At 31.3% G+C, this 62499-nt stretch overlaps 4 protein-coding genes across 5 annotated transcripts; 2 read left to right on the top strand and 2 right to left on the bottom strand.

Moving 5' to 3' along the window:
• Window positions 1-9440: 9440 nt before the first annotated feature.
• On the bottom strand, window positions 9441-10538 carry LOC100780494 (protein LIGHT-DEPENDENT SHORT HYPOCOTYLS 6). Its single transcript, XM_003544258.5, has one exon. It carries the CDS (start codon window positions 10248-10250, stop codon window positions 9594-9596), a length of 657 nt encoding a protein of 218 aa, XP_003544306.1. The 5' UTR covers window positions 10251-10538; the 3' UTR covers window positions 9441-9593.
• A 20245-nt stretch (window positions 10539-30783) lies between these two features.
• LOC102664191 (basic leucine zipper 61) lies at window positions 30784-35369 on the top strand. The gene is made up of 4 exons (XM_006596373.4): window positions 30784-31124; window positions 31396-31486; window positions 34520-34646; window positions 34741-35369. The coding sequence occupies exons 1-4, from the start codon at window positions 30814-30816 to the stop codon at window positions 34806-34808; spliced, it is 597 nt and encodes a 198-aa protein (XP_006596436.1). The 5' UTR covers window positions 30784-30813; the 3' UTR covers window positions 34809-35369.
• Window positions 35370-41040: 5671 nt separating this feature from the next.
• Window positions 41041-45842, top strand: LOC100799963 (ethylene-overproduction protein 1). 2 transcript variants are annotated; one of them, XM_003544850.5, is made up of 4 exons: window positions 41041-43319; window positions 43570-43861; window positions 43948-44257; window positions 45212-45842. In XM_003544850.5, the coding sequence occupies exons 1-4, from the start codon at window positions 41275-41277 to the stop codon at window positions 45430-45432; spliced, it is 2868 nt and encodes a 955-aa protein (XP_003544898.1). In that variant the 5' UTR covers window positions 41041-41274; the 3' UTR covers window positions 45433-45842. The 2 variants fall into 2 exon arrangements, with proteins under 2 accessions (XP_003544898.1, XP_040864889.1); XM_041008955.1 differs by lacking the exon at window positions 45212-45842 and having other exon boundaries at window positions 44003-44207.
• A 125-nt stretch (window positions 45843-45967) lies between these two features.
• Window positions 45968-52585, bottom strand: LOC100779427 (probable inactive receptor-like protein kinase At3g56050). The gene is made up of 9 exons (XM_003544257.5): window positions 52369-52585; window positions 52119-52257; window positions 49220-49291; window positions 48994-49137; window positions 48770-48910; window positions 47976-48535; window positions 47598-47788; window positions 47394-47526; window positions 45968-46926 (listed from the first exon to the last, which is right to left on the bottom strand). Exons 1-9 carry the CDS (start codon window positions 52466-52468, stop codon window positions 46328-46330), a joined length of 2079 nt encoding a protein of 692 aa, XP_003544305.1. The 5' UTR covers window positions 52469-52585; the 3' UTR covers window positions 45968-46327.
• Window positions 52586-62499: the final 9914 nt, after the last annotated feature.

Below are 62499 nucleotides of genomic sequence, written 5' to 3'. Positions count from 1 at the left end.
CTTACACAACACATTCAAAAAAGTTATTTATTTGACTTCTAAAATAAGAGAGAACAATAGAAGACACATCATCAATGACAATAAAGTTTACAAAAATATTTTCTTTTTGTACTCAATAATATATTACTATTTGAATCCAAAAATTTTAATTAAGTTAAAACAATCCTACATCAGTTAGTCTACATGTTTGATGGTACTAAAATGTATTTTTTTATAGAGTTAGGTAATAAAAACAAATATTAAACAAATCATATATATTGTAAAAATCTAACAAATTCAAGTTTTTTTTCCTGTTTTTTAAGCATACTTTTTAGTTATTTTAGAACATCAATCTTCAATGAGTGCAATTTAAGCAACATTTTGAGTTACTTATCTCCTATTAATTGCCCTCATAATGTCACATCATAATAGCAATTTATAAACATTTTACTCCAATAATATAATTTTAAACAACTTTTAAATGAGTCATCTTTAAATTATAAGAAAATATTTTTTGTTATCATAAGTAATTGTTGCTTATAAAAGCAACATAACTAATTTTAAACAACCGACCCACACAAATATTCTTCAATGGTAAAAAAAATTAGTATGACATCTTAAAATAAATAATTCGTTAAGCAACGAACCTTAAAGATGTTCTTATTATATATATAATTAATAAGTAATTTTTTTAAGATTTAATAATTAATCCTAAAACACGAAGAAGTGTTAACCTCATCGTTATATTTGGAGTTGTTATGAGTTTTTTAATTTTAATTTGGATAATTATTTTGTTAATTTATGTAATTATGTGTTTTTTAGTTTATGAAAAACAAAATTTTGTCTGTTGTTTCTTTAAATTTCAAACTTTTTTTTTGTTATAAAACAATGATGTAACTAATAGTATCCTCATGGATAATGTTGTCATTTATTTTGTTAATTTATGTAATTATGTCATTTTATGACATATCATAAAGAATGATGTCAGGACAAACAAAAATATTATTTAATGTTTAAAAAAATGGTGGGTTTTATGAGATAGGGTTTAACAATTGAAGAAATTCAATCACTAATTACTAAACTTACCATCGGTTTCTACAAAACTACCACACTTTTCAACTAATAATGTGTTTTTACAACAAATAATGATTCAATTGCTAAATAACAAAGATGGTATGTGAACAAGTGACCATTAGTAATTTGAATTTGATTGTAAAAATGGTCACTACATAATCGACAAATTTGACTGGCAACAATTGTCATTTAGGCTTTGTTTGGTTCCATAAAGAAATTAAGTTAAAGGAAATAAAGAGAAAAAAAGAAAAGAAATGCGAGATGAATTTTAGATTGTTTAGTAAGAGAGAAAATGAAAAGAAAAGAAAAAGTCTTTCCTTTTGTTTGATAGTATTAAAAATAGGAGAGAAAAATATGTATATAAAATTACATAAATATTTATAGTAAAAAACAAGTGTACAGAAATAAGGATAACTTAGTACTTTTATCTCACAAGCTATAATTACTACTTTGTCATCCAAAATGAGAAGGTTGTAAAAATAGTACAACTCATTTTTTGGATTGCTTTCTTTCCTTGTAAATAATAGATCGAGGGAAACATTGTTTATTAAGAATGTGTTTGCGGTAGAAGATAGAAATAGAGTAGATACAAAAAAAGAGTGAAAATAGGTGACAATAAAGCAAAAAATAAATGTGTTTGGTTGAATAGAAATAGAAAAAAATATGAGGAGAGATATAGAGAGAAGAGTGAAAATTAAACATATTTTTAGTCTTTATAATTTAGTATTTTTTATTTTTTGTCTTGGTAGATTTTTTTTTATTTTTAATCATTATAACTTATGTTTATTTTATTTTTTTTTATCTTTATAGCATTTAAAATAATATTTTTTTATTGTTCAAAACATTAACTATTTAAAATGTTTTAAGGACTAAAAACAAAAAAAAAATTCAAGAAATAAAAACAAAAATAATTTTATTAGGGCAAAAAGTAAAATAATATTAAATTATAAGGATAAAAAAATATTTAAACCAAAAAATAATACAAATTAATGGGTCCATCAATTTTAACATTATGTCTCACCCATATTAATTGTACCAAATAACCTTCACTACCCATTTCCATCTTCACAAATTTCTGTCTATCAAAACAAACAAAGTGTAAGTTTTGTCCGTTCTCTACTATTTATTTCTTTTCACCTTTTGCTATTCCAATCAACCAATGCTTACCAAGATAGTCAGGGTCGTCTGTTTGACTAAGTTTTTCTAGAAATACTTATAGGAGAAGAAAGAAATAAACAATTTTTTCTATAAATTAAAATGAATTTATTATTAACTAATTCGTAAATATTTTTTTATCATTTAAAAAAGATATATGAGAAATCTTCTATAAATTAACTAATAAAAAACTTGTTTTTACTTATGAAAAAATTAATCTCATTTTTTTCTTAAAAATATTTCTAAAAAAAACTTATCCAAACAAGTTGTAGGTAACTTATCATTCTGTGACAAGTGACTAAAACTATATTTGGAGTGTCATTCATTATACGACAACATGCATCCCAGACAGATCCAACGGTCAATTGCAAAAGACACTCCCAATTTTGAGGACCCCAAGTGAAAACTCAAACAACGCACTAAATCATTACCAATAACCTAAAATTGATGAGTCCTAAAGTGTATCACTGTTGAGTACTTGCTAAAATTTATTGATATTTATACTTTTCTTTGTAATGATGCTTTCATCATCATATAGAGTGTTTGAAAATTTAAAATCTCTATCAGGATTTGAGTAAGTTGCAAGATCTGTCTAGTGTTAATGTTTCATATGATTTATTAACTTTGACACTGAATGACATAATTTAGAATTTGAAAGACAGTAAGGAGGTATATAAATATAATAAGGGTCTTGTTAATTAGTATTTTTTGGGTATTAGTTAAGGAATTAAAGTAAAAAATATTTATTATGTGAATTATATGAGAGTATAAAAAAGATCATAAATAATGTAATTTTTTATCTTCTAATAAAAATATTTTTACTTTAAATTTCTTAACCAATATTATGAGAATCCTGATTATTTGGCATATAATTATTTATAAGGTCTAAGACATTTAATTAATTTTTTTTGGAACATTAATGCATTCGAGTTTGCATTTATTTGTTTGGCAGGAATGTTCTTTCGTGACACCAAATACGATTAACCATGCACTGGATGAGTATTAGTGATCGATATGGGTGTGTTTGTTTAAATGGATAAAAATAAAAAAAAAATAGATTATTTTTTTTGAATTAAAATAAAATATAAAAAACATAAATCTAAAAAAGATGTTTTTTTAATATTATTTTGCTCCTCTCTACTAAACACACCATACATATAACACATGACAAAAAGTTGTCACTTGTCAATCAAACTCCAAAATATTCTTGTGCAAAAAGTGTAATAGGCGTGTTATGAATATCACTTCAAGATAGTCACACACTCACAATCCAAAGTATAGGTTTGCTATAATGAATTATGAAACATTTTTATAAAGGCTAAGAAAAATTATTTATGATATGGTTATTTAAGAAAATAGATAAAGTTAATGTTATATCTTTCCATATAGTTGAAATATACTACTCCTGATATATTTAAATTAATTTTAATTACAATTTATATATATTGGTAAAATATACATCATTCGGTGAGGGAAATTAAGTTGAAGTACATAAAATAAACATGCCCTTTGAAGTTTGAACAATTAACACCTTCCCCAATGAAGGGGGCACTTTTTCCAACCATTCAATTATTGGATCTGTTCCATTCGTAAGCCATTACGAGCATTCCACTCATTTGTCGCCCATTGTTTTAGCCTAAAGTCTAAAAATCCCTACCACGCTACGGGTCCATTGCTAGTTATACCACCCCTAAAGTCTAATTTTTGCTGTTAACACTCTCATCATATTGGAATTCTATTATGTATACTGATCGAACCATGCATCATGCAAATTCCAAAGAAAAGCACTAAGATTTGACCTGGAGGGGAAAATCTATTATTGTAGCTCAGAAACGAAGGCATGCAGAGTCAAGTGTGAATAGGCAGTGTTTTCCACGCAAAAGATATGCTGCTTCGCACAAAATGAAAAAGAACAATAATTATGTTTATTATTTATATATTTACTTCTTTTTCTATTCTTGTTCTCTTCATTTCTTGTCCTGTTGATTTACTAATGTGTTTGGAATAAGTTTATGATGAGGAAAATTCAATTAAGTTTTTATGATAAATCTAAAACAATAAATAATTATTTCTATTTTTATGGTATTACAAGATTTTGTAGGGGTATAGAAAACACACTCTACAACTTTTACGTTCTTTATTATATATATATATATATATATATATATATATATATATATATATATATATATATATATATATATATATATATATTGATTTCTATCGCTTTTCCCTACACTTATCCATCCCACCCCCAAATGTATGTTGATTTCTTGAAGGTGAATCAATTGGGTGAACTCCTACCGAATCAAGTTAAGCAATGGGAAAGAATAATAAGTTGAAAGCAACTTTAATTTAGTATAAAAATCATATTATATGTCTTGTAAAACAAGAACTATAAAAATTAAATTAATTAAAAATTAAAAATTATATAAATTTTGCTAATGAAAATACACAAATCTTAACTTTAAAAATCATTATTTAGAATGAAATATAAACAAATTGCGGATAATTCATATTCATCGTGAGTTTTAATCTCAAAAGTTCGAGTCACCCATAGAGCTATTCACTTTTTGATTCCTTCTTCTGTCATAAGTTATTTTGTACATGCATATATATTCGTCTTAACATCAAAAGTGCATTAAATCAGTGGAATAGAGACTGACATTCTTTTTGTGAAGAGTGAGGTCAAAGACACATTTTGTCAAGTTAAAAAAAATCACTTTTCTAAAAAATACGATCAAAACTGTCAAACCAGACAGAGCACCATTTTTTTTTTAATTTTCACTGATTTAGACAGTTCTTAACCAATTTAAACAATTCAAAAACGATTTGTGTCTAACGGATTGCAAGGATGTTTGAATCGATCATCTGGTCGATTCCAAATTTAACTTTGAATCAGCTTTCAAAATCATACTCTATTTTTTCATGCCTTGGAAAAAAAATAAATCATGCTCCGAGTTTGAGAGAAAATAACAGAAAAAATATATATTTGGTGGACATATTAATTTAGTGATCGATCAATATATCTTTATAATTATCATTTTAGCTTACGTAAAATAAACTATTATAGGTATTTTTTTTTTGCATTGATTAAAAATCAATGCTCCAAAAACATTGATTAAAAATCAATGAATATTTTCTTTATTAAAGATTTTACTGAGTGTCTATTTGAAAATAAAGGCGAAAATGGACTAGTAATGTTATTTCATACAAATAATTTTTAATTCTTTAAGATACTGATTAGCACATTTCTCTTATATATATATATATATATTTACTATGCTAAATAAGAGAAAATAAAATATTAATTTTTCTTAATTTTTATTTCTTAACTTAAATGGATATAAATTCGTCCCATTCATCTTATTTTCTAATCCTTTTCTCTTTTTCTTTGATTCTCTTTCTCACCATTTTTCTTTTCAAATGATGTGTATAATTTTGTTTTGGCCTTTAATTAGAGTATAATCTGTTGTCTTCAAATTTTCTTCTAAAATAAAATTAGAAGATGATGGAGAATGATGCGCGCTGGAGGGGACACTTTTCCACGTGTTGCTGCATCGTCCGTTTATTTCTGTCCCAAAAAGCAAGATCATGTGGGTGACCTCACTCGCCTCCATATTGAGAGGGCTAAGCTTAATAAATTTTAGGTATATATTCCCTGTTCAAAACCATACGTCAATAATGCCACATTTCAAATTGTCATTGTCTAGAACAATAAAACAGGGATAATATTAATATGATTTCAGTGCAAGCAAAAAATAATTAATATGATTTCAGTTTGTATATAACCCATCATATTTATTATTTTTTCATATATTTTTCCTTATTTCTTACCGAGGTTTTAAACATTGGTTGTGGTGATACTGCGATTTTGTAGGTATTTATTAGTGGGATTTTGAAGGTATTTATTAATGGAATCTTACTCTCAATTTTTTTTTTCCATCTATAATGTTTAAATCTAAAACTTTATTTAAGGGATAGAACTCAATATCACTCAAACTAATGACTTGTTGATTTAAAGTAAGTATATTATCATATAAGAGAGATTAGAAAATAAGAAGTAATAAAATAATAGAAAAAAAAGAGAGAAAATAATAACAAAGATTGACTTTGAGTTTTTAAATCAACCTGACCTAAAATTATTTTATTTTAATTAATAGGTTTGAATTTTGGATATTCAAATACAATAACACTTACAGAAATATTATCACCCGTAATGATTAATTTTATTTACTACACTCATAGAACTGTCTCTTGTAAAAAAAAAAATAAAAAAAATGCACCTAATCCATGAAAAAAAAAACAGAATAAAAAAAAGGCTACGTTGACGGAAAAATTGACCCAAAGCATTCCCGTTCCACCCACCAAAAAACTCCCTACTCCCCACCCTCTCTCATAAACGAACATACGATGTTAAATGTTATTGGTAGTGACAAGAATAAGAGTAATGTAGGTGCAGGTGATATGAGAAAATCATAAAAGCCAGCCCCACCCCAAAACCAAAACCATCAGAAAACCCTGTTCTTCCTAACCCCCCCTTGTTCAAATACGAATCAAGTCTATAATAGACAAATACCATTAATTGGGACGTGGATGTTGTTCTATGTGGCGACAAAAGAGGGATGAAACTCAGAAACTTAGTGGGATACTCTTTTATCCTTATCAACCTCGTGATTTTACTCCTTCCTCACTTCACTGTTCTCAGACCCTCCCTGCACCCATTTGTTCTGTAGCTCATGAGAGAACAATAAACAACGTAACATATTAAGGTCTATGTGTTTGTATGTGCAAATAAATATGAAATATGTACATGGTGCAATCAAAATACTATGCCATATATGAAGAAAGAGTGGAAGAAATTGAGAAAAAGAAAGTAATCGGATCTTAATTTTATTAATAGTATTTTTTTAATGATGGGATGATAAATGATTTTTTTTTCTTTTTGACTTTTTAGAAATCGAAATGGTTAAAGTTGTTGCCACCGTACATAATAAAGAAAAAACAAAAGAAAGTGAGAAATAAAGTGCCCTAGACGAAATTACGTGGTTCTACAAGGGCCAGAAAGCGAAAGTTCCCCCTTGAATGCAAAAGTTTGAATATTTCTTCGTGGAGAGAAGGGAGGAAAAAATTATTGCAAGAAAAGAAACAGACAAAAAAGTAATGCAAAGAAATTGTTTCAGTACATTATCATGAGTAGATGAATCATGATTTTAGTGGATATGGGTCCAAAATTCCAAATTAAAGTTCAGAAGTGTGGTTTTGTTTGGAAGTGGCTAGTGGGTCTATGCTATATAATAACCAATAAAACATTAAATTATGGCTAGGTTATGATAATACGAATGAAAATTGTAAATTAATTTATAGAATGTAAGGAACGGTTGGCTAGCAGTCGTTTTCACCCTTTAGGTGGGGGTTACCAAAAATAAAACATGAGCAGCAATCACAAGGATTGCTTTTCTTTTCATTGAAGGTAGCAGCCTCAGCCTATGCCCTATATCTTCACTTCATTTTCTCGGGATAATTTATATGCAAGACAAATTAGTGTAGAATTTTTATATGTGCTCAACTAATTACAAATTATTGTTGAGTTATTTTTTAAAAATAATTATTATAAATTAATATAGTTTTATTATATATATTAATTAAGTTATAATTAAATATTAGTGATAGTATAAAAAGTTTACACTATTAACATATTCTAATTAAACTCAATAAAAATATGAAATTGATTTTCACACATTGTTAATACAGTATAATTTTTTTACACTTCAACAATAATGAAATATTATTTTAAATATGATTTTTAAAGTAATTAGCAAAAATGAATAATCTTATGATAATTTATGATTATCCAACAAAACATAACAGATTATAATATATAATTAGAAGATAATGTTGAAATATTTATGCTTCCAGTATATTTTAATTAAATAAAAAATCATTATGTAAAAAATTGTAAAAATATAAACTAAAAGGAACATTATTTTTTTTCAAGTGTTATCATCTCATAAATTAAGAAATGTCAATCATATATATATATATATAGAGAGAGAGAGAGAGAGAGGGAATTGAAGTTGATGAATAGAGTAGAAAGCTGAATAACCTACCTCAGCAAAAGAAAGAAAGAAAATGAAAGGATAGAAAATAAGCCAAAGTCGTAAAACTTAACAAGAAAATCTAAGAGAACAAAATCTTAGATCAAGTTGCAAAGGAGTAGCACCTGAAACAGAAGTGCAAGAAAAGCTGTAAATGATAGGCGCACGTGTGCATATTGTAGTTAGATTGAACCCAACAGATCTGATACAACCCCGGGGACCAGATGAACAGTACTGTTGCTGGGAACTAACTAGTTAGTCTTTAGTCTTTATATATAAAGAAGGATTAGACCTTCTTTGACTCCATATATATGTGTTTGTTGTTGTTGCCCTTGTTACAACCAGCAGATCCAAAACAAGAGACAAGGATTAAAGATAAAAAAAAATTTAAAAAAATCAAGATTTTAGTTTATAAACTTATGTGTTTAATGAATATTTCTACCAAACTAAAATGATAGTATATATCATGGAAGGGTCAATTCAATTCCTTGATTTCCTTCCATAAATTGCACTGTTTTGCAGGATGACAAACGGGGGAGAGAGAAAAAAGTAAAGAGCATACTATAATGGTATAGTTGTGATATTTGATTCTTCTTTTCCCATCTTTCTAACTTTCAACAAATTGTTTCCCAACTGCACCTCACTCATTGGAGCTTCATCGGGTCAAGACAAAAACGAAATGTCATAATGAAAGCAAATGAACGATGTATTCTCCACATCTCGCTAGTTTCCTTAATGGCATCATAGAAATATAGGCTATACCCAGTTATAATGTAAAAATAAAGAGGGAACGGATATGATTCTCTCCCTCTTTCTCCAACAGTAAACCCCATTATAAAGAAGATAGAAATAAAAACGAGGAATGAATTTAACATGAAAATAGAAGGCCTTGGACTCTTCTGTTAATTAAGCAAAACAAGGTGTTAATTATAATCTGTGCCTCCACCAGTCCATTGAGCTAGCTCATTCATGAAACACCAGAAAATAAAACTAAAGAGAAGCAAACAATTCACGTCATACAAGAGAAACCTAGTAATGAAACACCACTTCAAGTAACAGAATCAGGTAGCATGAGACTAGCTAAACCAAAAAAATAATCTCTGTGATTCTGATAAATCGTTGATAGGGGTTCAATTTTTAAATTAAAAAACTCAGATAAATTGTCATAACTAAGTAATTAACTATATATACATAAGCCATAACCACAATTAATTTCCTTAAAAATAAAGATAGATAGTAGATAGTAGCAGAAAATAGGAAAAAATGATCAAAATTATTAAAATTATACTATACGGCAGCAGCAGTAGTAACATTAGGTGTAGCAGTAGCAGCAGCAGAAGGTTCACTAACACCAGCTCCGTTAGTAGTGTTACCAGTGCTACTACCAGCACCGTTTGTAATAGTATTATTAGGACTACTACCCGTTATGGTAGACATAACGGTGGCTGCGGCGGTGACAGTAGTGGTGACAATAGTTCTCTTGCGTTTCTTCTTCTCGTAGGGGATTCCTCTTGCCTTGGCCTGACCTTCTCTTATCTCTCTGAGGTAAATTCGGACAGCCCTAGTTGCAAATGGATTAGACTCAGGACGGCCTCCATTTTCTTCGAAGGCCGCCCTGAGTCGTCCAATTAGGGCGTCCAGACTGCCCCAAGCCTGTTTAAGAGGACAGGCACAAGGGGCAGGTGGGTTGGGGTGTCCGAAATACGGGCACCCCAAGATGTGTACCTTAGTCTTCCCGAACTGGTCGAGGTACTTCAAAAACTCGATCACGTGCGCGCCACTGCACCGCGCCAGCGTCAATGGTGGCTTGTGGTTCCTCAGGTACTGCAAGAACGTGTTCCAGTCGCGTCGCTTCTGCGACTCGTAGCGGCTCGGCGCAGCCGGTGATCCCTCTGATTGGGGAGCCGCCAACGCCGCAGGCGCTGCCCCTGATGCAGCGTCCATGATGATCACTAACAACAACAACAACAACAAAAATCACAACCACCCTGTTGGATTGGTGAAATAGGTTATATGTTTTTTGGGAATCTGATGATGAAGTGGTGTTTCGGTTTTTGTTGAGGAGGAGAGGGAAGAAGAGAAGACGAGGGTTTAATTTATTTGGAGTTAAGAGAGAGAGAGAGAGAGAAATTGGGTGATGGGACGTAAAAAAGGCTAGTTGAATGAATTGAATGAATGAGAGGGAGAAGGGTTGAGTTGAGTGATGCTGGTGGGGGCGAGTGGCGAGCGTTTTGCACAGTGTTCACAATTTCACATGGTGGCCCCTCTTGACGTGACTACTTTACTATTCACCACGTTGGCCCCTCCACTCTCTTTCTTTTCTTCTTCTCCTTCCTTCCCTTCTTTTTTTTTACTCTGAGCATAATATTATTTGAAATAATAATTAATTTTCATTAAAAAAATATTAAATATTTTTTAATACAATTTATTTTATATTAAAAAATCAATCAAAATTTAAATTCTCAATCATTCGATAATAACCATAAATCACTTGTCACTTCTACGGATCATTCTTGATTTTCTCTCCTCCTCCTTTGCTCGTATATAATTAGCCATAACTTATACTTACAATTTTTGTACAATAAAAATAAGTAATATGAATGATGTACATAAAGAGTTGCAACTTCATACTCAAATCATCTTGTATCAACATTAGTCCTTCTGGTACCCGTTATTAATACCAGTAATCCTTTTTGCTGGTAAAAAATGATGTAACAAAGAGTAATAAAAAAATAATATTAACATAATTTTATATGAGTTTTGAATGAGGAAGGAATAATTCTTGATGCTTAATAATGAACTATACGTCACCTTACGTTATGAGTATTACACAATAGAAATACATTAAGATAATGGTGCATATTTTATTATTATGTAATAAGAGAAATCTGTAGTGTGTTGAATAATTTGTCAGTTTTTTTTATTTTTTTTGCAATTTGCAAGGGTTTGGGTGTGGTGGACACGGGTGTTTGTTGCGCGTGGGTTGGCTATATTTTTGTGGATACTGGATGCGATCACCATTAATGGAGTCTTGAGATAGTCAAATATTTCATGGCCATGTTGATGTTGCTAATCCCCCTTGTTGTTTTATCAATTCGGCATGGTATAGTAAGTGTGTCTTCATTTCTCATTTATAAAGTATATAGTATTCGAATAAAAAAATAAGTATATAGTATATAGTATATATAACTACTTGTTTAGGTCCGTGACTTCTCCTTCGTATAAAAAAAAAAGAAATAAAAATTTACGCACGCTCCCTCCTTTCAAAATTATCTACATAGTCCCGTACTGTAGTCGGAACGCCACACGGGGAAAGTTAAATAGTTTTTTAATTTTACAATTGTTTTTGTTTTTTTTTTTTAATGGGATGTCACTATAAAAAAAGTGGCATATCTCTATGGATAAAAATCATTCATAGATATTAAAAATATATAGATAAATATATTAAAGACTTTGTTATATAAATATCTTGACCGTCAACTTTTAAGAAACTTATAATGATAGATGATAAATTATAATATGTTAGTAGAAATTTTATATATAAAATTATTTTCATCTATAATTATATTTGATTGTTACTATATACGATTTCTACAATTCACATTATGCGTAGGTAAAAATCATTAATTTATATTTACAATCTCAAACTATAGGTAAAAATATTAATTTGTACCTACAACTTCTAACTATATCTAAAAATCATTAATTTATGCCTAATTATAAAATTGTAGATACAAACCATTAACTTGTACTTATAGATTTTAATCATAAGTAAAAGTCACATAATAAAAAATCATATTACTTGTTATCTATTGGGATGCTTTACATTTCTAAATTATTATTATTATTATTTAGTTATCTAGATAAAATGAATATCAATTATATCTCAGTTAATCGTCTAAGGTTTTACAAGTTCAAGAATTAATTTATGCAATAAAGTAATTGTCTTGCTTAAAAAAAAGTTCTAGTAGTTTTGAAATATTGGAGCAAACATTGAAAATTAAGAAACATGAACTAATCAAATTCTTTTCTCTCCGGGGATGAAGGAGAGAAAGGTCCATTTTTCAAGGAACATTTTCCAAGAAAATCACATAATCACAAAAACAAACATGAGTATTTATGTATTCCAAAACATCTAACAAAGATAAGATAACATCTAACATCTATAGTCACATCAAGTAAAATCATATAATCACAAAAACAAACAAAAATATTTATTTGTCAAAACATCTAGCCAAACTGAGATGATATTCAACATTCACAATAATCAACATAATAGTCACATTCAAGTAATAATCTATATGAACATTCATGAACTAAGTCAGCAACAAATTTTTAAAATGATCAAGCATATATTCAAGAAAAAAATGTCTTTCTAAAAATCATTACTTGGTTGTCTTCATTGTTGCAAGTCATTACAATGACATAAAAGAATACATATTAACATGTACAAATGAATATCTTATGCAAGTTGATGTGATAGCTTCTCAACTATAGTTGCATAGATATGTGAATCAATTAACTTGGCCTACCTGAAGCTTAAAAATCATATTAGAATAGAAAAAAATATAATAAAGCTTGATTAATTTGAGTCAATTCCCAAAATAATAAAATTCAAACTACCTATACACATGGTTCTAAATACATCACTAAAATAAATAGTGATAGAAATACAAAAAAATATATATATAGTTAAATCATACTTATATCTATGGTTTATCATATACCTGTAGGTATAAGTTACCTATGCCCATAATTTCTAATTCACCACTAAAACAAATAGTGTCTAAATCAAACATTTATAACCATATGATACCTATACCCATAATTTATCATATGTTTGTAGGTATATCAAGTTTATACCCACACTTTTAATGATGTCATTAAAAGTGTTTGTAGGTATATACCAAATTTCTTATAGTGCGAGTTTTACCTACACTAATCAATCATATACATAAGTTTTTTGGAATTTTACTTACATAAAATAGTTGTAGGTAAAAATTATTTTTAGTTTTAATGAATTTACCTACACCAAATAATGATAGGCATAAGTTACTAAGTTTTACTTACATTAATCGGTTATAGATAAAAATATTTTTGAATTTTACCTATATTAATTCATAAGTCTAGGCAAAAGGAATTCACATGCATAGATCATTTTTCTCATAATGTGTGAAATGTTCAGTTGTTGTCTGCCCTTCTTTGCCTTCAATCATGCCTTTTGGTTGTAGTTTATTTCTTTTTCCCAATTTATTTTTCATTTAACATAATTCATTGATTGTTTTATTTATTTAAATAATTAAAAGCAGGAAAGAAAAGTATACTAAACCCAAAAATGAGAGAGGGAAAGAGAGGAGATTCTTTTCCAATTGTTGAAGCCAATCGGCAATCTGACAATAGTGGTTTTCCCCCATTGTTTTAGAAAGTTAACTTAATAGTATATATAATAAATTTAGATAGAGTAATATGTTCCCATTGCTTACCCTACTCACAACTTTCAAAGGTCTGAGTATTTGATTTTTAGTCTGTCATCGACCATAAATTTGTTTGAACTTCAAAGATTTCAATTTGAAGTGACCAATTTTTTTTGTGTGCCAAAAAACATTCTCATCAATATTAGTAGTAAAATAATGACGTTCCACTTAATCAAATTGCAAAATCATTTTCCACTTGTTTTAAGTTTTGCTAACTGTATCTCATGTTCATCAATGATAAATAAATAATTTTCGATGAAAGAGATAGCATATCCATTTATTATCACTTGTGCAACATTCTAATTCATGAATGTACATAACAGTAATGACAATTTCCATACCTTTCTTAGTTTGGATAGTAATAATTAGGTTAAATTACTGATGATCTGTTACTATAATTTTATCATTTTTATCTTTTTAGTCCTTATAATTTGAAAGTTATTTTTTTAGTTCTTATATTTTACATTTTAATTTTTTTTAGTCTATATAGTTTAAAAGTGTTCTTTTTAGTCTTTATATTTTGTATTTTAATTCTCTTTTAGTCTCTATAGTTTGAAAGTGATATTTTTAATTCTTATAATTTGTAGTTTAATTACCTTTTAGTCCTTACTACAAAAAAATTATAAAAATAATTAGTTACAAATTAATTATAAATTGTCAATTTTTTATTACAAATTATCTTACGATAAATTAGTTACGAATTATTTGCTAATATTTTTGTAATTAATTGTAATTGATAATATTACTCATATTTTGATGGTAAGGACTAAAAAAATTAAAATATAAAATACAGGGACTCAAAAAACCACTTTCAAACTATAGGGACTAAAAGAGAATTAAAACAAAAATTATAAAGACTAAAACAATCACTTTCAAAACTATAGGGACTAAAAGAGAATTAAAATGTAAAATATAGGATCTAAAAAAATCACTTTCAAACTATAGGGACCAAAAAAGTAAGAATTGTAAAATTATAAAGACGAAATGAATAATTTAACCTAATAATTATCTCCTTTGCCTTACTCAACTTCACCCTTTTCTAACTTGTCTTTTGGTTGAATGATTCTTTAATGGAGGTAAGTATTGATAGACATTTTTGGTGCAACTATTGTTGATCCAAGTATCCAATTATATGAATTGAGTGCTTGAGATGCCATAAATAAACGCACAAATAATTTTTGTCTTCTTTAGTCGCATTTTCTTGTTCTATTTTTTTTTGTTGCTAAAACTGCTTTTTCTTATTTTTTAATACTTTTTATCATGGTCAAATTTATTACATCAATTACAATAAAAAAATATTTTTATTTCTTTGCTAACAATATTTCTCAGTATGGTTGGTTCTTTCACACTAAGAACAAAGCAAAAAGGTTTCCTTTCTTGAAGAATCTTTAATTTTTCCTTTGTTGTTCACGAAAGACTTCTTGTCTTGTGGGTTTCTAGAACTTCTTAATTAGTTTGTATTTTTCTTGAAAAAAAGCCTTTAGCAGTTTCATCAAATCTCATTGAGACCTCATGATTCTATATCTTGTTGGTTAATTATAGTAGTGACTTTGCAATACTCTTAAGTTGGGAAGAGTTCGACTTCAAATTTTTAAGGCATTGAAATGATGATATTTTATTCAACAAACCTTTTGATTTATAAATGCCTCATCAAGATGCCTTATTTGATTTATAACATCCATTAATATAGTAGAATACTCCTTGACAGATTTATCGTTCTTCATCTTCATCAACTTAATTTCTGTAATTATATTTCTCAGTATGAGGAGCCTAATATAGTTTCAACCTTATTAGTCTCTTCAATCTCATCTTGGAACTTGTCCTATGCTTTTTAATGTGCTTTTTAAGTCCATAATTTTGGTTAAAGTATGATTTGCAAATAGCTGATGACTTTTCTCTCGTGAACTTTCCCTCCTATATGCTTTTCCCCAATGATGGTTGATCGACTTGCGAGATATCACAACATTTCACAAACCTTGAGACTTTAAATAAAAATTCATCTTGATAGCTCAAATGTGATAGTTTTGTCTATTAAACATTAAAATCATAAGTGAAGAATTGTTAAAAATAGACATAATTACTGCATGAATAAACTACTCAACCTCACTATTTCTTCAATTCAAAAAATAAAAGAAAACAACTTAATGAATTTGAGTCATTTGATAACACATGTTGAGTTTAAGAAAAAAAAATTGAATTTAATTTTTGCAACACTCATCCTTAGAAAAAAAATAAAGAATTTTAAATGTGATTAATCTTGAGAATTAATTTGAGTTGCCAAAAAGATAAAAATTTATAGAAATACTTTAAGGTCTCATTAAAGAATTATAGGTCTAATTTAGATAATTAATTATTAAAAAAATGCCTTATGACAAGTATGACATGAGATAACTTTATCCATATATGAAGTCAATTTAAATGTCACTTTCGATTCATTATATTATAATATTTTTTTATTTTGATACATTAAATTTTTATTCTTAATGTTTTTGAAAGTTTCATTTTGATTCATATTAAATCTAAAGTTTTTCATCGATCTTGAGACTCAATGTTTGAGATTTATGTTGGGGGTGAGTTGTGGTGTGACTATGGAATGATGCAATAATATTATTTGGTGGATGAAAGTTATATATTATGTTAATAAGACACTATCATTTGTTAACAAAAATCAAAAGAAATTAATAAAATAAAACTTTTAAAAAGATAAAAGATCAAAATAAAACTTTTAAAAATATAAATAATTAAAATAAAATTTTTTAAAACATAAAGAATAAAGAAAATTCAAAAATATAAAATCAAAATAAAATTTCAAAAAACATAAATGATCAAATTAAAACACTTAAAATTTAATGTACTAAAATAAAACAGCAATAAAATATAATGGCTCAAAAATTAATATTTAGCCAAACCAATATAATAAAACTTGCACGGATAAAGTTAGAGAGATAATAAATTAAAAACGAATACATTAATATTTCATAAATGAGAATATCTGTTTATAACTTACAACCAATCTGAAAGTTATAATTAAACAAATCTCAACTACTACGAGGTTTTATTAACTAAAAGTAAATAGTAAATAGCAAGATTTAAGACTTACTCAAATTTCACATTTAAAAAGAAAACTCTTGCACAGCTATAAGTTTTAGAGATTTGTGTGATTTCAGTACTGCTGCTCTCCTTGCAAAAACAGTTTTGGCGATGGATTCAGATCGAGGATTCATAGATTGATATGATTTTTGAAATTCTGAAGATGAGATGTTTTCCACAACATTCAACTATTGAATCAAAGTTAGGCCACCAACCAAGCTACACACTTTAATTTGGAGAAGTGTGTGAGGAGCAAGAGAAACTAGTTTTCAAGGGATGAAATTAAACTGCATGGTTGGAGCAATGAGCAAGGGATAAGATTAAAAAAATTTAAGCTGTTCAAAATTTTTGCTTCAAGATCGATGCAAAGGTTAGTGTGTTGGTTAACCAAGATCCAATCAAAAGCAAATCTTGAGAAATGTTTGGTCAAGCTGGATAGTAATTGTTGTCTTTATGATATGATGCTCAAATAGTCAAATTCCAAAGACTCAATACCAGTACAGTGTGCATGGACCAAAGCCTTTTGGTTTGTCTCCACTTAGTATTCACATAACAGATGATCAAATGCCACTCAAGAACTGGTTGTAATTCCTTTCTTTGAGGGAATTATAAGGAGATGATCAAATGCTAGGACTAGGAGGAAACATACACTTTTTCAGAACCAACACTTGTTTCCTTTAATTTGTCTTTAATTAGGAAGTGCCAATGTAGTTTCTTATTCTTTAGCTGCTTCTGCTTCTATGTCTTGGTGGAACTCCCTAGCTCATTGTATTTCTCTTCATGTAGCTTCCTGTCATTGCAATTTGAGTTCTGTTGCTTTCTTTAAGAAAAACTATATATCATGCTTGGATTTGAGTAGTTTTCATACTCTACTTTAATAAACTAGTATTGTACATCAAACAAGATAACTATTTGTTTTTCTTAGTTGAAATTTATAATAAATATTTTATTATATTAATTATATTATAATTTAAATTTATAATAAATATATTTAACTATATAAATTATATTTTAGATTTACAATTGAGAAATCAAATTATATCTTTCCTTTTGGAATTCAATTATATCTTATTTTTAATTATTGAAAATTTATTTTAAGAAACTATATATTAAAATTCAGTTTAAAAATGAAGATAAAATATATGGTTAATCAAAAGAAATAAACAATTAAAAAATTAAGTATACAAATAGAGATAAATGGAGAATATATTTGAGATGATTTAGCTACTAATTTTGATAAGTCAGAAGAAGTTGTATGTGAAATACACATTTAAAGAAGAATAAATATTAAAAATGTCTAATTGTAAGAGATATAAGACTTTCACTTTTCAAATTCTGCCATGTAATTCATAATATAAGAATAAATTTATACTTTATTAATTAAAAAGAATTTAATTTTCATTGGGCAGTATAATTTTTTTACTGTCAACATTATATAACTTTTAAAATAGTTATATAAAATTGAGATTCTTATCTTATGTTAATTCAAAATTAAAATGACAAAGGAAAAAATGTATTCCATAAATATATTTAAAATTAAATTCTTGAAAAAAAATGTTTGTCAAAGGTTGTAACCCTTCCACTGCAGCAAACTACCCTATGAAAATAACATTCTGCAGGGTACTGAATTGGGTAGGTAGCCCTTGCTTGGGAATTAATGTTCCCTGCATGCCCAATAGTGATTGACACATAGGGCCGTATGAAATGAGTCATGATCCTGTAGCCTGCAGAAAATTGGAAATGACGAAACGGATAAAGAAACGGAAATTGCAATTACATTATCTTCTATATATCTATTATTATTATTATTATTATTATTATTATTATTATTATAATAATAAAACAAAGTCCTCCTTCACCACATGTCACCTCTTTTGGTGAAAAACAAAAATTTTCTCTCTCTTCCTTTTTGTCTTTTCTTTCCACTTTTCTTTTGTAACTCTTTTATTTTCCTTTTCTATCATCTATCTATTTTATATAAGAAATTATTATTTTTTATCATCTATCTTACTAAAATTTTCTTTATTTCTTTTTTCATTTTTTTCTTTTAATGTTTTTTCTTTCCTTTTCCTTTTACATTTTTTTATCCTTTTTATTTCTTTTTTGTGTGTTGTTTTTTCTTTTAATGTTTTCTCTTCATTTTTCCTTCTTATTCATCTATAATAAAAATAATATATTTCTGAATTCAATATCTATTAGGGATGTGCAAGTTCACCCGCCCCGACCCAAAATCGAGAGAAAAAAAGTACATTTCAGGTGAGTTCGAATGGATTGTCAGGTAAACTGGGTTATGTAATCGATTTGATACGGTTTGGTACGGTTGGGTTTCACGTATCGGTAATCAAACCCGATCATTGATATCACTTGCATATAAGATTTGGACCCATTCGTATATGGTGAAGCCCAATTACCTTCATTAGACACACCAACCTAGATTCATTTGCAAACACAACTCACTCAATCACACCTTAGCAACCCTAGTGCCGCTCTCTCATCATCACCCACTATAGTATAGGCAACTTAACACACCATATTCATTTGCAAACTTTTTTAAAATTAATTAATATATCCATATACTAATATTTTTTTTAAAAATGATAATTACAATGGACTAAGCCTTCTATTCACTAAGTTTTAAAATCCACTATAGTACATACAACTTAACCCACTATAATTGCTTATACATTCTTCTACTAATGTACTTCTACTTATAAATTACTAATGGGTTTTTCTCGGTATCATCGACACTCAGATTACTAACGACTAAACTCACTATATTACCTTCAAGTTAAAGTGGATTTAGTCCACTATATTAAAGATGTCTTTTTCAAGACTATCAATAAAATCTACCGACAAAGGTTTTCCAGAGGAACTTATAGCTCACTATTAGAAGTTTATATACAATGAATTTTTAGTCCACAATAATAAAAAAATATTCTTATAATGATGTACTCAAGTTCTCCACTAAGTCAAATGCCTAAACACTTGCGGGGATCACCTTTTGATAATGAGGTGATAGTAATATTTAAGTTCTCGACTAGATAGAATACACAAATACTTGGAGGGATCACCTCTTGATGATAAGGTGATAGAAGTACTCGAGTTCTTGACTAGAACGAATACCTTAGTACTTGGAGGGATAGGGTGTATAGTCGAGTTAATGTCAAATATTAAATTTCTAATTGTTTTAAAGTTAAATAAGACTAATTTTAATATAAATGTCGTAGTAGTTGTAAATAAGATATAAATGTTTTAGTTTTTTACTCATAAACAAAAAATTATTAAAATATGACTTTTAATATAATTAGTGTAAAAGTTAACAATCTTATCATATATGCGACAATATACTACTAATTGGATAATAATGTAAAAAAATATTTATATTGTGAATTTATTTTAATTAAATTATTGTTTTAAATCATTGAATATAATTAAAACCCATATCAAATTTAATCTTTCATAATTTTTATATTAGAACTATCGGTATAGTGAAGAAACTTTTTTCTTAATATCAAACAAGGAAATCCTAACTCATTGGCACGATTTCTAACCTATTATTGGGGGCAAATTAATAATTTAATTATGTCTTGGCCAAATAATAATAGACATATAATTGTGTAAATTTAATTAGTCTCAGTTCGCTGTTAGTTAGGGGACTGAAATTTCCTTTCTCACAAATGTCTCATTTTACGTCTCATGAATAAAAACATACCTTGTCAATTAAAAAATACACGTTGAATTTATTATCTTTTCATCACTTCTTTCACTCTCCAACAACATCCGTCTCCTTTTTCCTTAGCCTACTCCCTCCGTCAAACCACCACAGCAAAGGGCTGGAATACATGTTTTAGCCACTGATTATACAATTGGACAACAAAATAAAAAATTCAACACAACGCAATTGAGCACATATTTTTTTCTCTAACCAGAGGATTGAATAACCTTAATATAATATATGTGCAATATGCTACAATCATTACTTCTGATAATATAAAAATACAGGAACTAACGTCTTCCATTTTTGGCAGAATCCCTCATAAAATTAGTTGAAAAAAAATGGAAAAATAGGTGAAAAATTAAATCAAATGTGCCTAAGTATATCCCACAGCTGAGGATACTAAATCTAATGTGTATTTTTTTTAATTGATGTGTCATGTTTTTAATGGTGAGATATAGAGTGAGATGCAATATGTGAGACAGGTGATTTCAATCGGTAAGTTAGGAATGTCCTGTAGGTATATAAGAAAGAAAAATAATTATTATAATTTTGAAAGAAATTGACAAGTCGCAAAACGGATCTCAAATGCTATTTTTACTTATCATGTTCCATTGGCATGAAACACAAGATATGTGCCAAATGGATTAACAATAACGACTAATCAAAACATATTCTAAGATTTGGCAAATCCGCATCTATAGAAAATAGATAGCATTTGATCTAAATTTGACCGCGTGAACATCCATCTAATGATGTATTAGAGGATTCTTAATATTTTATGCTTGCATTTGATCATATCCAAATTAAATTTTCTGCATTAACCAAATTATAGTTACACAATTTACATCCCTAACGCTTAGTAGTCACTAAAAAAAGGATCCCTAAGAAAGCCAATTCATTAGCTGCCTAATTGCTTGAGAGGAGGCAACTTTTTTTTAATAATGATGATAATGAGATTTGAATTTAAGATCATGTGTAAATTAATTACTCAAACGTTTACCACTATTAGGTCAACTAGTGGATTTTGAGAGGCAATAATTGCCCTTCAAATATCATTTTGCCGCTTGTATTGTTGGCAATGACTTCTTAAATGGTACTGTTGTTCTAGTTATACTTTATTATATAATACTTGTTCACACTAGTGGACATTTGATTCCTCATCCCGTGACGCATTGTCTAGAATAAAATCAATAGAACATTTTATATCAAATCTTATTTGGAATCAAAGTACTAACGAGGGAAGTAATCTCGGAAAAAGATTCCACCCCAAACATGATAATATATATATCCATCTTTACCTCGTGTTTGCATAACTAATGGGTACTTTTGAAAAGGGGAAATGCCAATCAAAATTCACAAGTGACTTAATCCCATTGCACAAAGTCAAAAACTTTATCACAAAAATTAATCATTCATAGAAGCGTATGCATGTATCTGCAGTTTTTCAAGATACATCGCAACAGACACGAAAAGGAAAGAAAAGAAAAGAGGCCGACTATATAGCTAGAATCACAAAATAAGAGACATGAAAATTCCAATCACAAGCTTTTTTTCTTTTCCTTTATTTTAAATATCAACAACATAGAATGGTAGCAAATTACTATAAAGATTTGCATAATTATATCGTTATCTTAAGTTGTAATGCAACTCCCTTAAAAAAAAATTGAAATGCAATTCCTCTAATGAGTTGATAAGATTATTCAATATAATTATATTGTGATCTTAAATTATGTTAAGCAATTTTTTTGATGAGTTGATAGAAAATCGTTCACGTGGGGCTGTAATTTATTCGCCGATCTTTTTTTTTTTTTTACTTTCTGTTTAATATTTATATTTATATAATTAAAAATTCAGAATCAGTTTACAGACACATAAATTTTTTTAAGTTAAAATTTATAAGTATTTTAATTTACTATTTTCTATTAGGAATTAATAAACTTCATCATACTTTGAATTTCTTCCTTGCGTTTGCAAGCTACCAGCATATCATTTACATGGAGAAGCAAGTAAATAATAGAACCATTCTCGATGCTTCTTAAGTATACATAGTTATCATACTCACATCTTTTAAAGCCATTCAACACAATGAAGGTGTCAAACATTTTATACTATTGTCTTGGGGATTGCTTCAGACCATAGAGTGATCATTTGGGCAGGCACACCTTGCCTTCATCACCTTTTTTATGATACCTTTTGGTTGAGTCATTAAATTTTCTCTTCTAGTTCTCCATGCAAAAAAGTTGTCCTTACATTAAGTTACTCCAATTCTATGTCCTCTTGAACAGCCAAGGCTAATACCATTTTGATTGAGGAGTGTTTCACAGTAGGAGAGAACACCTCATTATAATCAATGCCCTCTCTTTGTGTAAACCCTTTTGCCACCAATGGTACTTTGAATCTAGCCTTTTCAACCCCTAGGATTTCCTCTTTCGGGTTGAATATCCACTTGCATCTGACTAATTTAGTCCCTTTTGCCTTGTCAACCAAAATCCAAGCGACATTCTTATGAAAGGAACTCAATTCTTCATTCATACCAGCAATCCAATTTTTAGATTGCTTGTTATTATCAACTTCCTCATAACTTCTAGGCTCATTTCCTTCATTCTCTTATGCAATATTGAGTGCAAAAGCAACCATGTCAGCATAACCAAACCTATTTGGTGGGTTACTGGTTCTTCTTTCTCTATCTTTGGCCAAGAGATAGTCTTGTAAATACGGTTGAGTGTTAGCACTATTTCGCTCCTGACTTTCAACTTTAACTTCTGAGTTTGTTGAACCACGTAGTGGCTCCACCTCTAAATGAATACTTTGGTCATCATCCATTTCTAATTGTTGTTGACTTGAGACTTCCTTTGAGTAAACACTTTTGTCTCTCTGAACACAACCTCTTTACTTATCATATCTCGAGGATGTCCTTTCTCCATGCACCATAATATGAACCATTTCACTCCTTAAGGGTATGATAGCACTGCAATACACAAGGTGCAAATAGCAGATGAAGATAAAGGTGCAGAACAAGCAAATCATTGTGAAGGAGAGGTGCGAATAGCAAGTGACACTAAGAGAAGGACCTTCAGGCCCAAGTACCTGCAAGACTACGTTTGAAAGCTTGAAGTCCCTGAGGATGATGCTGCAGAATCGTGCTTAACGGCTCTGATATTTTCATTCACCTTGATATTCCATTTAGGCAAAAAAGGACAAATTCGGTTATTGTAGAATATCAATATAAATACCCCTATGTAAATAACAGCATCATCAATAAGAATTTCACCTTCTTCCTCAATTGTGTGTTTGGAGGCTCTCCTGGTCCTCGAATTCCAGGAATCCTTTATCCCGAGTGTATCAATTGGTGCTCTCGTTGCTATGCCTGACTCCTCTAATGTCCCTACTTCCTTGGAAGATGCCGTTCTCAAGCTCGCGGCTCAACATTTGTCCATGGGTGAGACTTTGCAAACAGTAACATTCCAGTTGAATGAGATTTTGCTTCGTCTTCCTCCCACGCTCCCCACCCCTGTTCCACCTGCATCTACCCCCACGTCTTCTTCTTCACCTGCACAACAACACAGAATCAAAATTGATGTTCCTCGTTTCGATGGGAGTGACCCATCTGGGTGGATCTTTAAGATCACCCAGTATTTTGAGTATCATGCTACTCCTGAGGCAGAGAGGCTTACCATTGCTGCGTTCTACATGGACGGCCGCGCCTTGGCCTGGTTCCAATGGATGAACGACAATGGTCAATTTACATCTTGGCCTGCCTTTCTTCAAGCGATTCAGACTCGGTTCGCGCCTTCTCAGTACGAGGACCCGACCGGTGTCCTGTTCAAGCTCACCCAAAAGGGTACGGTGACCCAGTACCTCGCCGAATTTGAGGAGTTGGCGAACCGCATCATCGGCCTCCCTCCACCGTTCCTGCTCAGCTGCTTTGTGTCGGGGTTGGCGTCGGATATTCGCCGTGAGGTCCAGGCCCACCAGCCTTTGACCCTCGTGCAGGTGGCAGGCCTCGCTCGACTTCAGGAGGAGAAAATCTTCGACGGCCGCCCCACCTCACGCAATCGTCCCCACCAACCCACCCAGATGTACCCCCCACCTCCATCAACCACTTTCGTCCCTGTTTCCCCTACCCAGAACCCCAATTCCACCATCCCTCTACGCCCCATTCCCACCCCACCTCTGTTACTACCACCCACGAGCCCCAACCCCTCTCAGGTGAAACGCCTCTCTCTGGAAGAAATTGCTTCTCGCCGGGAGAGAAGGCTTTGCTTCACATGTGACGAGAAATACCACAGAGGGCATCGCTGCACCTCTAGGGCATTTCTCCTGGTCGCTGAGGAAGACGAAACCCTCCCAGGCCTTATAAACCCCCCTTACCCGCAACCCGATCCAGTTCCCCCTGACCCGACTGACCCATACCCGGCCCAGATCAGTTTTAACTCGCTGGCAGGACAAGTGGCGCTCGAAACGCTACGTTTCATGGGCTTCATCGGAGACCGCCAGGTGATCTTGTTGGTGGACGGTGGGAGTACCCACAACTTCATCCAGCTTCAGCTGGTCTCGGAGTTGGGCCTCACCACTCGTGATACCACTCCTTTGCGCATCATGGTTGGCAATGGCCAACAACTGGAGTGCACGCGTGTCTGTGAGGACGTCACCGTGGTCATTCAGAATACGAGGTTTACCGTTGACCTGCATGTATTGTCCATTGCCGGTGCTAACGTCGTCCTGGGGGTGCAATGGTTGAAGTCCCTCAGCCCCTTTCTCACAGATTACAATACCTTCTTCCACACCGGCAATTTTGTGGAATTAAAAGGGGACACTGAGACCACTTTGAACTTCATCTCCTCTGCCCAATTTCATCATCTCTGACGACACCAACCCACCAGCCTATACTTCCATGTCACGATATTACCAGAGCCCCCTTCCATCCAAGATGATCCTACTCTCTCTCCCCACATTCAAACTATCCTTGACCGTTACCACCCCTTGTTCCAATCACCCAATACACTTCCACCCCAACGAGAGACAGACCACCGTATCCATCTTCTTCCCCAAGCTACACCCGTCAATGTCTGCCCCTATAGGTACCCCCATTTCCAGAAGCAGGAAATTGAACAACAAGTTGAAATAATGCTGCAAACGGGTCTGATACAACCCAGTAATAGCCCCTTTTCTTCCCCGATCTTGCTTGTCAAGAAGCACGATGGAACCTGGAGATTCTGCGTAGACTATAGGGCACTCAATGCTCTCACCATTAAAGACAGGTTTCCGATACCCACGGTTGATGAATTATTGGATGAATTAGGCGGGGCTCACTATTTTTCGAAGCTCGATTTGCTTCAAGGGTATCATCAAATACATATGTCCCCTGAAGACATTTCGAAAACGTCTTTTCGAACCCATCACGGACATTACGAATTTCGTGTAATGCCGTTTGGGTCATGCAATGCCCCTTCATCGTTTCAGGCGACGATGAACGCGATATTCTAGCCATATCTCCAACGATTCATTATTGTCTTTTTTGATGATATATTGGTGTATAGTGCTTCCATGGCAGAGCATCTTAATCACCTCGAAATCACTTTTCAGGTATTACTCACCCATCAATTTGTTCTCAAATTTTCAAAGTGTTTCTTTGCGCAGACTCAAGTTGAATACCTGGGCCACATCGTGTCATCGGAGGGGGTGAAACCAGTGGCGTCCAAGGTTGAGGCCATTCTTCAATGGCCAATTCCGCATTCAATTAAAGCAGTTAGGAGTTTTTTAGGCCTTGCCGACTTCTATAGGCGCTTCATCAGGGGTTATGCAACCATTGCTGCCCCTTTGGTTCATATCACCACCAAGGCCCATTTCATGTGTACAGACTTAGCCCAAGACGCATTTGAGAAACTTAAGCAAGCTGTATCAACGGCCCCTGTGCTTTCCCTGCCGGATTTCGAGCAACCCTTCACCGCCGAGGCTGACGCGTCCGGTTTAGGGATGGGAGCGGTTCTATCTCAGCAGGGACACCCCCTGGCGTTCTTCAGCGAGCCTTTTCCACCAAAACTCTTGAGTGCTTCCACCTATGTAAGGGAGTTGTTTGCGGTGACAGCGACGGTTAAGAAGTGGAGACAGTACCTATTGGGTCATCGTTTCACCATTGTTACCGATCATAGAAGCTTGAAAGAATTGTTAACCTAGGTAATACAAACCCCAGAGCAACACACTTATTTAGCAAGATTGACGGGGTATGATTACCAAATAATTCACCGTTCTGGAGCTTTGAATCAAGCTGCTGATGCCTTGTCACGTATCCCAAAGCATAATTCGTCTTTAATGACCCTGTCGGTACCCTGCCTTACCTTTATGGAGGAGCTCCGCCGTCAATTGGAGGCTTCATCAGAGTATGTGTCACAGAGGAATGCAATTGGTCAATCCCCTGCCACATTTCCGGGCTACTCCATTGTTAACAATCTTATCTTGCATCAGAAACGCATATGGCTTCCCCAAGGCCTGCCATTAATACCCACATTGCTTACTGAATTTCACTTAACTCCAACTGGGGGGCATATGAGAGTGGCTAAAACCTTAGCTCGAGTCTCAGAAAACTTCAGCTGGCCTGGTCTTCGAAGGGATGTAACCAAATTTGTGACACAGTGTGTTGATTGCCAGCTTACTAAATACGAAACTAAGAAAAGTGCAGGGCTACTTTGTCCCTTACCAGTGCCACAAAGACCATGGGAAGACCTTTCTCTAGATTTCATAATGGGTCTTCCTCCTTTTCAGGGACATTCCGTAATTCTCGTGGTAGTTGATCGCTTCTCGAAGGGGATACACTTGGGCACCTTACCGGCTTCACACACAGCTCACATGGTGGCAGTGTTGTTCATGGAGATTGTCAGGAAAATTCATGGAATTCCCCGAAGTTTAGTCTCTGATAGAGACCCCCTATTTCTTAGCAACTTCTGGCGTGAACTCTTCCAATTGAGCGGGACGCAACTCCGGATGAGTTTTGCTTATCACCCTCAGACAGATGGGCAGACTGAGGTGATGAACAGAATCATCGAGCAATACCTGAGAGAGTTTGTTCATCGGAGGCCGCAAGGGTAGGGGAATCTTCTCTTATGGGTAGAGTGGTCCCATAATACTTCCTGGAACATTGCAACAGGGACCACACCTTATGAGATTACCTTTGGACGAAAGCCCTTCAACTTTCCAGACTACATCACAGGGACATCGAAATTGGATGCAGTCGAGGAGATGCTCAAGGACAGGGATGAGACCTTCCAATGCATCAGGAAGAAACTTATTAAGGCTCAAATTAAGATGAAGAAGTTCGCATATATGAAGAGGAGGGAGATGTCTTATCAGCCGGGAGATTGGGTTTTACTCAAACTCTGACCTCGCCGGCAATCATCAATGAAGGAAAATCCTGTTGTGCAAGGCAAGTTAGCAAAGAGGTTTTATGGGCCTTTCAAAGTGATTGAGCGTGTGGGACCAGTTGCATATCGACTTCAGTTGCCGGAAAATGCGTGTATCCATCCTGTTTTCCATTGTTCGGTGTTGAAGCAATTCCAGGGGACACCGGAGTCTGACATTCCGGTCCCATTGCCGGATCAGTTCCTTCAGAATCAACCTCTCATTTCTCCGCTATCTATTCTGGATTATAGGAGGTCCACCCCAGCAGACCCATGGCAGGTGCTCGTGCAATGGAAAGGGTTGACTCCCGACGATACTACTTGGGAGGATTGGGACACATTGCAGCAGGACTATCACCTTGAGGACAAGGTGATTCTGCAAGGGCCCCCGGGTGATAGCACTACAATACACAAGGTGCAAATAGCAGATGAAGATAAAGGTGCAGAACAAGCAAAGCATTGTGAAGGAGAGGTGCGAATAACAAGTGACACTAAGAGAAGGACCTTCAGGCCCAAGTACCTGCAAGACTACGTTTGAAAGCTTGAAGTCCCTGAGGATGATGCTGCAGAATCGTGCTTAACAGCTCTGATATTTTCATTCTCCTTGATATTCCATTTAGGCAGAAAAGGACAAATTCGGTTATTGTAGAATATCAATATAAATATCCCTATGTAAATAACATCATCATCAATAAGAATTTCTCCTTCTTCCTCAATTGTGTGTTTAGAGGCTCTCCTGGTCCTCGAATTCCAGGAATCCTTTATCCCGAGTGTATCAGGGTATCCCAAAAACATGCATTTTAGAGCTCTTCGTTCTAGTTTACCTTGCCTTATGTGAGCATATGCCACACACCCGAAAGTTCTTAAAATTTTAAGGCTTGGAGGGTGACCACCCCACATTTCTTATGGAGGCTTCATATTAATGGCAATAGATGGAATTCTATTCATCAAATAAGCCATCATTATCATAACTTCAGCCCAGAAATGTGTAGAACAATTAGCATCAGACAAAATGCATCTTACTCTCTACATAATTGTTCTATTCATTCTTTCAGCAAGTTCATTCTGCTGAGGTGTTCCTCTAGTTGTCCTATGCTTTTCAATTCCATGTTTCTTGCAAAACTGATTGAATTCTTTAGAACAGAATTTCAAACCATTATCAGTTATTAAATTTTTTACATTTCTACTGGTTTGAATTTTAACTAGTACCTTCCATTCTTTAAATTTGTCAAAGGACTTATTCTTACTCTTAAGAATATAAATCCATACTTTCCTTGAAAAAATCATCAATAATGGATAGAAAGTATCTTAATCCACTGTGTGATGCAACTCTTGATGGCCTTCATACATCACTATGAATGTTTTCAAGAGTGCCTTTTGAGTTATGAGCAATAGTGGCAAATTTGAATCTCTTTACCCTTCCAAAGATGTAATGTTCACAAAACTCCAATGCATCAATAGTTCCCACCACTTTCTTATTTAATGCAGATTCCAAATTGATAGTTTAAGGTTCTCACATTTTAGTCCTTGTACACATAACACCGGTTCGTCGTGTGCAAAGATATGTGGATATAATTAACAACCTGAAGGCAAGAAATTCTGCTGCATTTAGCAATGCTGCTAACAATGCAGTCCCTGTGATTTGGGAGGCCTTTGAATCAGGAGTTGGAAGCTTGAACTCCCCAACTTCATTTCCAACATCTACAGTGATTACTCAAAACTGGGAGCACTTTGAATAAATAGAAGAACTTCCTTTCACTTTATTGATAGAAGAGGCTTCTATGACACTTGGTTTTTTGTAATGACAAGTTTTTTGTAATGACACTTGGTTTTTTGTAATGACAAGTTTTTTGTAATGACACTTGGTTTTTTGTAATGACAACTTTATTGATAGAAGAGGCTTCTATGACACTTTATTATGCTTGTACAAATTAATATGTGTACATGTTCCTTCTCTATGTCCAAATAAACACTGATTATGCCTTGGGTCCAATCAAATCAATAATAATTATAATAATAATAATTCATTTATATTATTATTATTATTTTATTCTCAAGTTATTGATACAATGTATTATCAATTTTATTGACAACTAATATGTATAAATGTGATTGATCACTTTTAGTAGAATTTTTTTTTAATTATTTTTTTATCCTTGTCCAAACATGAAAATTTGCTTAAGAGTTTTAAGTTCATTTTTACTTAAATTAATGACATGTTGGCATTTTATTATGAATTTGAATAGTATTCATGTGTATGGATGAAAATCTAAGATATGAAGCCATCCTCTAAGGGGCAACTTTACATGCTTAACTTAGGTAAGAGAAACCCTAGTTAGAAATGAGAATGAGACTTCACTTGGATGGTTAGTCATGAAAATAATATTAATGGTTATCACAATCTTGCAAACATTGCATGCTTAATCTTTTGAAATTGATTACCTAAATATTTACAGTTAATTATTACATATGCCGCCACCCAGGATTGCACTGCCTCCATCCTCTATAATGTTCATTGAGTTAATCCGAAATTCCTTGAGATTGACAAGAAAAAGAGGGAAAAACTATTAAGTGTGATTGAGGGTGCCTCTAGTAGACACGTTTCTTCTTTGAATTAAGTCAAATTAACTTATTTACATGACGTTAGGATTTGTCGATTCTGAAGAATGAAGAGAGAGAATGTAGACACGTGTTACATAATCGTAACCAAACCGGCAAAATTTAGGCGAGTTTTTTTACTTTCTCTAATATATAAGTAAATTTTCTAGCAAAGACTGTGTGCTTCATGCAGATCTAAGTTTTGCAAACAGAACACACTAGAGAAAAGGAAAATGGGAGACCTTAAGATTAGAGGTGACATAGTTGAAGAGCAATTATGGCCACAGAAACCCACTCTAATTAAGCCTATTCCTCAAAGAGCTCAAGCTAATGTACCTATAGGCGTTGGTCCATCCTTTCAACAAAGGCAAAAACCCTCTAAGCCACTTCCTAAGCTTGCCACCATTCCAGAAAATGACAATCTTTCTACAGAGGAAAACACTACTAATGAAGGTGGCGCAGCTTTTGTTGATGCTAATAATCAAAACATTTCCAATGAAGCCCAAGCAAACACTGAGCAAGAAATGGAGAGGAAGTTTAGGCGGTATGTATATGTTATTTTAACATGCAGGCATAATTAATATACACATATCAAGAAAAATTAAAATTAGGGGCAAAATCATTTATGTATATTTTTTTAAAACAATTGTCTTTAAATATTTTGTGATTTCAATATTAATAATGAAAATTAATTTTCGTCTGTAAATTTAGTCTCTAATCGTTTGTTTTTCTGTAGTTACAACTATGAAAATTATTGCATGTGTGTGTATCTAATATAAATGTTGTGGTTTTGTACCATTTTCTTTGGTGGCTAGAACCATATCAAACCGATTTTCTGCACGGAGATCAAGATTGAAGAAACTTGCTTACATGGCGGAGTTGGAGAGCAAAGCGAAATCTTTCGAGGTATTTAGGACCAATCATTGAAACAATCACTTTTTTTTTTTTAATCCATGAATATGTGTATTTGTGTTGCTGTAGGTGGTAAAAGGATTTAATAATTCACAGAGAAAAAAAATATCGTTAATGAAAACTTAGGAAATTAATTTTTCATTATAAGTAACATTATTATGTTTTAAATCTGTGTTACCATTTCCATAATGAAAGACGAGAATCTCACATTTTTAAGAAAATATCAAAAGCTATTTATTAATTTAATTATTAATTTTTTGTTTTCAATCTCACTTTTCAAGAGAAAATAGTGTATTTTTTTTATCTATTATAATATAAAATAAGAAAATTTTCACGCATTTTTTCCTCCCAAAGTAAGGACGCTTTGGACAATTTCCTTTTAAATATCTTTTTATTTATTTATTTGATAAATCATATTAATTAATGCATTTAATAAAAGTATGTACTGTATTAAATACCTTAATTAGTGCAGTCAAAAAAGTATTAAATGCACATTTATTATTAGACATTTAAGTAAGAATAATAAAATTTAATAGTGTTATTAATGAGCATTTGACTTCATGCATTTATTAATTGATTACAATGTCTTCTTTTATTATATTTATGAATTTTATTTTTTAAAATAAAAATCATACAATATTTAAAAACAAAAAGAACTAGAGGTATTAATATGCAATTATTGTTTAATAGTGATTAAAAAATTATTAATATATAATTATCAATAATATCATATATATATATATATATATATATATATATATATATATATATGAAAATTCTATGTGTCTTTCATAATAAAAATAATATTTACATCATCAAAAAATTAATTATCAGAATAGATAGAGTTTTTTTCAACAATTAATTAATACATGACAAAAAGTGATTATAATATGAGATAGACTTTTCTAAAATCACCATCATATGTGAGATATACATGTTTCATATTTAAGTAATTAATATTATTGTTGTTGTTATGTCTCCAACTTTAATAATGTAATATACATGAGTGAAAATAAACATTTTATTATAAACTTAACAAAAATTAATATAATAAATTTATGATACATTATTCTTTAATGTTTTAACAATAATAAATTATTTATTTATTAGTTTTTATATATGTCTGTTAAGTATACTTTATAAATCAACCCCTTTTTTATGAAGGTATATCAATACAATTTATATTATTATCATACATATCATTAATTTCTATGTGTCTTCCACAATAATAATAAGAAACTTTTACTTTCTATGTGATTAATGATTATTTTGATACTAAATAAGTTAATTATTATTTAACTATCTTATAATAATAATTTTTTAATTTTATACTTCATTTAATATTTTCATTTGAATAACTAATTATTATTTTTTTGATAAAAGTTGCTATTACATGTAAATAATGATACCTCAAATGTTTTGCTCCATCTTACATCTTATTTGAACACAAGACATGTAAATTGGTGCAAGTCAATGTGAACTAAAGGAATAACGTGAAAAATCCTCAATTAAATATATATCTTTAATTTTTTTGAGCTTTTGCATTTAGTATCACCGGTTGTTCATGTATCATTCTTATATTTGTAGAAGATGATAAATTTAGTGAAAATATTGAAATATTTCATATTAATTTTATTCCTATTTAAGAGAAGTGGTTACTTTAATTGATAACAATAATTTTATTCTAAAACTTATATATTTTTCAAAAAATATCACTACTGTAATTAATATTTCTCTCTCTTTTAAATGCATGTCAACATAACTTCTCTTCTATTTAATTATGAGTATTTTAATTTAAAAATAATAAATGTATAAAACATAATGGATTGAGTTTTATATAAATAACAAACAACTTTTTTATCTTATAAATAGGAAGTTGAGATGAGAGTAAAAAAATAACAGGAAACAAATTATGTGTGTAACTTGGAGAAGTTTAATTTGTAATGAAATTCTAATTGAAAAATGAATTTGATCGGTGATGAGATTGTTGAAATGAAGTGAATTTGATGAAGAGGGGTGGTAATCATGTACTCCCTTCGTTTCTTTTTAAGTATGTCGTTTTATCTTAAATTGAGATAACCAGGGAAGTTATTTATTTTTCAGATTTTAAGTGATTTTGTTAATATATTTCATATTTTACCCCTTTTAAATGATTTGTTTTCACAAAATTCTTTAAATTTCTCTTACATTTAAAGTTTGTACTGACAAGTTCTCTTATTGGAAAAACAAAACGTTTTGTGAGATACAAAGTATTGGAACTTCTCTCAATGTACCAATTCACATTCTTTTGTTCAATAGGTAATAATTACACCCTTGAATTTTTAAATTATTTATTATCTAATTTTATGAAAAACATATAAAATAATTAAAGGATACAAGGACATAATTGAGAAAAAAACTTAATATTACCTCGAAATCTGAAAATAACTGATAAAAAAGAACATAAAATTTTTAAAAATGATACACTTAAAAAGAAAGGTAGTATAAAGCAATTGAAAAATGTGTCTTTCACTATGAATTAAAAAAAAAGAAGCTTAAACAACAATTTTAATGTTTTACTTCTTATATGATATAAATAATATTTTTATATAATCAGCTGAAATTGTTTTGACTTAATATTTTTAATAAATAATATTATATATATCATAAAAATAATTCAATTAAAGAATTATAGTTTTTAGCTAAAAGTACAATATATATTTTGCTCAATTAAAAAGGGCCAACTTAAAAATTGAATCCTCAAAAATATAAAAAAATAAATAAATATTTTTGTTTACTTTCATCAATAATATTTAATTACAAATGTCATTTTAAGTTTTGTGCATCACACTGATAAAAAAAAAAAAAAACTAGCGTACTTAGAGAAAATAAAATTTGTGACAAAAATAATGACATATCTAGAGATTCAATCCAATTTGCAACAAGTTAAATTACATAACCGATTCAATGAATCATTCGAACCAATTAGTCGATTTGTTCACTGTGTATCCATGATTTGTTATAATGTTGTAAGTTTTTGGTGTGCAGAATACCATAAGCCTTCTCCGTGAACAAATTGCAGCCGAACAAAACGAGCAAAAGTTGTTGCAAATTGAGCATCATACATTGAAATTCCAAATGGCTGCTTGTGAAAAGCAAAGAATTGTTCTAGAAGGTAAATTGTCTCATCCCTTTTACTCTCTCACTCTCATGTTAATTTTTATGTTTGTATAGTATCGTTTGTGAAAGTGCTATTCTGTTTTTTATAGCTGAGTTTAAAAAGAACAAAGCAGAAGCAGATAGGTTGTGTGAACTTCAAAGCAGAATGAATGCATAATAACTTCACTTCGTTGCAGCTCATGTCTAATTCCAACTGAGGTTATGTAATGTCTTTTGTTGATTTGTTTTAGAAATTTTAGAACCTAAAGTGAAAACAGTTAAGGTGTTAGAGATTGATCTTATAGAGTAATGAGGATGGATTGTTGACATCGTTTGTTATTATTATTGTTTGGGAGACATGATGGTAATGCATTGCCTTTTTCTTTGGTTGAGATCCAAATGCTCAAACTCAAATTGAAACCAAGTTCATCAAAAGTTAGCCCATCTTGGTTTCTTTGGTCGATTTTGAAATGCTTAAATTAGGCCCCTGCTATTTCCACCCAACGTTCTTGTTTTTTTTTTTTTTACCTCAAATTTTGTTTGTAATTTTTTTCTGCAAATACTCCTAACAATAATGTGTTTTAGTGTGCAAAATACACACAAAAAAATGTATTTTCATTGTGCCAGGAATGTGTCCTCCATATACAATGAAAATGAAGGAATGCTAGTAATACTTTCTCTAATACCTCCTTTTTAACAATAATTTAAGGACCAAAACTATATTTTCATTTTCATTGGATAATCTTTTTTCTTATTATTATTTTCTCTAGTTACAAAGTTTAAAGTCTTCCCATATTCAACTTCAATTGGATCGTTCATCTTTTCTAGTGTTATAAAAGCAAATCCTTTATTTCCTTTCACTTTCCTCTCTCAACCACAATTTCTCTTAAGAAATTTTTTCTAGAAATTCTTTTCACTATTTCTTTTCCCTTTCTCTTTGTACTCCTTTTCTTCTTATTATTGTTTTCTCTAGTTACAAAGTTCGAAGTCTTCCCATATTCATCTTCAATTGGATTCATCATCCTTTTCTGTGTTATAAAAGCGAACCCTTTATTTACTCTCACTTCCTCTCTCAACCACAATTTGTCTTAAGAAGACTTCTCTAGAAATTCTTTTCACTTTCTAATACCTCCTTTTTAACACTCGATGTGATTGGTTGAAATTTGTTGGAAATTAACAATTTTGGAGGTCTTATTTCTCATTTAATGCTTCTCTCTTTTATTTAAACGTGAAACTCCAAAATTGGTGATTTTCACTTAATCACATAGATAGTGCTAGAAAAGGAGTATTAAAGAGAGTGTCGTCCTCATGAAAAAATATTTTTGTTACGTAAAATACATAGAAAAACATGTTTTTGTTGTATATGGAGGATGCACCCCTAACATATCAGAAATGCAATTACATTAAATTTATAAGTAACAAAAAAGTTTACTAGCAATAATGATGACAATGAAGTGATGAAATTGTGATGACATGAGTGTCACGACAAGATTGTGAAAGCATGCCACAGTGTGGCAAGAGAGGAGGAAGAGGGAAGGGGAAGAGGAAAAAAGAGTGAAGGGGGTAAGAAATTAAAAGGGGATAAGAGTGACTTTTCACTCTTTTTTTGGAAAAGTATGCAATGAAGAAGGAAAAAAAGGGTAGAAGTAGCAAGGTCCCACAAATTAAAACAATTTATCTAAAAGTTAGCCCAATGATAGCCCATCTTTATTTTTGTTTTGGCCCATCATGGTTTACATATCACATTTCTCTATTGTAAGGCTGATCCGCTTTTGTTTTAAGAAAAATACACATGACTATGGCTTCCTCGCTTGACCAACGATCAGGAGTATGAATTTTCCAAATAAATGTCATTATTCTTACACAGCTTTTAATAATAAAAAAGTCACATCAAATCAATTTCGGCATTAATAAATCTTCCACATCATATTTTTTTTAAAAATATTTTCTTCACTTATTCTAGCAATTTAAAATCCCAAAACTCAAATTTAAAATTGCATGATTTGCCACATATTCAAGTCACTAACGACATCTATGAAGAGGACCCAAAAGTAGCATTTTTTGAATTGTGAGAATAAAAAAAGAAGAAGCAATCTTTTAATTTAGAAGACAAACAATAAAATGACCCAAATTTAAAGATTAAAATTATAATCTCATTTTTGTTGGGTAATCCTTTTTCTTTATTTTCTTCTTCCTTTTTTTTTTTATTTTCTCAGGTTATAAAGTTTAGAGTCTTTCCATATTCAACTTCAATTGGATTGTTCATCTTTTCCTAAGTTATAAAAATGTTTCCTTTCACTTTTCTCCTTAACTGCAATTTGTCTTAAGGAAGGAAGATGTGATTATGTTTTTATTTTTTTCCTTTACTTATTCTAGCAATTTAAAATTATCAGAAATTAAATTTCAAAATTAAAGTCGGAAGATCCCAAAATTGTGAATCTTAAATCACTAAAAATTGCATCATTTGTCACAAATGCAAGTCACTAAAGACATCTACAGAGAGAGACCAAAAACAATATTTTTTAAATTATGAGAACTAAAAATAAGCAATTTTCAATTTAGAAGACAAACTAAAGTAGCCCAAATTTAAGGACCAAAACTATATTTTCATTTTCATTGGATAATCTTTTTTCTTATTATTATTTTCTCTAGTTACAAAGTTTGAAGTCTTCCCATATTCAACTTCAATTGGATCGTTCATCTTTTCTAGTGTTATAAAAGCAAATCCTTTATTTCCTTTCACTTTCCTCTCTCAACCACAATTTCTCTTAAGAAAATTTTTCTAGAAATTCTTTTCACTATTTCTTTTCCCTTTTTCTTTGTACTCCTTTTCTTCTTATTATTGTTTTCTCTAGTTACAAAGTTCAAAGTCTTCCCATATTCATCTTCAATTGTATCCATCATCCTTCTGTGTTATAAAAGCGAACCCTTTATTTCCTTTCACTTTCCTCTCTCAACCACAATTTGTCTTAAGAAGACTTTTCTATAAATTCTTTTCACTTTTTCTTTTCCCTTTTTCTCTCTACTCATTTTCCTCTTATTATTGTTCTCTCTAGTTACAAAGTTTGAAGTCTCTCTATATTCAACTTCAGTTGGATCCTTCATTAATCCTTGTGTTATAAAAACAAACCTTTATTTCCTTACACTTTTCTCTCTCAATCACAATTTCTCTTAAGAAGACTTTTATAGAAATTCTTTTCACCTTTTCTTTTTCCTTTTTCTCTCTACTCCTTTTCCTCTTATTATTGTTTTCTCTAGTTACAAAGTTTGAAGTCTCCCCATATTCAACTTTAGTTGGATCCTTCATCTATCCCTGTATTGTAAAAGCAAATCTTTATTTCCTTTCACTTTCCCCTCTCAACTACAATTTCTCTTAAAAATACTATTTTAAAAATTCTTTTCACTATTTCTTTTCCCTTTTTCTCTCTACTCTTTTTTCTTCTTATTATTGTTTTCTCTATTTACAACCTCATATTCAATTTCAATTGGATCCTTCATCTTTGCTTGCATTATAAAAGCAATTTTTTTTTATTTCCTTTCACTTTCTTCTCTCAAACACATTTTTTCTTAAGAAAACTTTTTAAAAAACATTATTCATTCTTTCATTTCTTTCACTTTTCTCAAGTCTAATCTCACATCTTAAATAAACTTTTCAAAAGATTCATTTCAACCATTTGACTATTTGTCAAACTTTTTTTTTTATTGTAAATTATTGTTTTTGTCAAAGTACAATTCATCAGTCATATTAACATTGAATTTGTTGTAGGTTTGGGATCATAGTCTTGTTTTTTTTTTTATGAACCAATGAACTAATTTATTAAACAGGGGTAGGTACAAGATATACCACCCTGGAATCAGCAAAATTTTAGATACATATATCATCATACACGTTAAAATTTCCCCTCATATATATCATCACATTTGCAAATATAAATTTTGCCAAAAATTAATATACTACCATTTGAAGAATTTACCTAGAAATATACCGCACACAAACTTATGTTTGGTGCCACACGTTTTTTTGTCTATTGATATCAAATCACAACCAAGTATATAACCAACACGAAGCATTCGCACTTGCATAGACTTGGGGAATCGCTTTCCAAAAGCCAGTTTGAGTCATTTCGCACAAGTTGGATAAGTATGCGTTGTGGGACAGTAGAATAGATTGAGAACATGCTTCAATGGTGTCACATGGTGATTGTAGGGACACGATCCTTATTCTTGTCATTTTGCTATCTCGAGATGGGTATATATTCACGATGAACCTTGTTCCTTTGACATGAACTCCAACTTGTGTTGATGTGCAGAAATTATTCTTTTGTATGTACATCTAATTATTGACGCAATTATGTTAGTAGAAGTGCCACTTTACATGGCTCACGATGGTTCAAAAGTATAAACAAAATTATAAAAATGAATTGCTAGATCTAATTGCTTTCTGGGTCCCCAATAATTAGCTCCATGACCATCAACCATTGCCTAGAACGTCGAGATTTTATTTGTTTTTAGCACTTTATTTAGAGATGGTCAAGCATATCCAGGCAAATTCACGTGTTGTGGAGACGTCGTGGATTCTTAATTTTAATCGATCTTGCACGTATTGGTATATTTTATTAAGCTTAAATGGATCATTTACTTTACATGAAAATATATATAAAAAAGAATTGTTAGTAAGTTATAACGTTAGATAATTTAATAGATTCAACATAAAATAATAATAATGATAAAGTAATTTGCTAACATCAGCTTTAGTATAAAGGGATAAGATCAAATGATACTCGGTGGAAAAATTGCTCAAATGATACTTTTAATACTTTTTTTATTTTTACAAAAGTCAAATCTTATCAATTTAATTGTTATATTAAAAGCTCTTATGAAACAGATCAAATTTATAAAGAAAATGTAATTTAAAAATCAACTGATATATTGTTGCAGTACTTTATTTTAATATATAGTATAGTATTATATTTAAAATATAAGTATATTTTACTATGAGAGTGCATATTTTATAAATTTCTAAATTATTTAAAGAGTAAATAGTGTTATATTTTTATATTGTTATTCAATCAAATCATCATGGATAATAAGTTTATTAATTTTTACAATAATTATTTTAAAGTTATATTAATAATAATTTTTTGTTGGTTGAGAGTATAAAATATTATACACCATGCATGAGTAAATAGAAATTATGCTCTTATTAAAATTAAAATATAATGGTTGCATTCATAATTTAATTTCTGTGGAATACTTTTAAAATTATATTTTTGTGTACCAAATTATTATTTTATTAAAGTTAATATATAGTATCATTTTATCTTGTAACCAGTATAAATATATTAGATATAATTACATATTGAATTGAATTTATCAAAGGAAAGTATATGGGAAGTTTGGTTTAAAATTTCCGAAAGATTAACTTTTTATAATTACATTGAAAATAATCCAGCAAAAAGGAAATTATTTAGATGCCCGTTGCTTCGTTCCCGCTTCTACCAAAAGCCAAAAATGAGAAAGGGGGCCATTTATGATTTAGACACTCAACCAATATTCACAATTTCATTTATTACAGTGCTGATCTCTATTAGAAGAAAAGTTGAGTTGACAATTTGCTTTCTTTGGTTGGAGGAGAATTTTTTTTTATCCGTAACAATAAAAAAAATAAATTTAAAATTTATAATAATTCATATATTTTATTTAATTAATTGAACTAAAATATTTTATTTAATTACTGTAGTACAATGTTTTTTTTGGTAAAGACTAAAATGTTTTTTACTTGAAATAATCTTATTCAAATCAAATAAAATTATTATAAATAATAAAACTCTCTTATTATTATGTATTTAATTAATGCATTTATATCTCTTGAGAAATACACTTTTTACACTAATTGATCAAACGGTCAATAATCACAACAGCAACCTTGAAAATAAAATTATGATTAAACCTGCTGTAAATTAATTTTTTTGTTATAAATAATCCTGAAATAAAATTATCATATATTCATAATTCCAATCAACATTCACGTAATACAAACATATACTCTTCCGTTCTAAAATAATTAAGATCTTAAATTATTTTACACAAATATAAAAAAATAATACATAAATAAAATAAAATAATAATTTTATAAAATTAATCTTTATCATTAGTTTATTTTTAAAATTTATTATTAATATAAAATAAATATTAATAAAAAATAATTAATATTATATTAAAAGATTAAAATAATCATTATTTTAAAATATTTTTTTTCCAAACACAAAAATTATAATGAATAAGAGAGAGTAATATTTTATAAAGATTAATTGGGACATAAACGCTTAATAATATCCAATCATGCAATAATTTATCTGGTACTACCCGTGATATAAAGCCTGAATTTAGCACCTTTTTATGATGCCAAGTTATGTTTAGGCCACTTTCTCTTCCCACCAATGCCAACAAAAAACTATGTAAAAGTAAAACACCAGTATACCAAAGCTAAAAAAGCATTCTTTTTCAGCTACAAGCTTCATTGTGTTGGGTGCTGCAAACACCCCCTTCCCGGCTCCTCTCCCTCTGATGGGTTTTGGAAGCTGGTACGAGGAACATCTTTTACTCAAAGGTTCACATACTCACACCCCTAGCATCCATAGCTTATGGGCATGCCAAAGTTAAGCTCTTTCTCCCAACAACAACGTGTGTTCACTGAAAAAACCAGAAGAAAAATGCGTGGCCTGAAGCTAGTTGAACGCTTCAAGAGCATCCAAGTTCATGCCCTCAACTCAGAAGCAACTAGCAGAAGAAACAAGGCCACAGGGGAAGCCAGAGCCATCACAATCAGATCATTGGTGTCAAAGTCCAAATCCAACACCACCACCACCACCACCACCACCACAACAACAACAAATTCAGCAATTGCAAACCTCGTTGTTCCTCTTCAGCTCCCTTCTGCTGACACTCTCGAACCTTCCATAGAGCCTTACCTTAAACCCACCAACCTCGTGGAGGCTTTGGCGGAACTTTACCACAGGCTAGAATGTTGCTGCCTTCAGTCTGAGAAAAAAACATCACTGTGTGTGGAGCAGTTCACGCTTCTGCGCAGCCTCGGAGACCAGAAGCTTCTGAGGAGGTGTCTCAGGACTGCGCGGCAAAACGCTGAGGATGTGCTTTCCAAGGTTGTGCTTTCGGCATGGTTGAGGTTTGAGAGGAGGGAGGATGAGCTTGAGGGTGTGTCTTCTATGGATTGTGGTGGTTGTGTTCTTGAATGTCCGAAGGTGAATTTGGTGAAGGGCTTTAGTCCTTGTTCAATCAATGATAGGTGCCAGTGTCCACAAGGGACTAAAGAGGAAACTAGCAATGAAGAAAGTGTGTTTTTGTGTTTGCCAGATGAGGAAAAAAAGGATGTTTCTTTTTGCATTGGGAGTGAGGAAATTGATTGTGTTAAGTGGAGAATTGCTGCCCTTTCTGACCCTTTTAAGGCAATGCTTTATGGTGGCTTTGCTGAGTCCAAGATGAGGAAGATTGATTTCAGCAAAAATGGTATAAGCTCAAAGGGTATGAGGGCAGTGGAGTTGTACAGCAGGGCTAAGAGGTTGGACTTTTTCTGTGCCATGACTGTTTTGGAGCTTCTTTCCTTTGCCAATAGTTTCTGTTGTGAGGAGATGAAGGCTGCTTGTGATGCTCATTTGGCTTCATTTGTTGGAAGTGTTGATGATGCATTGATACTTATTGACTATGGATTGGAAGAGAGAGCACCCCTTCTTGTGGCTTCCTGCTTACAAGTGTTGCTCAGGGAGCTACCAAATTCTTTGCATAATTCAAAAGTGATGAATGTATTTTGTAGTTCTGAGGGAATGAAAAGGTTGGCCATGGTGGGGTATGATTCTTTCTTGCTATACTATTTCCTGAGCCAGGTGGCTATGGAGGAAATCATGGTGTCAGAAACTACACTTATGTTACTAGAAAGGTTGGGAGAGTGTGCTACTGAAAGGTGGCAGAAAGCCCTTGCATTCCATCAATTGGGTTGTGTGCTGCTTGAAAGGAAACAATATAAAGAGGCTCAGCATAGTTTTGAGGTAGCAGCTGAAGCAGGTCATGTGTATTCTGTGGCTGGTGTGGCCAGAACCAAGTACAAGCAGGGTCAACCATATTCGGCCTATAAGTTAATTAGTTCTCTCATATTTGAGCACAAACCTGCTGGGTGGATGTATCAGGAGCGCGCTCTTTACAACATGGGGAGGGAAAAAAGTTTTGATTTGGATGTTGCAACTGAATTGGACCCCTCCCTTTCATTTCCATATAAGTATAGAGCCCTGGCAAAGGTGGAGGAGAAGCATATAAAAGCTGGAATTTTAGAGCTTGATAAGATTATTGGATTCAAGCTCTCTCCTGATTGCTTAGAAGTGCGGGCGAGGATGTTTATTGCTCTTAAGGATTATGGCAGTGCCATAAAAGATATCAGGGCATTGTTAACTTTGGAACCAAATTATATAACTTCAAATGAAAAGATCTCAGGGAAATACTTGGTTCATCTCCTTAGCCATGTGGTACAGCAAAAGAGTCAGGCTGAATGCTGGATGCAATTATACGAACAATGGTCTTCTGTAGATGATGTTGGTTCTTTGGCTATTATACATCAGATGCTGGAGAATGAGCCTGGAAAGAGCCTGCTGGAGTTTCGTCAGTCTCTACTCCTTTTGAGGTAAGCACATCTATTAATCAAAACTATAGGCGGTATCTCTCTTCTTATAGTTTGAATTGTTATGGTATTTGTTGCACATTGTTCTGGAACTGGTAAGCTTATCACATTGTTTATTATACATAATGCTATTGCTGGTATCTAGATATTTGATTTATTTTGATTTTTGAGTGTGTCGATGTTTCCTGGTCTTTCAACCCCAGTTAATAAAATACAATATCAAGAGAATTCCTCACATTGATGAAATTCATAGGTTAAACTGTCAAAAGGCTGCAATGCGCAGTTTGAGGATGGCCAGAAACCATTCTAGCTCACTGCAAGAAAGATTAATTTATGAAGGATGGATTCTATATGATACTGGCTATCGGGATGAAGCGCTGGCTAGGGTTGATAGGTCAATTACAATTCAGAGATCATTTGAAGCCTATTTTCTAAAAGCATATGTGTTAGCAGATACAAGTATGGATCCGGAATCTGCTTCTTATGTTATTGAACTTCTGGAAGAAGCACTTAAATGTCCTTCAGATGGTCTTCGCAAAGGACAAGTTAGTGACCTCATCCACCATCCCTAGTATTGATTAAGTCTTCTTGGTTGTCCGGTCATTTGATTGTCTTCTGCAATATTTTGTAGGCACTAAATAACTTGGGGAGTATTTATGTAGATTGTGGTAATCTTGATCTTGCAGAGGCATGCTATGAGAATGCCCTTGCAATTAGGCACACAAGAGCTCATCAAGGTCTAGCACGGGTTTATCATCAGAAAAATCAACGAAAAGCTGCATATGATGAGATGACCAAGCTAATTGAAAAGGCAGAGAGCAATGCCTCAGCATATGAGAAACGATCAGAATACTGTGACCGTGAGATGGCAAAGGTTGACCTTGATGTAGCAACCCAACTGGATCCTTTGAAAACATATCCGTATAGATACAGGGCAGCAGGTACTTCACCTATCTTTCATTCTATACCATCTGCCATGTTCTTTTTAATTGGAAACTGGGACTTAGTTAATAACTGGGTTATGACATACTAATCTACAGTTAGTCATCAAACTTGCTTTCATTTACTACAGAAAACTTGTTAAACATGAAGTATTTTTATTTTGAAACTTGATGTTCTAATTCAGTGTTTTATAACCTGTTTCCTATGTTACTGACAACAAAACACTTGTTGTGTATTGGATTTCTTGGCATGGCCAAGCCCTGAAGCCTAGAAATATGTAATGTGACTATGTTCAGTCTGTAGTTTGATTTGTACTTTAAATACTAAGTCCATCTATGTTTATAAGTTGATTCCTTCTGTATTTGGGTGGTCCTCAATCTTTGAAGTTGTCACGATCACACACTACTGCTATTGTGGTTAAATACAGATTGAGACCCTTTGCAAGTTTTTATGAGGGATAGAGTATCATTTTCAGCAGAAAAATATAAATTCCATGCATATTTTTATGATGCTTCATGATTAAACCTTGTTTTTATTTTTGACAAGTTAATGGCTTGATTTTGTCTTAATTTAAGTATGTCTTTTTAAGATTTTACCCACATGTTAATGAGTTTGTTGTGGCACCATGTGTAAGTCATTGATCTATGCACACTATTCCTCTCTTTGAAGCTTGCATCTTGATGGATTCTAGTTACTCATCATTATGAAATATATCAATAGCTACAACTGACACTAGGAAAGTAGAAACTGATAAATTTGTTTTCAAAAGTATTACCATTTAATATAGCATCAAGATTTGGTCACTGTCTTAATGGGGCAGAGGATAATTAACGTGTTGCTTTAAATTTATCAACATTTGACCTACACACCAAAAGTTAAATTTAATGGCTAGATTAGTGACATAGATTTGTTAAACTGAATTTTTCTCACATAAAATGTCACATATAAACCAGTGATGATGGATGAGCAAAAGGAATCTGAAGCTGTTGATGAGCTCACCAAGGCCATAAATTTCAAACCTGACTTGCAAATGCTTCATCTCCGAGCAGCATTTTATGAGGCAATAGGGGAACTATCATCAGCTCTTCAAGATTGTCAGGCAGCTCTATGCTTAGACCCTAACCATACAGACACACTTGATCTGTATCAAAGGGCACGGAAACTAAGCTTTTAATCATAAATGACATGCACATTAAATGGCTAAAATGTGGAGATCTTGATTAGGAAATTGCTGGGGCATCCCAACTTTGTTAAGACACAAGAAGAGGACATGGATAATCCTACTGTTGAAACAATGCCAAGACCCCCCAAGAAGCAATACTTGGATGATTCGAGGAAAAGATGGAGTCATGTGTTTCACATGATCAGATAGGAAGATGATTCAGGTGTACATCAGAAGATGTTCAGAATGAGAATAGTAACTCCATTGATATAATATAGATTCTTGTGAGCCTTGTGCACATAATTGATCTCACACTATTCACACATTTGTACAGTGACAGGGTTATGATTTATAGAGTGATTGGCACTTTGTTTCCTACACTATAATTTATTGTTCTTGATGAAATGTTTTATTTTTCTGCATCTTGCCAAAGAAAATGATAAGTATTGTGTTTCCAACTCATAAAATAGTAATAATTGATGATGATGATGATGAGTTACTAGACGTCACAAGCATTTCCATGTCTAGCATTTTAGAAACAAGGAAACACTAGTTATGCCAACTATGTATTCACAATACAAAATGAATTTGTTTCCTTCTCCTAGTAGGCAAACATAGCACAGCCCTTTCCCCTGCCTCAACAACAGTTTCCCAAAAGAACATATTGGAAAGGGTATTATTAAGGAAGCATTCTCTGTCTCTGTCCCTCCAAACAATAACAAAAATCAATTCCTCTAGAATGAGACAAATGTTATTTGTTCTTTACATGCTTCTTCTGTTGGCTTCAAAATAATAGTTTAGAAAAAATTAGTATAAACATAAATATTTCAAAAGTGTATGAATTCCAAATTTAGAGCAACTGTACAAATTAGCATTCCACTTTTATTTGGGTTATAATATTAATGTCTCAACTTGAATCAGTGGATGTAATTGCCATTTCTGCCCACCAAAGTGGTGATGCTTTTGGATTTGCTCCATCAGGCCCCATAGCTGTGAGTTCCTTGAGTCTAGATGTAATTTCTTTCATAGTTGGCCTTTTCTCTGGATCTGGTTGTACACAGTTTCTTATTACTTCAGACCATTCCTCAATCTCTTCTTCCTGCAAAGACTTCAGTCTTAGATCCACAACATCTCTTAAGGATTTCCCCCACCTTACATATTCTGCTGCCCAATCTGCCAGAAGTTCACTGTTCCCAGCAAGGGGAATTCTCCCTGTAATCAACTCAAACAATATTATTCCAAAGCTGTAAACATTGTCCTTGGTATCTGCTGACGATGTTTCCAAGAGTTGTGTGGTTGCAGACCCATTCTTTGTAGCACACATGTCATTCCATAAACTAAGATCTGATACTTTAGCAGCATAATCTTCAGTAAGGTATATAAAGGAAGATTGCAGGTTTCTATGGGCAATGGGTGGTTTCAACTCATGCATATACTCTAGGCAGTAGGCTATTCCCATAGCTATCCTCATTCTCATTGTCCAATTTAGTTCTTCTCCTTCTCTAACTGCAAGCATATGCAAGAATAAAGTCAAAACTCAACAACTATAAATGCCAGTGCATATAGCAAACAATTTTCAAGATGCCAGGGAACTAGTCCTGTCTGAATAAAGTTCTCCATAAACACTTACATGGAAAGAAAATTAGATAAAATGAATTGGATTGAACTTCTTCAATAAATTATAATCAACTTATGTACTTACCTTTAATTGTTCTCATCTGACTTCTCAAAAAGTTGAGGTACATAAGTTGATTTTAATTTATGAGAGAAGTTCAATTAATTTTTTTTCTATTTTTTCTCTCTTATAAATAATTATGGAGAAGATTATTTAAACAGGTCTAATTTATATTTTTGCTACAAAGTTCAAGCCATCCTCACAGCCTGGTTGAAGAAGTTAGGTTGCTATTAGCCTGTAATAATCAAAGGAGGATATGGCTGTGGATGTAAGTAAATTTGATCAAAATGTTACTCACTGTGCAGATGCTCAAAGAGTGTTCCATTTGGAGCGTACTCAAACACCATCATTCTTGAGAATGGCTTATTCTCTTCACAATACCCAATAAGATTCACAAAATTCTTGTGGTTCACTCTAGATAATGACGCAATCTGCAACCATGCAAAGATTAGAAGTAGGATTACAATTTATTGCGCATTTGCTACATTTGTTGCTAGCATACCTTCTTTCGGAATTGAGCTTCCATACTTTTTGACCAGTTTTGAGCTGTGGTCACTGCAGAGGATGCTACAGCTATCTCAACTCCACTGGAGAGAGTCCCCTTATACACAATTCCATCAGGAAGAGAACCAATAATGTTACTGAAATATTCAGAAGCTGCTTCAATTTCTCCTCGTTTGAGACTTGGCACACCTAAATCACACATAATAAATGAGTTAACTAAATTCCACAGAAAGAAATAGTTGTGAAGGGTGGAAGGCCTAGAAAACTAACTTCATTCTTTGTAGACAATGCATTTTAGAGTTTGAATGTATTGCTAATCTTCTGAATGAAGTAAATAAGATTCAGAATGACCTTGCAACTTGCAAGCATAAATTACCTTTTATAAAAGCTTTCTGCAGCTGGCCACTCAACCCTGTGGACCAAGGTTTAACAGCCACAACCTTCCTACTTTGGAAGCAAGCAAAAATAATGGCTGACAATAAAATCAATAAGGAGAAGCCCCCAACTGCAGACCAGATTATCACTGAATGATGTATTTGATTGGAACTATTTGTGTTCCCTTGGTTAGAAAATGATGAAGGGCTAGGCGCCCAATTAAACTCGGGTGGTGTAGACACAGTGACAGGCGTGTTTACTGGGGGTGGGATGTCTGGAGTTGGTAACACTACAGGTGAAGGAGCGAAAAAAATACTGGAGGGTGATGGAGATGGCGATGGCGAATATGATAATGGAGCTGATCCTGGTGAATATAAAGGACTTTCTGATGGTGATGATGAGAAAGGCTCAAAATCTGGTGGTAATGAAAAACGGAAATGTGATGCTGATTGTTTAAGTGTCCCTTGGTTAACATCCCCTTGGATTTTGGGTGTATTAGCAGCATTTGCTACCTTGAGAAGTTGCCTCCTGTATGATCTATCCCCATGTTGGCTAATGCGCCTGAGACAAGATTGACACAGACGAATAGTTTCAAACTCGAACTGAAGATGAACTTCACAATGAATGAGCACGCTTTAAGCAATATTGGACTGAAGATTATTTTCATGTTACAGCTATGTTATGGTAAAAAATTATGCCATTCAACCATTTACTAAGGAACTGTTCATCAAATCCAAATTCTTATATTGATGAACTCAGAAATCTGTTTTGTGCAATCCATCATCATATGCTTACCGTAAATTACATCTGCCGACAAATAGTTCTCTAGAGGTGGCACCAGTTAGCTGTTCTTCATTGGCATGAAATTCAGAATTCATCTTGAGCTTATACAGCTCTGTAGTTAAGTTGGCTAGATAGTAATTGTTGTCCAATAAACTGCAGTACAAATTTGATGACATTACTAGTCAACCAAAGAACATGATAGGAAGAAAATATCTGGCATGAAAGGATCAACTTACAGAGTGGTCAGGGATGAAATATTGCCATGATCAAATGGAATTGATCCACTAAAGTTGTTATATCCCAAGTCAAGCACTTCCAACTCCTCTAAGTGTAGTATCTCCTTGGGAATTTCTCCAAAGAAGGAATTGTTGCGCAAAATGCTGCGGAGAATGCAAAGTGTACAAAGTTTGTTAAGGAATATTTATTTCTAAAACATATGGATTGGCATGTGAACCATCTTACATTGATCTTATGTGAGCCAGCTTTCCAATTTCTGGTGCTAGTGTTCCTTCAAGACAAAGGTCTTTTAAATTCCTGCAAGTTGAATATTCATGATCAGTGTTCAATGTATACTTTATGCACTAACGGAGAGAAAAATATTACAAGACCACCCCCCACTGAGGATGCATTCGGATGGAAGAGTTTGGAAGGAAAGCAAGGTAGTAGAACATTTCATTTAGAGAATTTTTGTTACCAGAGAACTTTTTAATGAAAAAAATTAAATTAAAAATAAGATAAAATATGTTATAAATCCCTCAATTTTTTTGGTCAAAACTAATCTTAAATCCTATACTTTTAAAACAGTGATTTTGATTTTATTTTATTCTATAAGTGACAGATGTTGTCTCTTTTCCTATCCTAAGTTATATAAAGAAAGACAAATATGTTTGAATAAATTTATCTAGAAGGACTTTCAAGAAAAGAAAATAAGAAAAATAAATAAATGATTTTTCTCATAAATTAAAATTAGTTTATGTATAAATTAATTTATAAAAATTCTCTCATATAATTTTTTTAAAAGATGAGAAAATTATCTTGTACATATGTTAATTTGAGTTTATAGAGAAATTTATTTTATTTTTATCTTGTTTTCTTTTCCTAGAAGCTAAAAATCCTTATGGATAAATTTACCCGAACAGACCTATTCACTAATTATATATATATATATATATATATATATATATATATATATATATATATATATATATATATATATATAAGGATTTAAGTCATCAGTTTTAGATGGGAAACATCACTCAATCAACCGAAAAAAAGGTAAGTAGAAATAAAATATAAAGATTCTAAGAAAATAGGGTACATTTAAAGAATAATAAAGTGTTCATAATTTGACAAAAGACCGAATATTTCAACTTAGATCAGTTAGATGTAATACACAAGCATATGAATTAATAAATACAAAATTATTAAAACTCACTCATTTGATTTTACCAGCGAGTATTTATAAATTGCTTTTGTTAACACTCACTCATTACTTTATTTTGAAGTAAACATTGCCCTTTAAAATACCAAATCCGACAAAACAGGTATACTTTAACAAACAGAAGAAAATTATGCAAGATGATTAAGAGATTACTGAACTCAAATATGAGTTAAAATACCTAATTTCACACAGATTCAGAATCATTAAATGATATTATTTCATACAAAAGAAAATGCATTTTCTAAACAACCCTTAATCATATTTATATTTATTGGAGATGGTGCTCAAATTTCAATTTAAAGATATTTTTGAAATAATAATATTAAATAGGATTGAATTCGGTGAAATTTTTTTAGAGGAAAAAAAATATTTGTTTAGATGAAAATAATCTTCAATCACACAACATGAGCTTTCTTTTTCTTATATCTGAGTCCAGAGGAAAAAAAATGTTTGTTTATTACTTAATATAGTACACCACAATTCAGTGTAATACTTTTCAAAATCATATTTTAATTATAAGATCCCGTCATAAACATTTTAATTATTATATTATAAGATGAGATTATTTTGTCAAATTGACCGAGTTTCACTATTTGTAATATAAAAGAAGATATTAATTAACATTATAAAAGTTTTAATGGGTGTGTCCTTGGTGCATGACTGTTAGTCCGTTATAGATATAGACAACAAATGGAAGGAACTTCCTATATTAGGAACACATGCATCGTAAGTTAAATCAGCCAAAAATTAACGCAATAATTCAGTTAAAAAAATACTAAATATTATTTTTCATTTTCATTATTAAAAAAGCAACTTTCCCCCCACCGCAAGAAGACGGTGTCTGCCGGCCAATTTAAGAGGGAAATAAAAGCTTAATGGACCACAGTTCCCTGGGCCCAGCCAATATTAAAGCCCTATTGTGTAACGAGACCAGTCAAAATCCATTCAAACGTGGCTTAAAACAGTGGCAACAACGTCAAAATATCTATTCAATGACGTGTTTAAATTCAAACGCAAGTGTCAGGTCACAGATGAGATTAGTGACATCTCCTTTAATTGGCCTCATCAATTTTACTATTTTTCCTCTCACTAGTCTTGCCAGAGAAAAATAAACATTTGTTGCAGAAATTATTTAACTAGTTACCTCACTCATTATTTTGCATCTTAAGGAATAGATACTTTCATGTTCAATTCAACTTGACATAGCGTGCATGTGACTCACGTTAAAAATATATGAAACTACAGCAAATTTGAACAAAACCTAGAAGTTATTACAAGTTTTAGTTTCTAGTACAGAACCAAACAGGCCCATAGTTCATGTCTAGCAAAATGCAAGATTCCAACTAGCTCTTACGCCGCATATCGTTGAGAACACTTAGAAATGCTGGCAAATTCCTCTTCTTGTAAGACAGAGAGATGAAAAAAGAAATTATAGTTATAATTTTTTGAATTAAATATATTTTTCATACCTTAGGTCCCTTTTTTTAGTTTATTATCTTAAATGATATAAATTTTATTAGTTTATGAAAATATTAAAAATGTATTTAGGTAGTAAACTAAAAAAAGATATATCACAATTATGAAAAACATATCTGAACTTAACTTTTTAAGTTTAATTTTGGTACACGAAGTCTACTCTATTAATGAATTAAGAATATTTAAAATGTAACTTTTAAAATTATTACTTAAAAAAGAATATATTTTAATTATATAGTAATCCATAATAACGTAAAACAAGAGTTTTATACCATGTTGGATCACAAAATTGGGATGTGTGATTAAATGATTGTTTTTCTTAATAATTACTTTAAAAAGTTAAGAATATATCTTCCTAAGTAGAAATATAAACTGTAACAAACTAAGGAGAAGAGTATGGATGATGAGAAGCAAAAGAAGGAAGAAAAGAGGTTAATTGCTTACAAGGTCACAACATAACCATGAAAACACTCCACACCGAACCACGAGCAAGGATCAACGTCTCCATCTGCGCCACTCCAACTTGATAAAGTCCCCTGCGGGTCACTCACCACTCTCTCCCTCAACGCCAGCAGCGCCAAGCCTGAGCAATTCAAACGACACGCCGTTTCGTAAAGACTCGCTTAGTTAAAAACAACACCAAACTAAAACGAAGCACCTCAGCGCCGTCGTTTACATAACCATTATGAATTACCTTCTTCGCTCTTGAGCGTGGAACAGAGACTCTGTTTCTGGCTCAACGCGAAAAACAGCGTTAGCAGCAGCGGCAACTTCAACGGAGTGAATGGTGCCATGGTGAGATGATGAAGGAAGTTACTAGTTCCCTGTTGTTCTGGCTATGGGAAAGAGAAGCGACATACATGGAGAGAGAGAAAATCAGAGTGCTATCTATATAGGCACAATAATACAAAATAATATTAATTCGGTTACATATCTAATTTTCTATTTAAACCTACCTAGCATTGCTCTATTTTAACTTTAAACAGTTCCTCTATCTTATCAAAACATGTTTTATGAAAATTACTTAATAGGTATTTTCAAGTAAAACGTCCAATTCGTGTCATTAGCTAATTTAGTGATTGATATTATTAAAAAAAAGTATTTGTTAATTTTTCTAGTATAAAGTATAACTGATTTCTATAAAAAAAAAATATTTAGCAATTTTAGTATAATTAATCAATATTTGAAAACATGGTTAGTCATCTTTTTGACGAATTCTCTTCTTAATTAGATTTTTTTATAAGACTTAAATTCAAAATTTTACTTGAGTTAAATTTTATTAGAGTAATGTATAACATTAATAGTTACATATTGAATTTGATCATTTTCAATTAATTTAATTATAGAATTTGTTCTTGTAAATTTGGTTCTAATTTTGTCAAATCAATCAACTTAATATGTAAATTTGATAATGATCTTGAATAATAAGAATCAAATCAAATTGATTAAGATTCACTAAATCTAAAATTAAATTGAGTGATAATTATTAAAGTTATGAATCCAGTTGTCTTCTTATTATATTAATAACTAATTTTATTAATGATTATTAAATAAAAAATTAAATTGATTTTTCATAATTCAAAATAAAATGAACGGATGATACTAGTTTAAGGAATTAAATTAAGATTTTGTTTTTTATTTTTCAACGATTTTAACCTTTATTTTTTATTAGAAAAATATGTGGTCTTGATTAAGTGACTTTATTTTTTATTTTTAAGTGAAATTTGTATTATTAGGTTAATAATTTATTTTATATACCATATCTTAATTATATTTGCATTATACTACATATTAGTATAATTTTTAAATTTATTATTTTTACATGTCAGCATCGTATTATATTTGTGTGCTTTTGTGCCTAATGTGTTTAGTTGTTCCAAACTAATGCTTAAAATTAAATTACATAGGTTGATTGCTACAAAGTTTACCTAGGTTGAACCCATTAATGGGTTTAGTCACCGGTTTGTTAGTTCGACCAACTGTCTAATAAACAAAACTATTATTATGCCAAAAGTAAGACAAAAAAAAGTTAAGAAAATATGTCATGCAGCTAGCTTAAGATAGAAAATGACTTCATATATAGTTTGGTTAAGAGTAAAATCTATCGAAAATCTTTACCTTTTTTAATATAAAGATAAGGTAAGAAGTGCTAGGAAAGAAGCAATCAAACAACGAAGTAGCAGCACAACGGGCTATTCTCAACAACCCAAGGTATTAGAACAACAGAGGGTAAAGAAGAAATATATATAACCCAAGAAACACTGAGATTTCCTTTAAAACAAAAAAAAAAAATAAACAACGTAACGAAAAGAGTGTAAAAATCATTTTCTTAAGATGGGCATAATATGATTACAAGAAAAAATTGGATTCACTCAAAATTTGAATAGCTAACCAAAGATGGCAATTATTTTTTTATTTAATTTGTTTAATCAGACCTTGAATAAGGACTCAAATATGGAACTACATATGCTAACAATTTTTAATAATCACTCGACAATTATTCTTGATAAATTAGTAAACACTATTTATAAAATCAATGATGATTAATTGTATAAAATAACATTTATAAATGGAAATGAATGTAAAGCAAACTAAATATTAACAATTTTTTACACTGAATTAAATTTGGCTAACCGTGTTGCCCAAAAAAATCGGCTAACCAAATCAATCAGTATTAACGTGCTTTAAATCACATCTAAGGCTAGATTCACAATTTAAGTTTGAAAATGTACCATTATCTTTTATCCTTTTTTTTATACAATGACGGTGGAGGTTAGAACCTATGAACTCATAAACTAATCAATTTTTCACCGTTAAGATGACCCTAGTAGGTTATAAATATTATTACCGAGCACACAAATAACATGTGTTCTAATTAAAAAAAAAACTTAAATGTGCATTTGATTCTGATAATTTGTCTAGCTAATTTTGTTTTGGCCCTTGTAAAAAAATTGTTACTCCATGTTATTAGAAATTACTAATGTGGTTAATAGTTGTTGATGTTAGTAAATTTCACATAAGCTAGAATGCCATGCAATTGTGCCATGTGAGCAAAAATAAACATGTCAATAATGCCATATTTTATGTCTATTTTCTTTTTTTCATTACCTACCAAATTACTTAAAAGAGTCATGTCAATTTTAGTTCCTTTTCTTTCACTTATCTTCCTTTCCTCTTACTTTCTTTCTTAAACCAAATAAACCATTAACCGAAACCTTATTCGATTAAGTTTTCCACCTTTATTTGAAACCATTTTTCTTCTCTTTCCTTTCCCCTCCCCGTTTTCTTTGCCTTTTTTGCTTGCCAGTTGGCAACATTAGTAAAAACAAAAATTAACATAATGATACTACTATTATAAGAATGTTAACATCCTTAATTTGTAAAAAAAAAAATGTTATCATCCTAATTTTAACCTACATATTCACAACATTTGCAACTCATATCAACCATCCAAATTTGTTATCTTTCATTTACATTGGCTACACCTTCATTATCTTCGTCAACCCAAGCAAAATAATTAATAACATTTATTTCCATCATTCTACATAAAAATTTTAACTATCAAATTCATATCCCAAATAATTTACTCATAAATCATATAGTTTGCCAAGTCCACCTGAAAATAATTTTTACGTGCGTTTCTAGATATACAACCGTTGACTATTTATCATACGTATAGCCGTATAGGCCAAATCCTAATCCGAGGCTTAAATAATAGTATACATATAATCGGCCAAACATGTTATAAGCTTAAATTTGTAACGTCGCTATCCAATTCCTTAAACTAGAGGGAAACACTTGAACTTTGAACTGCTCCACACAACTCCACATTTGTATCATTTGATTGGACTATCTAATAAGAGCCTTCTTTTATACATATGTGTGTATTCTATTTATATAACAATAATGACAAATAAGATTATAGTTAAACTCTTCGAGAGTAGCTAGGACTTGCTATATACTATGAATGCCATGTGGACCAAAGTTATCTTGATTTGAGTTTAAAAAGATGAGGTTCGGATTTGCTAATTTTGGGTTGAAATTAATGATATGTTCCTAATCATTCTCATACAATGACGGAAACATGGGGAAAGAGGGAAATGAGAATGTCATTACTTGAAAAACAAGTACAGAAGTTGGGTTGGAGATGTGAAGTGTAATATTCCATTTAGCAATTAGATGAGGGATAATGATATCCAACCTTCTTCCAAAGTGACACGAGTAATGTAAGAACATTTGTCTATTCTTTCCACATTCTTTTTTCATAATTAAAGAATAAAACAAAATTGTAGACCAACTTTGGCTAGACAAATCTTTGGGACATAATTTGTAGCAAGTTATGAAGCTTAGATATATTATTAATCATCCTAATAACTTAAGTTAATGGTTAGTTACCTAACTAATTAAGTATGTTAGTAGTTAGTTACCTAATTAATTAAATCTGTTATAATTAGTTAGAGGTGGTTAGTTTTTTAAATTCTCTTTCTTGTTGTGCCATATAAGAGAAAGCTTTGTTAATCGATGGCAAGGGATCCATCATGAGTATGTTTGATCTAACATGATTGTATTGATCATTAAGAGATCACGCATAAACTCCATTATTCTATCTTGATCTTTCCTTTTCTTTACTTCAACAAGAGCATCACAGTCACATCTAGAAGCACACGTATGCACAGGTTCAGGTCGATAACTCTCAAGCTCATCCAAAATTGTTCTTAGCTTTGTAAAATAATCAATAATATTCATGTCTCCTTGTTTAATTGAAGCCAATTTATGTTGTAAATCAGAAATTTGAAGCAAATCACCTTGTAAGTATCATGCACTAGCATGTGCTACATGTGAATTACAATGGTTAACCCACTTGCTTAATGATTTTGGGATTGTTTACACTCGATCAGCTCTTTTGTTTTGTGACAATCGCCCTATTCTTCACATTGTTGTTAATCCTGTCTTTCATGAACACACAAAACATATTGAGATAGACTGTCACATTGTGCAAGAGAAACTACATTCAAGTCTTATTAAGTTGTTGCCCATTGCTTTTGCTCAACAACTTGCAAACATATATACTAAAGCACTTCCACCAAGAGCTTTCAATTTTCTTCCGTGCAAGCTGAGAATGTCAGATATACATTCTCCAGCTTGAGGGGGTATTAACCATCCTTGTAACTTGAGTTAGTTGTTAGTTACCTAACTAACTAAGTCTTTTATAATTAGTTAGAGGTGGTTAATTTTCTGTTATGGTAGTTATAGAGTATATATAAGTAATAAAAGATACTTTGTATTAATAATTCTTATCCATTTTCTATGATCAGATATCCTCCTTATTCTAAAGTTTTTTTCACAAGTTATCTCTTCTTCTTCATTTGAGTTCATCCATGACATTCCTATATACCTTTGTTATATATATTGACCGCGACTCAATTTCAACTCTAATTGTGTACGAAAAAACAATAAAAAATAAAAAAAAAATCAATGATTCTCTAAAGGTTGAACTTCTTGTTTGATTGCACACTCCTTGTAAACCCACAAATGTACTTTTAATTTTCATCACAAACATGAACAATAGCGAAAATGTTCATTAAATAATGGTGACAACCATACCTTGTGTAAGAAAAAAAAAAAGGTGCAACCATACCTACACATTTTTATAAGCAATTATCCAGGCTCGGACCATCAAGATTTATATGATAAATGAAAATTCTACTAAGCACCTGTTAAATTTAGAAAAATTAATGGTCATCCCTACTTAAAATGTTTCTTCTATATTTCAAGATGTAGATCTTCTCCAAAACATATTAACTTTTGCTTATACCAGTTTTATGGGTCAAAATGAGGAGAGAAAAAGAGTAGAGATTCTTCTTCTTTTAGAATGAGTAAGAGATTTTTTTTCCTTTTCGTTATTTTTTTTATACAATGGGTAAGAGAGTTCTTATTCTAGAAGCATATAATATCCACTATCTTAGTTAGCTCATTTTCCTATCAAAAGAAAATTCAATTTTAAAATTTAGACTTAAATGTCTAAAAATATGAAATTTGAATTTAATTTATTTAGCTAAGTTATAATTTAATTATTTTCCAGTATTAAATATTTCCTTAAATTATTTTCGTTATGCACATGTTCTTTTTAAATTTGTAATTATACACTCAAACTCAGTCAAACAAATTAGATTTTATTAAAATAAATAGATTTGTTTCATTCAGAATGTGATTGTTGATTGAAAAATTAATAACAAAGATTGTAATAAAATACATAGAGTAAGTTAAAAATCTTAATCGATAATATTTTATCATCACATTCTACATTTTTAAAATGCACTCGATGATTTATCCTTTAAAATGGACTAAATCCAAACTAATAGTGCCAAACTTATAAAAGTTAAAGTTGATTTGCAAACTTTCAAAAGTTGCGATCATTTAATTAGTTAAATAAATTAAATATTTAATAATAAAAACCTAGTGGTGCCGGAGAATAACTTATTTCTTAAAAATAGTTTTTTAAAATAATAAAAATAAATGATTATTCCTTTAAACCAACTTAAACTTCACCAGTTCAAAATTTATTAACTCATTAATATCTAGGTTAGTCTTCTTTATTATAATTAAAAATAGACAAGGCAACCTCCCTGTTCCAGCAGAAAACGGCTTACGACCTTTGCCAACTCATAATGAGTACGACAGAGATAATTCATCTCTACGCCACACCATAGCCAATTGCTACTAAATCTTCAGTAAGCTTTAGGAAAAGCTACTTCTTACGTGACAAAAATGAAAATTGTGTAGTATTAAATACCACCCATTTTGTCTGTCAAATCTTAAACTTTTTTTTTTCTTTCTATTTTAACAAATTGTTTAACTAAAACTTACACAAACATTAACATGGCATGGTAAAAGATTCGTAACAATATTCTTCGAATCATATGGCACAACCATTTTCAAACTTGTCTCCCAGGTAATTCTTACATATATATGGGATTGGTGTTGACCAATTTGAACGATCCTAACTAAGTGGTATATATAATTGGTTGGTTAATTTAACTAACCGTTTAAACTATTAAACCATAAATTAAACTTAATAGATTTCTACTGAAAAACCTTTTCTCCAGCTATACCAATTAGCAAAGTGTGTGTTTGGATTTCCATTACAAAAGAAATTGAACATCAATATGCCAATTTTCTTCTATGGTACATTAAACTTCATGTTACATAATCTATTTAGAAACCAACTCCTATAAATATATATATTTATTTTCTTTTCCATCTTATTTTCACTCATTTTTTCCTATTTTTATCACATTTATTAATTTTGCTTTTTGTGTTGTCTTTTTTTCACTCAAAATAGGTTGGCAAATACATTTTATTTTAGAAATTGCATGGTTTTCTATAAGGCATTTTTGTTCCAATTTAGCCTACCCACTCTTTATACTTTACGGATATATATTTTGTGGGTCTGGAAGTATATATTAATAAATTAATATATTTATTCACATTTTAATTTGTATATATTTTTAAAACTTATCCTTATTTAAAAATTTAAATAAAGGCTTTTGATATTTAATTTTCCTCTCAAAATAACTATTCCTAAAACATTTTTTTATATTGTTTATGAAAGATAATATTACTCGAATTAAGTAAGAACATTATATGAGTGATAAAAACAATCACATCACAAGTTAGTTGATTTAGAGATTTTGTGGTGCTTAAAACATTTATCTTGCCGCACACAAAATTAGCTCAATCTCTCCTGTTTTGATCACTTGAATTACTTTTTTACCACTCATATAATATAACTTTAGAAAATATAATATAATAAAATTTTTAATATATCATGTTTTATTACATATTGTATTTTAATTTATTATATGTTAGCATGTTTTCCAAATTATATTTCACTACCTTTTTGAAAAGCTAAATTATTATCAACAACATAATACTATGATTTTTAAGGGGTGGGAGGGAGAGAGAGGGAAAGAAAGAGAGATGAACAGTGCTAGTTGAATGAAAATTAGTGGAGACATTTTTTGAAGAAAAAAGGTATCTCACAAAGTAGTAAAAATATAATTATTTTATCAACATACATTACTAAACATGCATGAAAGGTGTTCATTCCTTTTTTTTCAGCATAAAAAGAAAAAAAGCCCAACCACTCAATCCAATCAAGCTGCTTCAATTTTTTTTTAGGGAATTACTATTGACTCGATCCCCATTTGTTATTGGTCTCTACAAACATGAAAAAAGACCTTCTTATCCTTCATTCTTTCCCTTCACCTTCTTTTCACCCATCAAACCCGTCACCATCGCACCAAGGTCGCAAGCCACCACCTCACTGCATGACATTGGCCTCACTGTGTCACCACCTCCTCAAACGGAACCCCTCACCGTGTCACCCCCTCACTGTGCGACCCCTTCACCGACCAGATCTAATCTTCGAACCCCCTAACTTACCAAATTTGAATGCAACATCATCATCAACGTCGTACGTTATTCCCAACTTCATGTTCGCAAGTGCGAGACCCCTCACTAACCCAACCAGCATCACGCGTCCTCACCATCATGTCCAAACACCACCACGATCCCATTAAGGATATTTTTTTATCAAAACATAATCGAAATCTTGATTCCGTTGTGTTAAGGGGGTTACTACAAAATATAACAATTGAATCACGATTTCATTATTATGTTTGGGGTGAGAAAAATGGTGCACAATGATCATAAGTCTGTTGTGCATTTTGTTCAACAGAATCACAATTTCGTTAAGAGGATATTTTTGGAATTAAAAAAAATTCAATCTCTTGATAGGAGTCAAGAGCAATTTTAATGAGCTCAATAGTAACTCTCTCTTTTATCCTTAAAGTCATTGGGCTTGAAACCTAAACTCGCCATCTTCAAAAAATTAACTAACTCCAAACTCAAATTTATAGTCTTAAAAAGATATCGAGGCACTAAAGTGATCATAGATTAAACGATTAGACAAAAATAAAATCAAACCAATTAATTAGAGTTCGATTAGATTAAACTGGATTAAAAAAATTATCAATCAAAACCAACTAAACTCAATATTGACTCATTTGGTTGGGTTGGTTTGAGTCAAATATTTCAGTTGATATTTTGTATTTTTTTGAAAAAAAATGATAAAAAAAGAATTACTTTAAATTAAATGTTAAAAGATAATAAAAATCATATAAAAATTATTTTATTGGATTGATTCAAGTCGGAAAAAAAAAATACAGTACTGGAATTGCTTGAGTTAGATTGCGTAAGAATTAACTCTTCTACTAAATTCATCCCATATTTATAAATCGTTTACCTTAAGTTAGTCTTATCATTAATTTAAATTAGACAAGTGGATGTGGGAATTCTATTGTGTAGCATTACAAAAACAATGCATCACATCATGGTGGCATTTTCCATGACCACATGGACGCCTTGTTGGAAAGCTTTTCTTTCTATATTGGGATTCAATCTCCCTTGTATGTTGAGGTTTAATTTTGCGATCATTCTTGCTCTTGAAATTGCCATCCAAAATAATTGGAAGAAGATATGGCTGGAGTCTTTTGGGTGCTGAAAAACTCATTCATTTTTCTTTGTTGTGTGTTTGGATTGGTGGTGGATTAAACTCATCATGATTTTTTGAAGCAACAAATAGTTGCTTTTGTGGTGAACTCACCATGATTTTGCACTCGTCATGATTTTCTATCACCAAATCAAACACACTATTGGTTTGTTTGCCCGCAATGGAAAATACTTTGTTTTTATTTTTTTGTAAATAGAACCTTGCAGTTTTGCTTTCTTCTTATATTTGTATGGAAGGAAATTTTTGTATAGATGCTCAAGGTAGTCGTGGGACCTTTTTGCTAGTTTCACTTGGTGGGAATCCGTTTCTCAAGACAATTCCTCCGTAATAGAAATGTTATCCCTAATTATAGATTTTTGTACCTTCTCACATGTGCCTTAGCCTAGTCCCCTCCCCCATTTTGTTAATTATGTTTTCTCCTCTTTTTAATGATATTAGAAGTGATTTGCTTTGGGTTCTCATTAGGGTGCCAACATAGTTGAAATACTTCTGTTTTCTCGTTTGTTGACCCTCTAATTTTATAAAACAAAAAAATCATCTCTTATTATTATTTAATAATATCGTATAATTATATTGAAAAGAAAAAGATTCAACTTTTTATTAATATTGGCATCAAACAATAAGTTCTGTTCCTTGAGTTGTACCTATTTTTTTTTTTTTATTAACAACTCATTCGGCCTACTAACCCACAAGGGTTACATTCCTATTACTGTTTATTTCTTTCCTGACAAAGCCCAATTATGATGATATTTATTTCTAGGCTTTTCCAGTCCTACTAACAGATCGTGTACATATTATATAAGATACTTCATTCTCATTTGGAAGTTTTTCTTCACTCTTAATCAAACAGAAAAGGACAAAATTTCAATATTTGAAAGAGAAAGGAGGGAACATGTTTTCTCGAGAAATTGGATGCTTCCTCTCCATTATTACATCCATGCAAAAAAGCATACCGGGTCAGTCATGTGTTCACAATCCTTTCAATGAAGATACTAAAGAGAATGCTAAGCTAAATCAGAAAGTTTTTGCTAGAAATAATAAAGAAAAACAAAACTAGCCAACCAACTAAATTTTTCAACCACTAATAATTTCATAATGGGCAAGAATTACTTTATAATAAAAGGTATGGCATTCGAGTCCCAACTATAAGAAGTTGCGTGCATGTCAACCAAGCTTTCTAAATATTTCATTCGCTTTCTTTTCATCTGTTTCTTTTGGAGGATAACACACAAATGAAAGAATATAATTTAA

Source organism: Glycine max, chromosome 14, assembly GCF_000004515.6.
Source record: "Glycine max cultivar Williams 82 chromosome 14, Glycine_max_v4.0, whole genome shotgun sequence".
In the NCBI taxonomy this organism is placed as follows: Eukaryota; Viridiplantae; Streptophyta; class Magnoliopsida; order Fabales; family Fabaceae; genus Glycine; species Glycine max.
Note: the sequence above shows the minus strand (reverse complement) of the source record. Positions and strands in the feature narration are given on the sequence as shown.

Coding starts and splice junctions, on each gene's coding strand:
- LOC100799963 (XM_003544850.5), top strand. CDS start 41,275: ATGGGCATGCCAAAGTTAAGCTCTTTCTCCCAACAACAACGTGTGTTC. Junction 43,320..43,569: donor CAGTCTCTACTCCTTTTGAG/GTAAGCACATCT, acceptor TGAAATTCATAG/GTTAAACTGTCAAAAGGCTG. Junction 43,862..43,947: donor ATGGTCTTCGCAAAGGACAA/GTTAGTGACCTC, acceptor AATATTTTGTAG/GCACTAAATAACTTGGGGAG.
- LOC100780494 (XM_003544258.5), bottom strand. CDS start 10,250: ATGGACGCTGCATCAGGGGCAGCGCCTGCGGCGTTGGCGGCTCCCCAA.
- LOC100779427 (XM_003544257.5), bottom strand. CDS start 52,468: ATGGCACCATTCACTCCGTTGAAGTTGCCGCTGCTGCTAACGCTGTTT. Junction 48,536..48,769: donor GTCGGCAGATGTAATTTACG/GTAAGCATATGA, acceptor ATCTTGTCTCAG/GCGCATTAGCCAACATGGGG. Junction 46,927..47,393: donor ACTCTTTGAGCATCTGCACA/GTGAGTAACATT, acceptor ATATGCTTGCAG/TTAGAGAAGGAGAAGAACTA.
- LOC102664191 (XM_006596373.4), top strand. CDS start 30,814: ATGGGAGACCTTAAGATTAGAGGTGACATAGTTGAAGAGCAATTATGG. Junction 31,125..31,395: donor ATGGAGAGGAAGTTTAGGCG/GTATGTATATGT, acceptor TTTGGTGGCTAG/AACCATATCAAACCGATTTT. Junction 34,647..34,740: donor GCAAAGAATTGTTCTAGAAG/GTAAATTGTCTC, acceptor TGTTTTTTATAG/CTGAGTTTAAAAAGAACAAA.